The following is a 62,693-nucleotide window of genomic DNA, read 5'->3' as shown; positions in this document are numbered from 1 at the left end:
AGTGTCGGTGGTTAATGGTTTTGGGTTCCATCCCAAAGGGAACTTCATTATTTGGAGGCGCACCTACTCAAGGACTTACAATTGGAGGATGGTGCAGACTATAAGAATTTTCGTAGGATGTCAGTCGACAGCTTTGAAGCTCTTCTGTGCGTAGTAAAGATAATTTTGAGTTAATGAATTTAGGCACTCGACGACAACTCAAACGAAATGAAATTTTAATTTTAAAAAGACTGTGGAAAATGGAAGGTCACCACTAAATACAACACAAACGTCAAATTTGATGACAGGATATTGATCCGCCCGAAAGATCCAAACTGCCATGACCGGATCATGGACTGGATGTTGGATTCTTGGTCTCTATTGGATTATATAATGACAGGCCGATAGTCTTGTCATCAGAAATGTTCAATGGAGACCCCAAGTTAAAAGAAGGTCTACAAATAACTATTTTTGTAGTCTGAAGCTCACTAAAGCAAATTTTCAATCCAACTCTTCAAATTGTCAAGCAACAAGTCAATCAAATTTTAATTTTTAAATGTAATAAGTCATTTATAAAATTTATTTTAAACTGTCAAAACGGAAAATTTTCTGACAAAAAATGTCATGACGTTATTTTATAACTTTTAAATAATTTTTAAACTTTTTGCAACTATTTAAAATAGTTCGTATTTATATAAGTCGCCTATAAATAAATATTCAAACAATCAATTGGTATATGTTAATTTATAAGCAAATAAATAAAAACTATTAAAAAACAATATATTAATTGGGCCATCAAACAAAAAAAAACTGAATATTGAAATAGATATGTAGCTTCTTAAATCTTTTACTTATCTTTATTTACAAAGCAATTAGCATTGTTATAGTTTTCCTGCAGAGACCAAGAATATTCTTCCTCCAATCCCAACATCTCAAATGGATGGCTTACTCATTGCACCGTTAACTTGAGATTATTTTTTGAAAAATTAAAATTTACTATTAAAAAGTAAAACCTGCAAAACCATCACGCAAATAAAACAAAAAAACTAAGGTACTAATTAGCAATATGTTAAAAGAGCTCATCCATTCCCTTTTTTAATTTAATTTTTGAGCTACGTTAAAAAAAAAAAACAAAACCTGTTAATTAATCAATTATTCAATATTTAAACTTTGAATTGAGGTGACAGTTCGTGGGACATTGACTTATTAGCACTTAGTCGGTGGCGCGGCTCCGCGGTCAACTCTCATAACTCAAACACAAAATCAAATAAACAAAACACTTTCGAGACGTTTTTTGGATCGAAGCAAATGAATGGAATTCTTGTGTTGTTGGGGTCGTTCATGGTGCGATGAAATGATAATTCTCAAGAACTTTAAATTGTTTCGAGTCAAAATTAATTAAATTAGTCAGGTAGTTCTAATGGAAACAATCCCAGAAAAACTTCACTTTTTGGTAGGAAGAACGAATGGATATAGTGTGGGCGATTTTGTTTAGGAGTCACTTAATTACTGAAGAATCTTGATTCCGATATTTATTTAATTTTGACACTTCCAATAAGTTCCTTAATGGTTCAAAAGTTTTGTTTTTTTTTTCAGAGCTTATTTTTTTAAATAAACATTTTTGTAGGTCATTTATTTATACTATGGCTGTTATCAAGAGTCAAGGACATAATAAAACTTCATATAAAAATTGTGTGCTGAATTCCTGAAATACAGAAAAATAACACGAGCCTTCATATTCTATTTTTATAATTCATGGGATAAGTATATTTTTAATATCAACTTATATAAAAAGAAATCTAATCACCAATCAATTTTTCCTATACTCCACAACAAAGAAAGAGAAATAAACGTTAACCTATTGTAGATATTTTTCACCAAATTCATACTACGTATAGGTATTTGTTGTTTAATAAATGTTTAATCTTTAAATGCAATGAGTACTTAATCAATATAATTGATATGAATAAAATAGCAATAATTTATATTGGCCCAATAAATAAACACAATAAAAAATGAAGGTTTAGTTTGCTTAAGTTAAAGGTAGATAGTGTAATATAATTATTGTATTTTTTTCTTAACATTAGCTTAGCGCCTTCATATCTGTTTCTTCGAATTTGTGAATATAATATTTAATTATTGTTTATGAGTAATGTGAATGAGCTTAACAGAAATCTTCTGCTTTGCACTCACTACAGGTATAAGAATGGCTGCAACAAACGAACTCGTTCCGTGTAAAATTTAAATTTAGAGAGTTATGAAAGCAAGTTAGGATTATCAGGGAATTTTGTTTCTAAAGGATTGTTATCTTGTACTATAGCCAAAGCGGAACATGTACACAACTATACAACTATCTATACTGATGCAAGTTCGGCCGGCCCGATCTTTATAAAATCATCATCATCGGTTCCGGGGGTTCCATATTTTTTTTTCCCTGCCCATAATGGCTGAATTACAAACACGCTTCAGTTTCGGCTTCATCTGCGTTACGGTGGGCCTGCTTTGAATGACATTTCTATAGTTTCATCCCTCCGAAGAGCAAATATTTTGTTTGTTGACATTTCTTTACAGCCGTTGAGCTGTCAGACAAAGCAAATGTTCAGATTCGATAATTGAAAGATAATTGAACTAGAGCTCCTTTTAAAATCACATTACGTTACATTACTTTCTTTCCTTACGATTGTCAAACGAAACGTGAGGTCGAAGCTCCATTGTGATAGCGTGCATTGAATTCCTATGGCTGAACTCGTAAACGTCAGGTGAAGCCGAAGCTGAAGCGTGTTTGTGTTTCAGCCATAAACGAACCCTATCCCGATGACATTGGGCGTCCTGATTAAATACATTTTCTCACTAGTTCTACCGAGCTTAACTTTTGTTTACTGTATTTTTCATTTTGAAAAGCCGTTTATTTTGACAGCTGTCATCTTCTGACATTTAACACTACGCTAAACAATGTATTGGGGGCATTCACTAAGTTAGTGATTTAGTTTAGTCAAGTCTTTCTGATTAGGTAAACGCAGCAAATTTCTGGGAAAAAGTTAGTGGACTGTGACTTTGACGTTCCACAATCAGCTGATTGCGGTAAAGATACAAACATTGGGCAGGTTGAGGCAACATAAGGGTTAATTTGCAGTCAACTTCGTTCTTTGAACGTACATTTTGACCAAGGCACCTAGTTAGTTTTCCCAGTATCATGAATTTCAAATTCAGAACTTTACTTCACAAAACCTCTACTTAAGTTCATAGTACAAGAACTACAAAACACATTATTGTATACAAAAAAACTCCTCGGACGAGCTATAAGTCCATTACGATTTGTTTTTGCATTGTAAAGAAATATTACTTATTTCTTTTTTAAATTGACAAGGAACCCTTTTACAGAAAACATTAAATCGAATTGCACAGAAAATAAATGAATTATAGAGTAGTAAAGTTCAGCTTTCACTTGAATAAAAAACATGAACAGTTGTCATTTTGACATAGTTGACTTGACTTGATAGTTGAGAGATTTTTCCTGACTAACTTTCCAGACAACTTTGCAATAAAGTTGCCTTAATTGGAAGACATTTTTTTGGCAGCTGGCCAATCAGATATTAGAAACTTGCCTTACTTTCAAGTCCCTTATGTCGCCTGAACCTGCCTATTCAAAATGAAATAAATCATTCAGTATTCAAATATATATCACTCACAATATATCTAATATTTTATTTTTTTGAATTTCAAAATAAAAAGTTTAAGGTTCTCAAAACACAAATCTTTCTCATTTTTACATTTGTCATGGCAGCTCCGTGTGGCCAAGCTTTGTATTAAAATTTTGATTTCACAGAGCTAATTCAATTTTGACTACGTTTATGAATATTGAAATTGTTAAAATTGGGCGCATTCATTAAATTAGTGATTTAGGGTTAGATTACTTGGAGATAAACAAATTTTGCAAAAATACATGTAAGGAAAAAAAAGAAGTATTAAGAAAATTTTGCGGTTTCCTTAAGTCGAAGTAAAGATTCAGCTGAGTTTCGGGCGATAACGAGGAAACTTAATGGAAATTCTAAAGTAAAAGTTTCAGCAGCAGTGTCATTGCAGGCGTTAAGTTATCATTTTACTTCACTTTTAAATTCTCCAACACAAATATCTTGGAGTTATGCACGACCATCAACTTGGATTGAGAAACTCGATAAGAATATAACTGAAAATGAAGTGAGTTGTGTTCTATGAAGTCTTAAAGAAGGCCACTGGATCAAATGGTATACCAGCTGAGTTCTTCAAAAATAGCACAATTTTGTTTATGGTTAAATTGACAGAAGCGCTAAACATTATGCTCAAATTTGGAACGTTCCCCGATCACTTCATTGAAGCCCTAAAAATGCCAATCTAGAAGAAGGGTGATGTAGAATATCCTACAAATTATAGAGGAATGTCATTTCTGAATACAGACTTAAAAATATTTACAATCGTTCTTTACGAAAGACTGAACAGTTGGGTGCGAGATGAAAACAAGCTTAGCGAATTTCAAAGTGGTTTTTGTTAAGGATATTCCACAGTGGATAATATTTTTGTGCTTCGTTCACTTGCGCAGTGGAAACTTGGCTAAAATAAAAAAAACTGTACAACATTTTTGGCGATTTTAAAAGAAGGGGTTGGTGGAGGTGTGTACTCTGAACGACTGAAATTAAGTCTCTCATTCCGCCTTCCCAATCATTGTAGCGTGTTCCAGGCGGAACTTTTGGCGATAAAAGAAGCCTTGTCTTGGCTCAAAGAAAACGTGATATCAGCATCTGTAATCCGTATTTTCTCTGATAGCCGCAGGCCGCTATCAAATCTCTGGACTCAGTCTCTACAAACTCTATAACAGTCCATAACTGTCGATCATCTCTAATGGAGATGGCGCCACAGTTTAATATTCACCTTTGCTGGGTGCCGGGCCATAGAGACATTCCAGGTAACTGTAAGGCAGATGAACTCGCTAGAAACGGTACAGTACAGGATTGAAGTGAACCAAGGACTGAGACAAGGCTGTAATCTAAGCCTCTTGTTATTTGCACTTTTTTTGATGATTTGGTTGAGTATCTCAATTGTGGACTGAAGTCTGTTAACAAACGGATCAAAGTGATCATGTATGTATTCCGATGACATTGTCATTCTTGCGGAGTCACCGACTGCTCTACAGTTGATGAGAAATAAACTGGAAGAATATTGCCAAGTGTGGAATCTAGAAGTTAATCCGGAAAAGTCAAAAGTCCTAGTTTTTAAGAGTGGATCTGGCCGAACGACGAGAGACGAGCAATGGAAATATGGGGAAAAAACTCTAGACGAAGTTAAGTCTTATATTTATTTAGGAACAGAGTTCACTTTTAATTTAAAATTAGAAAAACATCTCAAAAGCAAACAAAATTTAGCTAAATCGCCAATATGTGTTAATTGGAAAAGAATTTATAATAACAAGCTAATAGCGAGTGTTTAAAGCTACTGCACAAGCTATCTTGTTTTATGGTGCGCAGGTATAGTGATTAAAGAAGTAGGAGCTAGTTAAAAGTCTATTACGTTTTTTCTTAAGGAAAATATTCTTTCTGCCGATAAATGCCCCAAAAAGGATCCATATCAAAGATAAGTGGAGAACTGATCAGACTAAACTTTTGGCCCATCGTAACGAGGTTATCGATCTTTGCACCCTCTGTAATCAGCATGAGAGAGAGGATGTATTTCACTTCTTAGACGCTTGTCAATGCTGACGGAGATAAGGCGTGTTCACTTTGACAAAAGCTTATGAACTATCTGAATGGTGCGAACTGAATGCGCCTTTACGAATTCCACAAAGAAGCGATAAAATACAGAGCCCCCCGAATCATCGATGAACATTTTTGATTGAAATCAATAACAGTCATAAGAATCCGTTTACCGAATAAATTTTTGTTTTGATTTGAGTAATCTAAAAGCACTTTGACAAGAATTACTTTTGGAGAATTTGACAATTCCTCGCAAGAGGAGGTACCCATGGAAAATACTTTAGAGGGCATAGGCAGGGATTGAACGCAAGACCTCTTCCATGACAACACAAAGCACTAACCATTACGCCGAGGATATTACTAATTGTGTAATTCCTTTCTTAAAAATCGGGTATATTCGGAACGATATGGTCGAACGAAAACCGAATTTTTTATGGCCGATGACACGTGATTAATGATCATGACTTGGACCATATGAGCTGGCCACCACGATCATGCTTTGACCTTTGATTTTGTCCGTGCGACAAACGAACATGCTTTCTGTAGGGCAGAAGAACGTATTAATGCGCATTATAAACTCTTTGTGTGTTTTATTCAGCTTTACTTTCGAAACCTAAGAAATAATGAAGAATATTAAAGACTCTTTTTAGATAACGCTAACTCGTCGAAGCGTTTTTAAAAAAGGTAACGATTTTTATGGAATTAACATCGATTAATTTCTTCAAGTTGGTTAATTTAAAAAATCTTTGAAAGCATTGTTATTTACCGGCAAAGATTTCTTTTTGAAAAACCGAACTTGAGAGTTCTTAGAACCCACACAAAAATGCACCTTGCCCTCAATGAAATTAAGTTATCTTTTTGTTATCATTTTTGCTTTATATTCAAAAATAAAACACGTATGCGTTTTAACTCTTTATATGTACGTTTCTAAGGAGACTTTTATCAATAAAATTGCAAAGCCAAAGCCATCCAACCGAGCGAGCCGAATGCGAGGTCAAAACAAAAATACCGCATTTACTCCTTCATATTCACATAAATCCACATCGCATATCCAAAGATTTCCGCTTCCATACGACAAGAAGACAAAGAAGTCAAATTTTTCACATATAGGTGCGAAAAGATTTCTTGAAATAATCAAGAACCAAAACCAAACCGAACCAAAGGAAGAATTAAAACAAGATACGTCAGCATTTTACAAAAGATACAAAAATTCCCAAACCGATAAATGAATTGAATCATCGCATTAACCTTAAAGTGCATTTGCCTCATTGCACGTTCATAGCCGCGGCGCGCCGCTTCCAAATTTTGACCTTACTCTGTTTTCATGCAAACCATCAAAACATTTTCGTATCCTTTTCAATGATCTCGGCAGGAGTAGCGCGTTTCTAAAGACAGGCTTGCAAAAGGATGCGTATTATTCCTTTGTAAAAGTGAGTAATTGAAAATAACAATCATGGTCACGGTTATTTTTCCATTCCCAGAATCGAGTCTTCATTTTCACGAAGAGCTCATGTTCTGCGCGTCAAAGAGCAATATCGGCAAAGTTCAAAGAGGTCCTTGTTTTGCGTATCGAAATCGATACAGTGGCTGCGAAAGTTAGGTAATGAGAAAACAATTAACACAAGACAATGACCTTGTATCCTTAGCGCTGTCAGGATGTTGACGTCATATAATCGTTCATGGATGCGCGTTGGAAGATCGGATTAGGCGTGGCGTTGAGTCCTTTTCGAAACAGTTTTGCAATATTTTTCCTACCTATAACTAACCACTTACACTTTTTAAATTCCTGGAATATACTTAGGCAGGTAATTAGTTTGTTTTCAAAAACAAATATAACCAAACAGATTTTTTTATTTGCAAGTTTTAAAGGATTTTCTAAGGAATTTCCGGTAAGTGTAACGCAAAAACATAGATTACATTTTTTGATCTCGCGTGAATTGTTATACTTTTGTATAATCTTTTCGGTGAAGGTTTTAGGGGAATTTCAAAATGAAAATAAAAAAGAAACCCATCATCCAGGATGACTTTGTACAAAGGAATTTCCTGCTCGAGAAAAGTATTTCTGGGTCAATTTTTATAACACCTCATAAATGCAAAATAATAAAAAAAGAAACCAAAATAGGATTTGCAAAAAATATGTAACCGTTGGAAAATGTTTTTATTAATTTAAGGGACACACTCAGGCAAAATAAATTCGCACCTAAAACACTTTAAAAGTGTTAACAGGCAATAAAAGATAAAATAACCTTTACCTAAAACTGCGATGAGAGGTCATTTGCATTTGTCACGATTACCTTTGCCATTTCTTAAAGAATGGTCAGTTTATTTATAAGCACTAACTCTCATCTTTTTGACAGATGTCACTTGATATATGCTCAATTTGATTTGACGTTTATGAGTTGAGTTTAACCATAGGAATTCAATTCATGCTATCACAATGAAGCTTCGACCTCACGTTTCATTTGACAATCGTAAGGAAATAACGTCATGTTACGTAATGTGACTCAAAACTAGTTCAAATTTGCTGAACATTTGCATTGTCTGACAGCTCAACTGGTGTAAAAAAATGTTTGCTCTTTGGAGGGATTAAATTATAGAAATCTCATTCAAAGCAACCTTGAAACAGGCCCACCGTAACGCAGCTGAAGCATCTTTGTGATGCAGCCATTAATGTCTTTGGAAAGAATATTCGCCGCGATATTGCTGATACATATATATACGGACCCAATTGCTTTAAAAAGAGATTGAAAAATCGGCTTCTCGGCTGGAATCTAAGCCGGGCGGCTACTTGATGCCCGAAATCATTTTTGAAACAAAATGGCAAACCATCATGGTGGTGTCGTAGGGCTCATGATTTAAAAATATGTGATTTTTTTTAAAACTTTCTCTAATTTTTGTATTCTTAATTTGGCTTCTTCCTACAACAAAAAACATATTTTGGTATTGCTCCAGAAGGTTACTCTTCAAAAAACCAAAAAACTTTTTGGAAGACATTAGCAAGTTGTAGCATGCAGTTTATTCTTTCAAAATTGGTTTTCTGTTAAATACAAAAGATCTTAAAATATCTTAAAAATTAAACAAATCCACTTTTGAAGGAAGTATACAAAAATAATAAATATATAGGTACAAGAATAAAATAAAACTAATTACGATTGGTTGTTATGACAACTTCAAATTAATCTCCTTTTCTTTGGTGGAAACACCCCATGGTTTATTTTCAATCATTTGCCTTAAATCTCGGATTATTTTTTGGTGGAAACGTTCTATAAGCGGTGAGTAAAACACAACTCGATTTCGAAAACTTCGAAATTACTTCGAACTGTCAGAACTGAATGATGATCCATTTTTATTTTGTTTCTGAAGTAAATTTTTTTTTTTTGAAGATGGATGCAATATTATTGGCAATTTTAAGTGAAAGGAAGCAGAATTTAAGAGAAACAATAAGAGGACGAATTTCGGGAGACAAAACAAATATATTATTCGATTTAACTGACACAATGTAAGTGTGTGAAAATTATGAAGAATTGTTCTGATGAATAAAGTAAATTCTTGATTTCCTCTTTTAAGCGTTCATTGCAATTTAAAATTATATGTTCTAAGGGAAATAGAACCTTTTATCATACCTTCATCGATTCCTTCAATTCAAAAACTTGCTGCAACCCTCGATTCCTAGCAGAAGGAAGCAACCAAAGATCAATTCACAGAAATAAAAAATGTGATTTTAATGCGTTCCAAAAATGGAACAAACTGAAATACAGAACACCCAAATTCACTTTCGTAAAGTGTATTCACAAGAAGTGAAATGCAGAACATGGACATCAATATCTCTTTTTTTTAATTTTACTTAAATACTACTTAAAATTAGGTCCTTAAGATAAAACTTAAACCAACTTAAACTACCTATTCTACCTAAAAACTATAATTAAAACTACAACAACCACAGAGGCAATTTAGGTTTATTGTTTCGTTTTGTTTTTGTTTTTCTAATTTTGTTTGTAATTCTGTTTTTTTTATTAATTTTTAATTTGTTTTAATAAATTTTTTTTGTGCCACCATTCCTACTCTACTTTAAACTAAACCCTTAAACTATAGAACAAGTACGTAAGGCGGCCAAGGCTTAAAGCAGTCCAACGCACTAACCATCATGCCACGGGTATGCTTGTGTTACTTATGTCTCCTGTAGGAAAATTGGCTTACTATTAATACCATTTAATGCAGATCCAGCTTTCTAGAGAAAAGTGTTACGGAGAATTGTTGTAGTTATTACCTCTTCGAGAAATAATCAAGAATATTTTCTTTCAAAACTGTGAAATATGACTTCAAAATTTGTGTAGTAAATAAGAACATTCAATAAGCTAGCGACTACGTAGTCAAGTCTTTCTGATTTACTTAACAATTGTATAAGTATTGGTGCAAAGAGTGGAAATCTGCCGAAAAATCCAGATTAATTTAATTTAATCTTAATAGGCTTTTCACACTAAGCCCAAAACCCGGTTATCCCGATATTATCGGTTTTCGCCGAAAACCTACATCGAAAACTCAAGTTTTGCCATACATTTTTGGTAAGCCACAAGTTTTCGTAAATCACAAGTTTTATATAAAACCTCTCGAAAACTAGTAGCAATTCAAAATTGAACTAAACAAACAAACCTTTCCAAACATCTAAACAAAACAGCTGATGGCTGCTGTCAAAACAAATATTTCATTTAAAAATAAATTTGGTCGTAATATTGTTTATATAATTTCCTAACAAAATAAGAATTATTGCTTATGTTTTTTAGAGATAATCGTGGAAAAATTGCAGCTCATCATAACAGCTTCCGTGATCGCTTTCGATGAGTGTGATTTTGGTACGAATCTGGAACTAGGAATTGTTCTTTTTCCCCCAGAACTTCAGTTGAAACTCTTTTTCTAGACGAGCTAGTGTTACGTTAAAATCAATTTGAATTGGTTAAAATTCGTTTTATTTTCACAAATAATTTGAGAAGAAACTTATTACTCACAAATTTGTTCATCAATACAAAATTTGACAGCCGGTGTTAAACAAATTAAAATGTCAAATGAAAACGTGTAAATGTTCGGTGTGAACGATTTTTGTGTTTTCAAAAACATTTTGCCGAAAACCCGGTTTTGGGTTTGGTGTGAAAAGGTTAATTTCTTTATAAACTTGAATCGAGTTGAAATGAGCTTGATTCGACTCAATTCCGGTCGGGGATCGCAGTCGATTCAAAATTTATGAAGAAAAAACTGTGGAGGAGTGGGTTTTACAGAAAATCCATTATGGTCTGTTTATTTGCATGTTTGTGTAAAAAAAATAGAGGCTGGGATGCGACACACACTGATAACTTCCCATCCCTTCAGTCTATTTGTCTTGCTTAAAAGTTTGTAGGTTTTCGTGTTGGGTTAAAAAAGTTGTCAATTGAGTAATTATTCTTACAAACTTTAAAATTACCAACAATATTTTTCATATAAAGAAATAGTTAAGTTTGAAAATCTTGTTTAGTTAAATGGATTATTAGTCGAAAACAAATTTTTACCAATTTTAGTAGCATTTCTCAAATTTTTACAACTTTGATGAATGAAATTAATTTGCGAGACATCAAGAACCGAGCATCAATTTTTTGAACATCCAACGGACTGTTGGATTTTTATACAAAAAATACTAAATATCGAAAACAATATTTTCTGTGAAATAAAAAAAAATGTCAAGACAATATTTTTAATTTTTAAAAAGAGTCGAAAGTATATTTTTACTAAGTTTTGGTATTGTTTCTTTTATTAGGTTTTTATTTTTTGGAAAAAAAAACTGTCAATTAGATTTTCCCCAAAATTTAACTGGGTGTTGACAACAATATTTTTTTAAAGATAAAAGTAGTTTAATGGCATTATCTCAAAGTTTTGAAAAGATATTTGAGTCGAAAATCAATTTTTATCAACTTTGAGCAATGTTTTTTTTAGGTTTTTATTTTTTATAAAACAAACTGTCAACACAATTTTTCTCAAAATTTTATCAGATGTAAAAAAACTTTATTATTCGTTGCACAAAATTGGTTTTGGAGATGAAGTCGATATCTCTTCTGGTTCTTGAGCTATGGACAACGAAAAAAACGTCGCGAACGCACAGACATCTTTCTAAAAATCTTTTATTTCCATTCTAGGGACCTTGAATCGTCGAGAACTGTCAAAATTTTCAATTTGACAAATCGGACCCATTACAATAACTTCCTATGGGAAGTTAAAAAATTGCACATGTAGTAGGTAGCGTACTGAATTATTCAGTTCTTCATTGCTTAACAAGAATCAAACTATCTCACTTCCACTTCATAAGAAACATCGAAACTCCATTTGCATTTTTGAAAGTGCTGTCAAACTTCATCATTCTTAAATCTTCTTATGGAAACACCAAACAGATTTGTTTAATCTAAGCTGAGATAAGCCTTTGGTGGAAACATAAGCAAAGCTTAATTATCTTTTCTATTGTTTTCTCTTGCAGCCCAGTTAGTTTTTTTCATTAACAAAACTAAATAATATCAACAATAACAGATTGATTTTTTTCCCCAACGGAAAACACATGATTTCAAATGCACAACTAATTCATGACAAGAATTACTCTTGGAGAATTTGTCAATTCCTCGCAAGAGTCAGTATTAGTGAAAAAAAATTTTAGGTGGCGTAGGCAGTGATCGAACCCATGACCTGACATGATATGTTTGAAATAAGAGGTTTTATTTTTAACATCCAGATATTTAAGGAGTTGTCACTTTTGAAGCTGTCATATTTTGACATTTGACGTAAGATAAAAACGCCATTACTTAAAATGAAATGATACATGCTTTAAAAATTGTTAGAAATCCACACGTGAAATCGGTTTAAGACCTTAAAGATTTAGTTCGTTGAATTATCGATTACATTTTTTGTATAAAATACAGTTTTTTTAGTATAAAAAAAAAAACTATTATGGGAAAGCTCTGTCTCTATCCGGTTGAATTTTGTGTGAACATTTGTAGACATTATGGTTGAAACACAAACACGCTTCAGCTTCGGCTTCGTCTGCGTTACGATGGGACTGCTTCGAGGTTACTTTGATTGACATTTCTAATATAAATTTCTAAAATGACACTTCTGTCATTAGCAGCTGTTATTTTTTATCGAGGTTCGTTTTGATTTTTCGTGCAGTAAAAGGTATACATTTTGAAATCGAAAAAATTGAATTTATCGCAAAAGTACCTTACACGGCCTACCGTGGGTGCGATCAGCTCATGAAGCAAGAAGAAGCGCAGACTGAGAGACGTTGGTGCGTCCGGGAGCTCAAACTACGAAGTTCTTCAATATAATGAGTTCCTCGAAACTTATTTTCTGTTCTATAAAAATAAAACGTTTTCAAGAAATATTATTCTATAGTTATTCCCTGTATATTTCAATAACTTACCTTTTAACTTTTTCTAATAACTTGTTGACTTTTTTACAGCAGTTGAGCTGTCAGACAAAGCAAATGTTAAGCAAATTTGAACTATAGAGCTTCCGTTTGGAGTCACATTACGTAACATTACGTTCTTTTTCTTAAATTGTCAAATGAAACGTGAAGTCCAAGCTTTATTGTGATAGCATGCATGGAATTCCTATGGCTGAACTCGTAAACGTCAGGGGAAGTCAAAGCTGAAGCGAGTTTGAGTTTCAGCCATTACTTTCTGTAATATCCTTGCCATTGTTAAAGTCAAATGAATTGTTAGAAAATTAATGTATTTTTTTTAAAAAGACTGTCATTTTGGTGACTACTTTCACTTTTTCAAAACTTTGTTTGCCATTTTGACAATGTTATCAAATATTTCTTTTATCTATACCCAAACTGCACCCTCTACTTAAACGAAACACCCATTTTTCATTTCCTAATTAAATTATGGTTGTATACTTACCCTTTTTATCCCCTTTTCTTCAGGGTTTTGAATTTATATGAGTTGGAAAAATACATTTCCTTAAACATTCTATTCCCTTTTGTCCAGTTCTCAAATCTAAATTCTATATGTATATGAATTTTCGTGCGGCAGCCAGTTTTTCTATACTTAAATACAAATGGGTGACTTTCGTAAAGCCATATATCTTTCTTACAGATGGCCTGGCCTGCATAAGCTAACACGCACTTTTGGAATTTTTGTTTTATGGGCTATGCCATAGAATAAAGGATGACCAGCAGGCTATAGAATCAACTGAACAAAAAGCAACGGCCAATTAAAGAATTTTTTCTTTTTGTTAATCCATGTATAGGCTTCTACCTTTGCCATTGGTTGAATTTTCAAAAGACCGATCGGAGTCCGGACCGAGCCGGACGTGCATTCAATCATCTATAGAACGAAAATATAGTATCTTGCAGCTGAAGATGGAAAGATGAAAAATGAAGAAGAGGCGAAAACAAAAATGGTCGAATGGCTTCCAATAATTGGTTCTTTCGAGCGGCATCTCTCAGCGAGTCGATCAGCCATGTTATCGTTGGTATTGTCGGTCATCTTGCTATGTGCTGGCTGCTTTTGAAAAAAAGATACAATATTCTTAATTTTATTTTTATTTTTTTGGCTGGAAGGGGCCGATACGACCATGCGATACAACTCCATAAAAACTGAGGTAATAAAACAAGAATTAACGAAGGTGGTTTGAGTGAGGAGAGTATAGACCGACGAGCAAACGTTCATGACGACTGTTTTTTTCGGAGATCAGAGAGGACAGTCATTTATGATGGTATCATAAAAAAAATTGCCCCTGAGGTGAGGCTCCATTGAGGCAAGGAGTGCGCGGGAGCAGCCAATGCATTATACACACACAAAAAATGAAGAAGAATTGATTCAACCTCAGAGCTCAGATGCTGTTCCCAGTTGCCTTTCTTGATAGTAGGTTGCGATCATGCACTTTAGGTCTTCACAGAATTGATGCTTCTTTCTTTAATTCTTTATTTTTTGTTTTTTTTTTTGTTTTGTGTATGGCTTTGCTTGGGGCAATAAATGAATAAAATTATTTTTAAACATTTTTTTCTCGCATTCTTATTTGGTCAAAAAGGAATATATTCCTACTTAAACTGGACACTAATAGAGATATAGGATTTTTCAAATGGACGATGTAGGGGATAATGGGATTCTTTTGGATGAAGGTCCTTAAAGCGGTTTTTTTTTGTTCAGAGGTAAGAACTTGAAGTTGGCAGCACTATTTAATTTTATGTCATTTTGACAGCCATCAATAATGGGGCCTGATTATGAGGTTCGCGGCGGATCGTTTTCAATTCGACCCTTTAAATTCGACTAGCGTCGTATTTCCTTATTGACGAACTCGCTGCGAAGCGAAAATAGTTCTTCCTATATTTTGACTTTTTCTTCCTATATTCCAGTGATTTGACAGCTTTCCTAACAAAATTTGTTTTGTTTTGATTGAATTTGTGAAATTTTGTGTATTGTGGATAAATTATAAGAAAATTAAAATAAAGCTAACACACATTTTTAAATAATTACAATCAAGAAAGAATCCACGAAATCGAACTGTGAACACTCTTTCGCCTGTGAATCCACCAAAAAAAGCTATCGAATTTCAACGGGCCAACAAACATTATGACATTTTAATTTCGCCTTCGAATTCGTTAATTGGCCGAATTCAACACGAAGAAGGCGAAAGCGAAAGAAATAATTAAAAAATGGCAAACTCGCTAGCAAAACGATTCGCAGCGAACCTCATAATCAGGCCCCTGAAAAATGACCACCAATAATTTTAAGGTCTTTTACTACTTGTTTTTTTTTGGCATTCTATAAATAGTATAGTAGAAAATTCTCAAGAAAACGAACCGGCAGTAGGCAGATTTTTGTATGAAAGAAGATCTGTCAGAATAATAATAAAAAACACAAATAGAAGAAACTCTTTTGAAAATAAAAAGTTAAAATTAGCTTCAGCAAAAAAAAACTAACTAAAACTAATAAAATGGACAATTTTCAAGAAGAAATTTTGAGAAAACATTGGAAATTGGGTTCCATAAAAAAGTTCATTTAACAATTGTAGCTTTGACATAAAATATAAACTTCAAGCAGGGGGTTAGTTCGTAGGCTACTAAATTCACATGTGGTGTTGAAGCGAGCTTGTAGCTCGTCTTAATTCTTTATATACTTGAATCGAGTTGAAAAGAGCTTGATTCCCCGAATCGAGTCAAAATTTGTGAAGAAAAACTTGTGTGGAGGAGTTGGTTTTACAGATAATGCATTATGGTCTGTTTATTTGTATGCTTGTGTACAAAAATATAGTTTTGTTTCAATCAAATAAAAAATAAATGCATTCTAAGTTGGTAGCATATTCAGTTCTTCATTGTTTAACAAGAATCAAACTATCCTACTACTTCATAAAAAAAACATCGAAACACCATTTGCATTTTAGAAAGTGTTGTCAAACTTAATCATTTTTAAATCTTCTTGTGCGGTGGAAACACCAAAAAGATTTATTCAATCTAAACTGAAATAAACCTTTGGTGGAAACATAGCAAAACTTAATTATCTTTTCTTTTGTTCTCTCTTTTAATACGCCCAGTTAGTCCATTTTCATTAACAAAACTAAATAATATCAACACTAACAGATTGAATTTTTTCCCCAATGGAAACACATACAGAATTCCAAATGCACAACTACTCAACGAACAAAGCCATCGAGATACAAATGCAATATCAATCGTACCAACATTTGAGAACGAAATCACATAAGATCCATTCGAGACTCGCATAAATGTCAAAAACCCATCCGTAGTGTGATTCTACTTTAACTTTTATATTAGGTATATTGTTTTTGTTTTACGTGTAAAATCAATCCTACAATACTGTTGATAGATTTTCCAACAAAACACTGGTACTTTAACCTGTTATTAGGCCATTGAGAAATCTAAAAACATTGCAAAAACTATCAATCATCTGGAATAAGTTTAAATTTTCTAAAATTGGTACACGCAGTGATAAGATAGTTTAGGAAAAGCTCTGAGTGACTGAACAAGCTATACTTCGCTTCTCTTTTATTTCAGTGGAAAACACATTATTTGTAGAGTTCATGTTTATAAAAATAAATAGGTTTTTCAACAAGCGATTTCATTTATGAGCTGTCATAATTTGACATTTGACACAAGAAAAAGAAACGTCATAACTTAAAATGATTTTGTCAGCTGTCAAGTGATTTATTTTTATAGTTTGTTTTGGCAATTCAAGAATTCAAGCCACAGGATAACCTTGCAAGGCTTGCGAGATTCTTGGAATCGACCCAAAATAAGTATACTACCCGTGGTGTAATGGTTGATGCGTGAGACTGTCATGTTAGAGGTCTTAGGTGCAATCCCTGCCTTTGCCATTTAAAGTTTTTTTCTCCACAGGCACTGCCTCTTGTGAGGAAGTGGCAAATCATTCAATGGTAATTGTGGTCATGAAAATTGCTTTATCAAATTAGCCGTTCGGAATCTACATAAAACTTTTGGTCCCCTCCATTGCTGGCCTCATCAAGACCTAAACAAAATTAGATCTTTCTGTGCCAACGATGACAATCCTGCCTTCTTATCCCCTATTCACAAACCTTATATCTAAATGCATTATAATCACTTTGAATTGTAGAAATACATTCATATAAGATAACATCTAACGAAAAAGACGATTTCTTATTAGGGGCTTCAGTTAAAGAAAAGAATAAAGTCATAAAGGTGGCAAAGATGATGGATTTCTTAACTCTCCATGAATCGATAGATCCAAAAAAATAAAACAAGATTCAATTATAAGTCAATTTTGTATCATAAAAGTCAACGTTAGCGCAGATGTAAATTAAGACAAGTCAAGCCAATGCCAAAGCCAAGACGAATGATTTTGTCTGGTCTCTGATGTTAGATATGTTTCTAACATACATTTTTATTAGATTGGGCTTCGTTAAACAAAAAAATTAAGGTATCATTTAGATAAAAATTCACGTTATCTCTTTTTTCTTTGTTTTAAATTATTTCTTGTTTAGTTTTAAGTAACTTGTTATATTTAGTAGACCCTGCACCGGAAATTGAAATTGGAAACTCACTTTGATCAAAGGCGTACGTATTTATGATCGAAAAGTTTGAAATCAATAACTTTAGTAATAATATAAATTAGATATCCTATTTCAGTCACATTTTCTACAATACGATAATTTAAATTTTTTATTCTAACTTTTAATTTCCAAAAATGTATTCATCGTCAACTTGGTCAAAACGTAACAATTGACAGCTAAACGAATTTGTGTATCTGGGCACTGCTGTTAATTTTGTTTGTTCTGCAAATGACATCAGTACCCAGATAAACAAATTCGTTTACCACCACGAAGTTATACCTGTCAATTGTTACGTTTTGACCAAGTCTACGATGTGAATCGACTCTATTTGACGACAGTAAATACTTCGTTTTGTCTACGTTAATGTCAAGATTTTCTTCGCCTCAGACTCGATATTAGAGAACCCGTCACTACTCGTTTGGTTCTTCCCATAATCTCGATGTCATTTGCATATCCAAGATATTGTGGATTTTTGAAAGATGGTGACACTTGTATTAACGTTAGTGTTGCGCACTATTCTTTCAAGAACAATATTAAAGCAGCTTCATGACAGCGCATCGCCTTGTCGAAGTCCTCTGGTGGTTTTTTAAGTCACTAGGAAATTTATTTTTGTATCTGTCATTTATTTATATTTAGTTTAATTTGTGTTTTTCCAAATTAAAATGAAGCAATTAACGAATGCAAATGGTATACATATGTATACTCAAAAAAAAGGGGTTTACTAATCCATAAATAACTAATCACTAAACATTTTAGAACGATTATGAGGCATCAATGACATAACAGTTGCTGTGGGTACCTAGTTTTTTTTATACATTTATGAATTTGTGGCCATTTTCCATTTTTTTTTTAATTTTAGGGGTGGAGCCCTAAACCTTAATATTACTTTCCTTGTAGTCTGATAAATTGCTGTTTTGTAAGTCAGATTAAAAAGGTATGTTATGTAGTCTGTTAAAAATTAAAAAAAAAATCAGTTATCCATTGTACTTTTTTAATAGCCACTTGACAACTTTGTGAACGCACCCTTTCACTAACCATATGTCATACTGTCATTTTCAATTTATTTAGTAAACTAAAAATTTTCAACGCGAACAAGAAAAGTCTGAAAAAATGTTTAAACCAAATTGGGAGTCGGTTACCACAACTTTAAGAGCGTTGACTCCAATTTAATTAGACAGGCAGTAAAAAGTTTAGTCTTAAAATTTGAGTCTACTTATACGCTTTGTGATTAGCCGTGTCAGTGACACAACGGGTTGGTCGAAATGTCAAAAATATAGTTGCCGTTCTGTCGTCCACGTCCGTACTCCGTAGCATATGATCCCAATCTGTCGATTTCATGGCGGTGTTTTAAAGAATTACTGACTGTAACACGCTTCAGTTTCGGCTTCGCCTAACGTTTACGAGTGCAGCCATAGAAATTGAATGCGTGCTATCACAATGGAGCTTCGACCTCACGTTTCAAATGAAAATCGTAAGGAAATAACGTAATGTTAAGTAATGTGACTCCAAACGAAAGCTCTAGTTCAAATTTGCTGAACATTTGTTTTGTCTGACAGCTCAACAGCTGTAAAAAAGTCAACAAACAAATCACATTTACTTTTGGAGGGATACCCATTGGTTATTAGAAAAAGGTAAGTTATTGAAGTATGCGAGAGAATAATATTATACAATAATTATTTCTTGAAAACGTTTTATTTGTATAGAAAAGAAAATGAGTTTCGAAGATTGATGAACTTCGTAGTTTGAGCTCGCGGACGCACCAACGTCTCTCAGTCTGCGCTTCTTCTTGCTCCATGAGTTCAACGTACCCACGATAGGCTGTGTAAGCTACTTTCACGATAAATTAAATTTTTTCGATTTTAATATTAATATCTTTTATTGCACGAAAAATCAAAATAAACTTTTGTGAAAAAATAACAGCTGCTAATGACAGAAGTGCCATTTTAGAAATGTCATATTGGAAGTGTTATTCAAAGCAACCTCGAAGCAGGCCTGACGTAACGCAGACGAAGCGGAAGCGTGTTTGTGTTTCAGATATAAGGATCGATGAGACCCATCAATCTTGATTCCCATCAATTCAACATCAAGTTGACTCAACAACTGAAAACTTTGAAACATTTTAAGCTACGAAGCGTCGTCATCAGTTTATTTTTGTCGGCCCATTATGTTCCAATATGTTAAAGAGACTAGTGACATCATAAATACCGCAGTCAATTATATTAAAAGTCAAATAGCAGAAACTCAACCAACAATATATAAACTTAACGAAGAAACAACTATAACTGTGAATCACGAGTTCTTTTAACTATGATAGACGGAAGAGTATTAAAAGAATTAACGGAAATAGAGTCTACGCGGTTATGTCCGATATGCAAAAGGACACAAAAGAACTTCAATAAAGATGAATCAATTGAGTACGAACATAATTTCGAATATGGAATCGCTCCACTGCACGCTAGAATCAGATGCATGAAATTTATTTTGAAGCTTGCGTATACTCTTTGACAAGAAGGAGAAGGTACTGATGAATCGATTGGGACCAAGGAGGAGGAAAAAAGAAGAAAACGTCGATGAGCTTGACCTTGATGTGGATGAACCAAAGCAAGGGTTTGGAAACACTATTTACGGAAACACTGCAAGAAGAATTTTTGAACAGTCAAATGCAACCGCTCGAATAACTGGAGTCAATGGAGAAGTTATAATGAGGCTTAAAGTAATATTGAATGTTTTGAATTGCAGAAAAGTAGTGAATGCAATTAAATTTGGGAAGTATACTAAGAAAACGCCAGAGCTTTTAAAACAAAAGTATCTTGAAAAAATACTCACACCTACTCTACACAAAATATTGGTTCATAGTCAAAATATCATTGAATATCAAACACTACCACATGGAGAACTGTCAGAAGAAGCCCAGAGATGCAAAAATAAAGACTACAAGAAATATCTATATGAGAATACGTATAAAGTTTCAATGATTCGGCAGAATGAGGAACATGCTTGCAACCTCTTCTGATTCACTCATTTATTCCTTAAGACATGTGGGAAGCCAAACAGATCTGAAAGAACGATACTCTCCAGAAATGATGAGTTTATTACACATTTCTCGGACTTAGATGATAGTTTTCAAGACATTTTTTCCCACATTTTCATTCGAATTGGTCCTTTTTCTTTTTGCTCTACTGTTTCAATTCACTTAGATTACTTAAAAAATTAATTTTGACGATTGCATATTAAAATACCGCTATGTTTATCACCTTTGTTAAAACTTCTTATTTTAACACAAATTTCTGAAACACCCGGTAAACATTTTTTTTTGAAAGTCACAATTTTTATAGCCTTGGAAATTTCCTTCAAGATAAAAAAAATTAAAGTAATATCTTTATTCGTTTAGGAGATTTGCAACCATAAAGTCAAAACGGGCCACTGTGCTACGTATCAACCCTCTATGATTGGGCAAGTTGTCAAGTCCTTATTTTACACTGAACGAACCCAATTTTTGATACTTATGTAAGTAATTTGATTAAATTTTGAATTATAGTATTTGTTTTTTTTTTTTAATTCGAAAACTATCAAAAGTTAAACAGAAATAGGTCCACCTTCTCAAATGGTAGACATGTGCATTCAAGAGGACACAAGCGTCCACAGGTTTTTCTTAAAACCAACCTCTGTCTATCAACTCCTACTCTCACCTCCACGTGGTGAACATCGGGTGCCTAGTACCTCAACTGGAGATTGGGTTCCAACCCCAGTGGAAAGTTGTTGGGGGCAGAAAACGAGAGAGGTGGGGAGAGGTGTTTCCACTAAGGCACCTCTAATTATCCATACGGCAGCGGAGGAATTCCCGAGATGGAATCAACGGTGGCGTCTACAGTTCCAGTAAGGTTGAACTACTTAGTGAACACCTTATAGGGCTTCTTCGACTTATTCGGGGCCCAGGCCTGTAAGGAGCGGTTTTATCCGGCTCCCCATCCTTGGAGTTATACTTAGGATCTGGCCCTCCAGGTTGGGGGTTGTGCGTCGGGGTGACTTCCTGACCACGTAAAAGCTTTCAAAGTTGCGAAACACCAACAAGCCTCGGATACGGACGGATTTACTGTTGACAACCAACGCAAACGAATAAAGGACAACGAACTTCGGATATGCACGTGGAATGTTAGGTCCCTTAACAGACCACGTGCGGCCGAAGAATTAGCGGAGGCCCTAGAACGATATAAAGCAGATATCACCGCCATCCAGGAAATACGATGGGATGGGCCGGGCAAAAAGAGGATGAAAAACTGCGATATTTACTATGGTGACTGCTACCACGAAAACCAACAGCGCTTATTTGGATGCGGATTCGTCATTGGAGCCAGACTTGGGCAAGAAGTCTTGAGCTATAGGTGCATTAATGAGCGTCTCATGACCATACGCATCAAGGCTAAATTCAGCAACATTAGCCTGATATGCGCGCACGCCCTTACAGAAGAAAAAGATGACAACACCAAAGATATGTTCTTCGAGCTCTTAGACAAAACATATGAGCAGTGTCCTAGCTACGATATTAAAACTGTCGTGGGAGATTTTAATGCTAAGCTATAGGAAGGGAAGACATCTTTAGTGGAATAATCGGGAAAAAGAACCTGCACGACAACACTTGCGACAACGGATTTAGGTTCATAGATTTTGCTGCGAGGATAAACGTCATGGTAGCCAGTAATCGTTTCCACACCTCAACATCAACAAATAAACTTGGAGTTCTCCAGATCAATCTACCGTCAACCAGATTGACCATATTGCGATCGACGATGTCATATTGCATCATGGATGTCCGAACTTTCCAAAGAGCTAACATCGACTCGGACCACTACCTCGTTTTAGCCAAGGTAGCGCTTCGGGTTTAAAGACCCAAGGCAAAACAGGGAGGTGCTGGGAGAAGGTACAACGTCGAACGGCTACAATCGCCAGAGATCGCCAAATCCTTTTCCGACCGAGTTAAAAGTAACCTCTCTCAAAGTTCTCTGCCGCCAACACAATGTATAGAAAACCAGTGGCAACATTGCCAAGATGCAATCAGAGAAGCCGCCTCTGATGTGCTGGGTTTCAAACAGCCACCAACAAGGAACCCCTGGTTTGATGAGGAATGTGGACAAGCAAATGCAGCCAAACAACAGGCACGCAAAGAGGTGCTGCATAAAGGACGAGAGCTGCTTATGAGATCTATGAGCAGAAAAGGCGAGAGGAACACCGACTTCTCAGAAGGCAAAAGAGAGAGCATGAGAAGCGTGCGGTCGAAGATGTTGAGGGGTTTAAAAGCAGGAATGAAGTTCGAAAGTTTTATGAACAGGTGAAACGAAATGCACAGGGTACATAAATCTAGAACCGAATGCTGCAAAGACGAAAGTGGAAACATCATAGTGGAACCGCAGTCAATGCAGAGGATATGAAAGGACCACACTGTCAGGCAGGATGATCCATTCAACAAAGACGACGAAAGCCAACAATCCCGTCCTCCCGACTTAGACGAAGTAAAGATTGCCATATATAAGCTGAAGTGTAATAAAGCCGCTGGAGCGGATGGCTTGAATGCCGAGCTCTTTAAAGTAGCTGGAGATAAGTTGGTTAGGAGCATGCACCAACTTATCTGTAAGATATGGTTGGAGGAAAGCATGCCCGATGAATGGAATCTCAGTATTGTTTGCCCGATCCTAAAAAAAGTAGACCTTCTAAGCTGCACCAACTATAGAGGTACTTAACATCTCTCAGCGTGATGTCAATGGGGTTTTGTGAGTATTGAGGCAGAGGTGGCAAAAATGGGTTTAACGGTTAATGAGGGCAAAACAAAGTACATGCTGTCGTCAAGAAAGGACCTACAACACTGACGTCTTGGTCAAAACCTCACCATCGACAGGCGTTACTTTGAGGTATTCAAGGACTTCGTCTACCTAGGCTCCGCTGTAAACGCAGAAAACAACACCTGCGCTGAGATCAAACGCAGAATAACTCTTGCTAACCGCTGTTTCTTTGGACTAAGAAGCAATTGAGTGGTAAAGTCCTCTCTCGAGGGTCCAAAGTGTTGCTATATAAGACCCTTATCATCCCCGTCCTGCTATACGGTGCAGAAGCATGGACCATGACAAAAGCGGATGAAAGCACCTTGGGTCGCTTCGAGAGAAAAGTTCTTCGTGTGATCTACGGTCCCGTATGCATCGAAGGGGAGTGGAGGAGAAGATGGAACGACGAACTGTACGGGCTATACAGCGACGTAGACTTAGCAAGAAGAGTAAAAGTCCAACGACTAAGATGGCTGGGTCACGTAAAGCGCATGGAAACCAATGCTCCGGCCTGGAAAGTCTTCGAATCCGCACCCACAGGACAGCGCAGTAGAGGAAGACCGCGGATCAGGTGGCGCGCACAAGTGGAAGGTGACCTCACCCAACTTGGAGCGCGAAACTGGAGACATCTAGCTAGGGACCGAGCTAGATGGAGAAGTTTGTAAGTAAGGTCCACCTTCTCTATAATAATTTTATTTTAAAGATTGTGAAACCATATCAATTCAGTTGCATATCGATGCATGATGAAGTGTAACGTCAACAATGCTTAAAAAGAATCTACAAACTTAAACCATTTGCTAATATGATAGCTATCTACGGAATAAGAAATCTAATTAAACCTGTAATGTTTGTCAAAAAACCTCAATTATCTATGATTGAATCACAAAAGACAGAATGCTTAAGAAAAACGTATAATTTGAAGCTTGAATAAGATGGATAGATATTTTAAAAGTATAATTTTTTAAAGGTGTTTCGAATAAGAAAGTTTCTTTTAAACCTTTGTTTACTTACCCATAAGAATACATAATTCCACGCTTAAATATGTTTTTTTATCACGTAGTCAAATTGAAGAAAAAAATTGAAATAACCCCTTTCCTACATCCAGCAATATGACGCGTCAAGAGGTCTGTTATGAGCAATAATATTTTTTCTATGATAAAAAGCTAATATACCGTCATAATCTATCTACAAAAATAGGGGTGAATAGATATGATAACTCAATCGTGATGGCGTCGTAGTGTCTATCTATTTCTGACATATTGGAAAATTTTGGAAGCGAGGAATTACAACAAAACTTTCTTAACTTAGAATGCTCAAAAACCAAATGTCTTTTAACTTGATCAGGCTTAAACTAAATTTTATCTTTAATTTCACTTTCAGTCGAATTAGATAATAATAAAAGTGTTAAAAACGGTTTCGTAACTTTAAAATTTTTATTTAAAAATAACTTTTTTAATTAATCAATAATAGTTAAATCACGAAAATAATACAATTTAATAACTAATTGTTGATAAATAAAAATGCTAACTGAAAATGCAATCGAAAATAATATATCAATCAAATCAAGATCAACAACAAAAATGATTAGCTAATATCTATACTTTCCTAATTAAATTATATTTTTATTTAGTTTGAAAATAAATTAACATATATTTTATTTACTAAATTATCAATTAGACGGATACGTTGATTTGTATAGTTAGAACTACGGAATAATGTTGTATTGCTTTTATGTATTTTATATTGTTTAGGCTGACTTAGAAGAAGTAGGTTTTTCGTTATTATTATAATATGCATCTTATCATAGTTAGTTTCTTTTTTCATTTGGATTTGGATTTATGATTGATCTCAAGCTCTCAAAGAGTTCAAACGTTAGTCAGTACTAAATGTTCAGTTTTTTCTGAGCAATGAACGGTTGTCAAATACAAGAAAACTGTCATTCAATGCGTTCAACACATATGTATAAACTATGGCTGCGTTCAATCTCGTGTTGGATAGGGGTTTTTTTAGATACCTTGTTGAACGAGTTGGATAACTATATTAAGATAGCTGTCAAAAAATAAAAACAACTTTCAGCTGTTCACAAAAAGCAGAGAAACATTTAAGCTTTGAAGAAATTGTTGCAAGATAAAACATTTAATAGATAACATTTAATAAATAATAATTCGTCAGACGATGATGAATTAATAGGTGCGTAACAGTTTACCTTTAGTCCCTTAGTCTGTAATCTATGTTAAATAAAGCGACCTTATTTGCTTGTAGCTCCACAAGCTGTCCGCCTCTGTCTGCTTTTATACATAAAAACAAAAAAGTTAGATTTATTTACTTATATCCCCAAGATTTATATTTCTTTAACGGCTATTATGTACACAACATCCTTAAATACAACTTCAACTAACATTTTGTAGCTTTTTGCTTACCAACAAATACAAAAGCTGAGATCAATTTTCAAGTTTCTTGAAATTCAACTATATTTTGAATCAGCTATTCAGTCAGATACCTGCATCCCTCAGAAATTTTTGGATGTCTTTGGATTCCTTTTTTGACATCTCAGCTGTTATCTTACACGTAAAACACTAACAAAAAGGTATCTATATACCCTATCTGTCTGAGATTAAACGAAGACTATGTGTTTGTGTTATGACATTTAAAGTTGTAGAGATTTTTATTGGCTAGCTGTCAAACAAAATTAAGAAGATTTTTAGAGTGGCATTTAAACTGTGGTTGAAAATAATTATTTCGCCCATCATATCATTTTCAACTCAAAATTAAAAAAAGGTAGTCTGGGATGCGACCCAAACTGATAACTTCCCATCCTGTCTGTTGATTTGTCTTGCTTAAAAGGCTTGTAGATTTTCGTGTTTTGTGAAAAAAGTTGTCAGTTGAATTATTTTAAAAGATTTAAAAATTATAAAGCATATTTTGCATTTGAAATAGTTTGATTTCAAAATCTATTTTCGTAAGCGAGATTTTTAGTCGAAACCCAATTTAAGTATAGCATTTCTTAAAAGTTTTTATTTCTTGTATAAGCAAATACAAATTGGATGAATGAAATTAATTTGGAGTCAATACCTTCTATATTTTTTGTAGATTTTAATTCTTCAACAAACACTGTTGGATTATTATAAAAAAAAATCACCGAGTGTCGAAAACAATATTTTCTGTGAGATAAAATTAGTTTGAAGCCAATTTTTTTCATTTTTGAAAAGTTATCTTAGTGGGAAATCAATTTTACCAAGTTTTAGTATTGTTTTTATCAGGTTTTTACTTTTTGCAAAAAAAGCTACCAATTTTTTAAAGTAATCCATTCTTAAAAAAGCAAAACATTTTGTCAACAGAAAATCATTTTGGACCATTAGGAAACAAAGAATGAAAACTGTCACTTTTGGCATTTAAGTATATGTATGTAGGTGGTTTTCATTTCGACTCTGATTTCAAATGCAGAACCAAAATTAACATACATATTTACAAAAACTCGGTAATTCACAAAATGTTTAAAATCATAAGTTTACTGAGAACTTTGGGTGAACGCCCTTTTAATTCATTTGGTTAAATGCTGTGTTACGTCAAATAATAAACGTCAAAAATTGTGTAGGTACTGCGCTTATAAAAATAATTTCGTTTTTTATAAATTCGAAAAATTTTAAAAAGCTAATATTCAAAGCCACCAAAAATTAGCAACAAAAAGAAAAATATTCAATTCTATGAACACAAACCTCTTTTACTGATTTGCTTATTTTTTAACTATTCGAAAAAAAATTAAAGTTTAGAATGGTCGGAAAAAATATTTTGACAATACTATTTATAATGCCAGACCACTTGATATGGTAAACTCAGAAATGTAACGGGAATTCTTTGCATCTCAGAACCAAAAACAAAGCACCTAGGCAACGGTAACCCAAAAATATTTTATTTTTCTCATGCATTCTTTTTGGGACCCTTTTAATGAATAGACTGAGCCATAACTAACTGGATGACATAGTAATCTTTGCAGTTTCTTTCGTGCCGCGTGCTATGAATGTTGAGATTTCCTATATACAAATATATTGTCTCTTTTTAATAAACTTTATTAACTTCGAAGACATTTACAAACAATTTGTTGATAATAATGGGTAAAACGTCGGAAGTTAGCCAAGATTTAAGAATTGAGATAGTGACCAAGTATTATGCGGGTATTTCGGTGGAAAAGTTAAGCAAACTATATAAAGTTCCTCGTCAAACCGTCTATTACCAAATAAATAAGCAGAAAAAAACAAATCCACACGAAATGTTCCACGTTCAGGACTTCGACGCAAAACTTCTAAGAAAGAGGATCGTTGAATTCAGAAAGTTTAAAGAAAATGTGATGAAAACCCCAAAATCTGCAACAATTGAAACAAAAAAGGAGTATGAAATTGAAATTTCAGAAAAAAAACTGTCAGAAATCGTTTAGCAATACCTCAAATGTGCCAACAAAATAAACTTAAACGGCCTGTAGTTTGCCAAAGAATTTTTACACAAGCCTTTAGCATTTTAAGTAAAAGTGTTGTGGACTGATGAAAGCTGTTTTGAGTAGCACGTATCAAAAAAAAAACGTTTTGCAGAATCTCTAGGAAAATGCGAGGCAAAGTATCACCTGTGTGTAAACGAGTTATTCATGGTGTTGGAACCGTCAAGTTTTGGAGATATGTTTGCTTTAATAGCACCGGAGACTTAGTAGCAATCGATGGAATAATGAACAAAGAACGATATGTGGATATTTTAAATAACCATGCTTTTATTTCTGGTGATAAATTGATTGGACAGTCATTTATTGTGCAGCAAGACAACGCACATTGTCACAAAGCCAAGACGATAACTAATTTTCTAAAAGAAGTGGGTAGAAATACACTAGATTTGCCATCTCAAAGCCCCGACTTAAAAATAATAGAAATTGTGTGAGCCTATATAAAGCGAAAAAATAGTCCATGCTTGACAAGAACGCGCGAAGAGAACTTCGCTGAGGTCGAATGCCTTTGGAAGGAAATTTCTCCGCAAACTCTTCAAAATTTGGTAAAATCTATACCAATCCGATTGCAGAAAGTCATTAATATCAACGGAAATTTCATTTTCTATTAAATTTTCCTTAAATGTTTGATTTTTCATTTTGTCAAAATACTTTTTATACCACATATTTCTGAAAAAAAAAAACAATTTTCAGTTGCAGAACCATAACAATGAATTTAGTTAAATAAAGTTATTTTGAAAGCTCTTGGCCTTAACATTATTATGCATTTTTATTTATATTTTATCAACTGATCAAATCAAATACAAAATTTAAATAAAATTGTAGGATTATTTGTTTGCGGAATTACTTTTTCCGACAATTGTATGTCTTTTCCTTAGAAAAAAAGTAAAATTCTTAAAATTAAAAGTCACAATGACGGTTGGATAGTTTTATCCAAATTGTGTAAATCTTTTCTCATATGACAGTTCATTAACCAAATGGTAAACTTACTAACCATCACAACTACGTGCTATGACATCTAAAATGTCAAAATGCAAAACAAAACGTGTGGTTTTTTAATGTGACATTTAGTTACCTTAATTTGAAATTTAGATCTGAAATGTACTAATGTACATATATCACTTTAGTTCACTTCAATATTAAAATGTTTTTGAATAAAATTTTCAACTCGAAAATTCAGGAAAACGTAACTATAATGTCATTTTTATTTGAATATCTGGAGTCTGTTGCTGTCTTCTATCAGGAATCTCTACTAAATAGTTTTATTGTTTCTGACGATTCAAAAGTTTGGCGTGATTGCATATGTAAAACTCATTTGTATGTTGCAATGTAATCCATTTTAAGATTAATAACAGTTTTAGTTGACAGAAAATCACTTCTCACCATAAGTATAAAAATAATATAAGCTGTCAACTTTGACGTTAGAGATAGAGTATATGTAAACGAATGAGTGAGTGGTGTTGATTTTGATTCTGATTTCATATCCAGAAGGAAATTTAGTTTTTTGCTCTAACGGGACTGGTATTTTTTCTAAGTAAACACTTTTATGATAGTTAAGATTTCCAGGATGTTTGTCAAATAAAAAATGACACAAATGTCACTAAATGTAACTAAAATTAAGATTTCTAAAACAGCTGTTTTTAGCTTATTTACAAGATACACCGAACTTCTTTTTTGCAGTTGACTAAAGACATGTCAGTTACAAATGTCATTGTTTTTAATGCAAATGGCTGCGTTCAATTTCAGACAGATAGGGTATCCGGATACCTTTTTGTTAGTATTCTACGTGTAAAATAACAGCTGATCAAAAACAGCTGAGATGTCAAAAAAGGAATCCAAAGGTATCCAAGAATTTCTGGGGTTTGTAGGAATCTGACAGAACAGCTGATTCAAAACATGATTGAATTTCAAGAAACTTGAAAATTGAGTTCAGGTTTTTGTATTTGTTGGTAAACAAAAAGATACAAAATATTAGTTGAAGTTGTATTTGAGGATGTTCTGTACATAATAGATGATGAAGAAGCTATTTGCCTCCAAATTTCAGAAGGTAATTATGAACTATTAAACTTCAAAATTGACTTATTTTGTTCTCGTCTTGTAGATGACCAATTTGAATTTTGACTTCGAAGCTTAAATCTTTCTCTGCTTTTTGTGAACAGTTGAAAGTTGTTCTTATTTTTTGACAGCTATCTCAATGTAGCTATCCAACTCGTTTAGCAGGGTATCTAAAAATCCACCTTTCCACACGAGATTGAACGCAGCCAATGTCAATACAAAAACTGCATTTAATAACTTTTGACGTGCAAAACGTCAAAATGTTCCGAATCACACTTTTTGTTTACCGCATGAAACAAACAAAAAAAACCTTTGAGTGAAAGTATAAACAAATTAAAATCGTATTAAACTCCAATCATAGTAAAGTTATTAATTTTTTATTGATTTTTGACAACAATCAATAATAAAATTTGAAAAGGAAAAAACAAACATAATTGTATGAAGATAAACGCAAACTTATTATTGACAAACTGGTCATATTGTTTTATTTGTTTCAAATATTTTCTTTGTTTCAATCAAATGCACCTAATAAAATTAATAATAAAAAAAAAAACAAACAATCAATAAATAAATTTGTTGTTTCTCTTTTTTTTCTATATTATTGACGAATAAAAATAAACTTAAAAATATAATAATAATTAAGCTTTAAAATTTACATCATTTAGCCATAATTTTTAACTATGTATGTTTTTTTTTCTTTTGTTTAAGTAGGTAAATATTTTATTACAAGGTAATAATCGTTAAAACTAACCGATTTACACAGGAGCAAGGCGAATTTATTGGGAATAAAATAAATCATAAAATACTTTAATCTATTTACATATTTTTTGCAGTTTGTTATTTTTCTTTTGTTTTTAATTTGTTTTGCATATATTTAAACTTAAAGTTAAATAATGCATTAAGTTACAAAAAAAAACATAAATTTACACTAATAATAACATATTAATTTTTTTTGTTTTGTCTAAGGTCTTTTGATTTTTTTAAAATAAATTTTTACGTTTGAAAAACGTTATACATTTAAAAGATTTACATTTTTTCTTGTTAATTTTCACATTTTTCTTAGAATAAGAGAAAACGCTTCAGAATTGCACATTACGTTACATTTATAATTTACATTTTACATTTTTTTAAATTTACTTTTAAGTGTTTTACTTGGGACGGCTGTTTTGAATGACAACAGTTGTTGTTGTTGTTTTTAGTTGTTAAAATATACACTTTCGTTAAAATTTGACGAAATATACAAACGTTATACTTTTTATAGTTAACGAAATGCTGCGCAAAATCACGTTTATATTTTGTTTTTTTTTTTATGTTTTAATGAAAATAATAAAATAATTTAAAATCTACATTTATTTATATTATATTATATTACATGCTATGTACCATAAAATTATAACAAAATACTTGCTATAAACTTTCATCTTATATCCTCTTAAAGTGATGACAAAACTAACAACAAAAAAGAAAACAAAAACTTAATCCTGTGCAAACACCACACACACAGGAATCTCTTCGTGAAGTTTGACATTTGTGTGACAGACAGTAACAAAGTTATATTGTGATGTTAACGATGATAAATGAGTGAGTGCAAGAGCTAATTTTTGTCCTAATCAGGGGTTTTTTAAAATCACATTGAGAGTGCTCCTACAGAGGCCGCCACTGCAGTTGACATTTGTGAATGTGTCTGGTGAAGGTGTTGCGGTGCTGGTGGAACTGCCAACGGATGGTGGCCATGATGGAGCACTGAATGATGGTGGTGTAAACTCATCGGCATATTCATTGCCATTGAACTCATCGGATGCAGCGAATGTTGAAGATGATGTAGGCCTGGTTCGATTTTGGGCTTAGTATCCATGTAGCTGGCAAGGTCGGAATGTTGGACGACCGCAGACATTGGATCGTCTCGTTTTTTGTTCTGCTTACGTTCTTTGGCCCGACGGTTTTGGAACCAGATTTTAACTTGCCGTTCGGATAACTGAAGCGATTGTGCTAATTCTGTCTTGCGTCGAATGGTAATGTAGCGGGACGTGCAGTATTCCTTTTCAAGTTCAAGGCGCTGGAAGTCGGTGTAGACTACACGGTATTTATCTTTTGTGCGGGTCTTACCTGAAAATAGAAATAAGAAAAACGTTCAAGGTGAGTATGTTTCTTTGTTTTGTTTTTTTTTATTTGAAAATCAAATCATATCAAAATATTTGAGGACAAAATAATTAAAATCTTATTGGATTTGTCATATGCATAGCGGTAGATAAATCTTCAGTAAATATTTTGCAATTTTAACTGCGCAATTCGTCAATCATTCCAGCTGTCACCCTATAATGTCAGTGAAATGTCATTCCAGACAGTAGGTATACCATGTCAATCTAAATGTCAGATTTCTGTTACAAGATTAAATAATAAGTGACATAATGTGATGTAAAATACACAGATTCAATTTTGTGCAATTAACTTTCTAAAATTCACTTCATTGCAAATTCAAATAAGTTAAACAACTTTTTTTTTTAAATGTCTGATGCATAATATATTTTATCTGAATGATCATGCAAATTGTTAGCGGGATTTTAATGGCATGTGCGCGAGTTTTATATATGTTCTTATATGAAATCTTATCATTTTTCAAAGATGGATTTCGGGGAGTAAATAAAAACGTCAAATCATGATAAAAATTATATATACAACTTCTCACCCTCAGGTTAAACGAAATAGGTTTTGTTTGTATTTTATTTTCCAAAGCCGCTTTATAGGATATGTATACATATCTCTATGACTTTGCATCTAAGTTTCTTATGGTATAAAATCTCATCTTGTTTTGTATGTAGGAACCTTTATTGTGTTGTGGTTGGAAATCAAATATGATTAGTGTTTTACAACGTTTTTAACACTAAATAAATAATTTACAATGTACACATTACGAATGGAGAGCAATCAAGACTCTTTCAACAATAACAACAACAACATCGGCCACGACAAACGTCGACGTCGACAACTTTTGATAAGAATTCGTATAAGTCTCAAACAAATTTAAAAAAAGAACGTGCTGGATTGAAATTGGGTGTTCTATTCTGATACTTAATATACGTACTCTTGAGTCTTGTGGCAAAAAATTATAAAAGTATCCATATACGATATACGGAACGTCTATAGGCAACCTCCTTAGAAGGTTTTATCTGGGTACATAAATTTCGTATGTCATTTAGCAAATAATAGTGTTAAACAATTAAAATGTGCTTATCGTATAGTAAAGGTATCTAAATGGTTTGAGAGTTTATTACTACATTATATTCCGTAAATGGGTAAAACTGGAGCAAGTTGAGGGTGTGAAATAGTTTTTTTTGTTTGGTTTTTTGAATTTATTATGTCAGTCAGCCAGTCAGTTAGAAATTTGAAAATTGTGTCATTTAATTTTACAGTTTTTAATTTGAAACAAAACAAAATATTTATGACACAATGTTAACATTCTAAAAATTGATACCCTTGACAGATTTAGATAAAATGTTTTTTTTTTCTGTTTTGGTTTTTTTTTTTGGAAGACATTTTATATAATTGTGCAACTGTCAGATCATCTACATATTTATGGTTTGTAATCGTTATTAATTCCTATTTGACGTTTACAAACATATATACAAAGCAACATTGATCGATGGGCTGTGGCATGCAACTTAAATTTCCTGTGGATGAATTGCCGGCAACTTAGTTGCTTGTGTGAACAACTTTAATTGTTTAGTAGACGGTAGGCCTTAAAGTATAATGGATGTGTTCACATGTAAATGATTTCTTTCAGTTGAATATTTTCACCATTGACATACAGTTGTGTTCATAAAAATAGCAGTGTTGGTCACATTTTATTAGATTGTCAATTATTTAAATAACGCAAAATCTTACAACAAAATTATCATGTTACTTGTCTTTCGTTTTCATACCAGAGACTTTAAGCTTGAAGTTATACTCTACTTTTCCCGGTGAACACACATATTATTTTAAACACTCTGGATATGGAGTGTTCATAAAAATAGCAGTGCTTTTGATTTTATAATTACAAATTTAATTAATTATTCGGTAAATAAACATTTTACTATTTAAAGTTTTAAGTATTTGTAATATACTAGCAAACAAATAATTAATAAATGTTAGCTACAAAATAAACAATGGGACAGTCAAGACACTGCACCGAAGAAATTTGAAAACTTATTGGAAAACTGCGTTTGGAGGGCAAAATCTACAAAAATATTCAAGACATCCTAAGCTGTTCAGCAAAAATGGTCAGTAACGCCTTAAAATGGCAAAATAAACCGAAAACGCTAGGCCCAAAAAGGATGAATACTGAAAGAACTGACAGAAAAATTGTTCAGTTAGCAAAACAGAACCGTTCCATAGACTTTGGGAAAAATAAGAAATATAGGGCGAGATCATTAATGTAAAAATGCGGAAGTAATGCAAGATTTGCGTTCATAAATCTAAATACACTGCATAACTGCAGTCGGTAACTCTGTTCAAAAAAACAGTCTGACAGCTGAAATGCGATCAAACCTGCAGTCATTTTATTTTTGTTGCCACTCTGCAGGAAAATGTCTGAACAAGATGCGTAGGTAAAATAATTAAATATTAATTTAATTTTTGGCAAAAAATAAAATAATTTGATATTAAAAAGTTTAAATATAATATTTTCACTTCATAGAAATTCATGAATTTGTTCCATGCAAACCATTAAAAAAAAGTCCTAATAAAACATTTATATTGGATATTTTGAAGGAAATTTGTTAAGAGACTAAAAGACCAAAACCCTCGTAACTCAAAGAAAAAAACTTAATCTGTCATACTTTTTTTATAGTCGCCTACTTTGATGACATTTAGGAACGGGTTTTTGATATCGTATATCTGCCGCATTCTTGCAGAAGTTTTTTTGTTCATAAATGCATTGCATAAATATTGTCGGCATGGCTTGTGCAACTAGTTGCATTTTTGAACTCAACCATACTTTAACTGTCTGTTGACCCTGTCACAATACGAAGACGTCTTTTTTAAGCTAAGTTACCAGCCAAAGCCCACGCAAGGTACCATTCTTGACGAAAAGACATGAGGCAAGGAGAATGGAGTTTGTTAAAGCGCATAGAGATTAGGAAAAAGTAAAATGGAGGAATGTTCTGTGGAGCGATGAAAGCAAAGTCCTCTTTTTTGGGTCCAATGGTCGTCGGGAATATGTGACAGGACTTTAAAATGCAGCAATCTATCCACGATACACTATAAAAACAGAGAAGCATGGTGAAGGAAAAATTATGATATGGGCTTGCTTTTCACAAGCAACTGTACCATAAATCGACTGCTAGTAGCCAACTTCACGATGGTTCCACTTTTAACAGACAAAACACTAGCGCATAGAAGGCTATGCGGAAAAATTGTGTAACAATTACATTTAATACTAACAGCACAGCGCACAGCCTGCTTCTGCTTCATTTTGTACAAACTGTCAAAATGTTTCAATAACATACAAAAAAACATGGCATCGTTTGTCTTCAACAAATTATACTAGATGCCAATACTTTCTATGTCAAAGCTTATCCCAACTAAATACAAACAGATGTCGCTAAATATTTCATAACTTCTTTTACCACTGTGCCTGGGAGGGCTGGTGTAGCTTATTTGAAGTTTAATGATTTTCATTCTCCATTATTAAGTCGCGCTTTCACTTGAAGGTTAAAAAGATAGAGGGAAGAGAGACATCCGATTTTTTTTTAATGAGTGGGAGTAACTTAAAAAAAATGTCAAATTCTGCAAAGTGAGTACGAGATGCATCAGAGTTTATTCAATTTAAGAAAAATAAAGCAAAAGACAAATACGAGCCTATTCTGCTATTCATCGTGGGGAATTTTACTTGAATTTTCACTAATCAATATTCTGCTATTCATTCGAAGTGAATCTGTGTATGTCGGTAACGTCGGTAATAAAGCATTCATTCTATACAATTCAGATCCGCATATAAAATTCAGCGGATTTTTCATTTGATGTCTGGTTTGTTAATTTTTGTAAGGAAAATGTAAGTAAAAACTAATTTTTTGCTTAATTTAGAATATTTGTTTTATAAATAAAAGAATATTAACATTTTTCGGGGAGGGAAGACACTTTTTTACATTTCTACGAAGCTCTCTGTTTGAGGTTTCTCTTATTCCTCTGCTTACAATTGGAATAAAAAGGCCAATACTGCCCATTTCCAAAAATTACACAAATCATTCTGTTTAGGTGGATTGATTAAGCTTAATTTTTGTATGAACCAAAACAACTTATCCCCATTCCCAAGATTTTAACATGAACAGCTGTTTATTTGAATGTCAAATTGATTTGGGATAATGTAGTTCGATCACCCGATGGATAGCAGAATGCAAAGGCAGTGTGAAAGGGAATTGAATGGGTGAATCTAATATACGATCCACGTGAATAGCAGAATGGAGCTGATAAGTTCCGAGACAATACCAAGTTTCTTTGCTGGATTTTTGAGCCCATCAAATTAACAAAAACAAACATTTTTTAACGAAAGCAAAAAGTTTTGTCAAAAGCGGCGAAGAATGAACATCAAAAGCTATTCTTTTCTGATTAAATAAAAATGGCTTCCAATATCTATCAACAGATAGTCACATTTTCATCAAAAAAAAAAAACAATCCATCCATCAAAACCGTCCCGTGTAAACATGAACTATTTTATTTGAATAGTTAGCTTTGTCAGACGGTACGACGCTATTCGAAAAAAAAACTTAAATTGACAATCTTTGACAGAAATGCACTCTATAACGATGATGGATTTCTCTATTTATGCCCCTTTTCTATACGATACTGACTGACAACACTTAGAAACGTTATATCGAATCAAAATGAAACACATCAAAGTACCGCCTTATAAACTAAACTCTAATCCCACTTGATATAAAAATCAACAAATGTGCAGCTCACGTTAATACACAATGACACAAAAAAAAACAACAGAGTGCATCGAAAAAGATAACACATTTTCCGATGTGTCGGTAAAAAACCGCATAAGAGCAACTAAAAAAATTAAGTTCTTGTCAATAATAAAATATCGACGAAGGTGCATTGAAAATGGGATCAACAGTGTTTAGAGGGATAATACTATATAAGTTTTTTTTACGGAAATAACTTCAATCCAAAAAAAAATGGAGTATCTCGTTCCATTTTTGCTCTATAAGATCTTTCAGGAGTTTTACTTTTTACTATAAATACAAGTATCAGTAAATATATCGTATCATATCGTATATTTTTTTTATAGAGTGCACCGACAAAGAAACAGGGGGCTTATGCTTGCATTTATTGAGGATTTTACTCTTTTTTTTTGCAAGCTGGAGCAATAAAAATGTTAACTTTAGCGATAATCATTGAAATGGCAATAAATTCAAAGAGATTACACATTACACTGTATTGCTGTCATATTTTGAAGTGTTTTCCTTTGAAATTTAGACTTTACTCTCTGATGCCGTCTCGTCGTGTAACTATTACTAGGTAGTTATATTTCCTTTTTTTGGCATTAACTGTCACGTGCTATAGTGTATCTGAATTTTAGTTGAAGATAAGGTATAAAAGGGAGAATATAGCTAACAAAATAAAGCTCATTTATAGTCATTGACAATCAAATGACATTTACAACTTTTGTTAACAATAAAATACTTACTTAAAAAGAAAAGAAGAAATTTGTTCATTTCTAGAAAACTTGTAGAATGTGCTTAAAGTTCCGTCGGCAGATATGTTTTTGTTCATAAGTTATGAATTTGATGACAGAATGAAAAATTCTAAATGTCATTCATAATTGCAAACAACTAAACTAAGATTGAAAAATTACAAAATACCGACGGTGGTTTATTTTATAATCAAACATTTTAAAATTAAGAGCTCAAAAGTAAAAGCTTTTGCAAATGATGTAAGCAGCACCTTATTTGTTTTGTTTAGTTTTGCTAGCGAAAACAAGATCGTTTAAGCCTTCATTTTGTTACTAAATGTTTGATTTTATCATTTTATGTATAACTTATTTTAATTTATCGTGAATTTTTAAAAGAGAGAACTGTCAAAATATGATGAAGCATGTAAATATGTATGTTTCGGTAAATGTATGCATATTTGTCTAATTGTCAAAAACAACACTTTGTAGAAGTGACAGAAAACGCATTTGGATTTAGTTTTTATCGAAATGATTCCTTTTCACATACGTATGTCAAAAAATACCAATCAAACATCAACACACCAATTTTATTGTTTTTATATCAAAACAAGAATACCATTTGTGCAGCTAGAAAATTACTTTTGTCAAACGATTCAAGGAAAAACAATTTTCGGCATTTTTTCTAAAATATATTTTTGAAACTTCTTTCATTAATATTCCCGTTCAAATCATTCTTTTCCATTAAAAGTTTAAGTTTGTGTCAAAAATAAAGTTTAGTAAAAATAAGAAATGCCGGCGGCGGTGGCGACGGAAAAAAACGAACAAAATGTCTTTCAAAAACCAAACGAAAAATTCCATTAAATGTTATACGCTATAAATCACCAAAACGAACCCAATTAAATCTATAACGCCAGATGTAATAACAATAAAGACAAAATTACACATCTTCATTTCCTGAAACAAAGCAATGTCAAGTCAAACAAAAGTTTGAATATATAGGAACAACAGAAAAACATAAACGAGGTACACTTTAAAAGAAATCATAACCGTTCAACACCATAATTCTCTAGGGACTTCCAAAATGGCAATGATGGCTGGGGTATGGCGAGCTGTCACTTATTTATTATAATTTCATTCACAATGGGGGATGACAATTTTGTTGACATAATGTTACAATCGGTTTGTCACTTTCTCAAAGACACAAACTAAGTGGTTTTCTCTTCAGGTAGATGTAAAAGGTACCAAATGATTATTTCATGAAAAAAGAAATAATTTGTCAGTAAACGCTTTAAACCGTCATGACAGTACCGCACGTTCTGTTTTCTATGTGTACAAACGTCAAACGGAGAAAAACAATAGAATTATTTCCTCACCTTTAAGAAATGTACCACAATTTTTTTTATTGTGGCTTTCTCTTAAACCAAAAGATGTGGTGGCATGGCAACTTAAGTGTCCTGGGAAACATTTTTCACCATACAAATCGTCCTGATGCTTTCTATTCAAAACACGATACAGTTGTATAATTGAGACTTCATGGTTATGCTGATTTAAAGACCGTATAGGTATATACCAGTGTCAGACTGCTTTAAGTGTCAGAAGCCAAAACAGTACAAGACAGTATGTACATACCATTGAATGGTGTGGAGGAGTGATGATCCCTTGAGAATGCGGACTGACAAAAACCAATGCCCTCTCTCATCTTCACGCAGCAGTTCAAAAGAATGGGCATACGGCATAAGCATCATGCTACAGCTTCAGCAGATAAACATGACGTGTATATCTCTAGCTCTAGTGCTCTACCCCTAAATCAGAAGTCTTAATTTTGAAAATTGCACTCCGGGGATGTTTTTGTTTGTTGTTTTTTTTCGCACTCAACAATTTGTTTCTTGTTGTGGTTGATGCTAAGTGTGAATGTTATTTTTCTTTCCGAAGCACCATGCATCTTCTCATAGCTGGCTTTCTGTCTTCGAGTTCGAGGAGACTATACACAAACTTCGAAAGGCATAAGAAAACTTCAAGAATATGTGTGGCTGGTGGTTCCTATTATTATAGGACACTATACCTAAGCTTCTTTATACTTGACTTTTGTGGTTGTGGTGGTTATATCATGAATTTTTACAGATCTGTACATATGTACCTTTGTGGTGTTGTTATATCGTAAATATTAGGGACAAATGACGTCATAAATGTGATTTTTATTTGCGATTTACCGTTTATTTCTTTATTTTGCAGTAAATAGTTAATGTTATTGTTGTATTGTTTTATAGAAGCTCTCCCAATGGAAAAGAGAAGTAGGTAACAATATCTTTCATAGATGTCATATGATATCTTTGGTACAAGATTTTATCAAATGACATCTGTCAAATTGATAAGTCATCTTTGAATGAAAATCTTTGTTTCATGTACAGTATCCATACACACATAATGAATATATGAACAGAATATGTACATATGTGAAGAATTATAATAAATGTTTATGCGCATAATTTTCTACCAATTAGTCATAAAGTTCATACAAATATAGATATGTATTAATGTGTATACAAAAAAGCAAGCCATAAAAAACACTATACACTAAAACCATAAAACGAACGAAACAAAATGGCCACTTCGCGTTCGCATGTCAGTTTTTATAGCGATACAAATCTGGATCGCGTGTTTAGCTCGCTGTCAGAGGAAAATCAGTCTTAAATTAAAAAAAAGGAAAGAAAAATGAAACTCCAACCATCATTGGTCGTGTTTTTTGTTTCTTGATTAATGAGTAAAAGAGGGCAGAACGAAAAAAATAACAGAACAAAATAATTTCAAGCTACAAAACATGGAATTTCTTTCAAAAAAACATTCAGACATGCAATGTCAGTAGACTATGAAGGAAAAAAAGTGCTGCCTTAATAATTATATTTTTCCAAACGAATAGAGAAAACTAAGGCAAAATAAAATCAAATCATAAATAACCAAACGAACACGCAAGGTTTTTCTCTTTTTTCAGAATAAGCTAAAAGTTAATTTCATGCAAAAGCCAGTTAAAAGCAATAAAACATAGGAAATAAAATTAAAAAAGAAACACCATCCAATAAAACGATGTTTTTTTTTTCTTAATTATGTTTTCCTATTTTTCATGCAAAAATGAAAAAAAAGGAAGTTTTTTGTTAAATATTTAACTAAATTTTGCTTAAAAAAAAGCTTAAATAATCTTTACATTGTGCCTACCGCTTGCCTCCAAAATGGTGGTGAAATCTTGTAAGCATGGTGCTGAAGTGCATATATCATCATCAATCGATCCTAAATTGTTAGCAAAAATATATAAAATATCAAATATATTATAATATAATACAAATAATTATTTGTTTATTTTTATTTTATGTACATGTCTATAAACATAAACAAAATGTAAGGAATCAAATCATAGTAGAAAACTCATGAAAGAAAAATATTTGTTTCCAAAAAACATAACCTACAAAGTTTTGACAAACCACTGATCTTTTGAGGTTTTAAAAATATAGGAGGATAAGTTTACGAACGAGAATCTAGTGACTTCGAAAAAACTCTATTTTTCGTGAGTTCTGTTTTTCTGTCAAACTTGTACATTTCTTCATGCAATCAAACAGACCTATTCGGCAGATTAATTTCTTCAAAAATTGACAGAACCAAGAACGAATCCATATTACAAAATTTAAGATAACACCTCAGTTACACCACAAGTGTAACAGAATCATAATGAAATTTCTAAACAAACAATTACAGTCCATTCGATTGGTTGATTTCATCATGATTATATCGATGTTATCAAAAACTTTTTGGTGTTTATCCAATAGTTTGGTATTTTTTCTCATTCACCTGTTTACCATTCCTATCCATAAATAGATTCTTATCAAGTGTTCTTTGTAGGTAGATTTACCTATTTAAAAAAAAAGTACCGATTAAAGTTGGTATTTCCCATAGGTTTTATTATACCTTTCACGATATCAAAATATTTTCACAAATTTATCTTATGTCAAAATCAAACAAAACACTTTCCTATTATTTGATTAAAATAACAAACAAAAAAAATTAATGCCATTTTGGTAAACGCCTTAATCTATACAAAACCCTTCTATAAAAGAGCCAATAATCATTTTTAAAGATATATCAAATTTTAGAAACAATTCTGTTTGTTTCTATCGTTCAAAAAAAAGAAAAAAATAGAAATATTTTTCATTCTCACAAACTTTTTTGGTTATCTAGGCGACATTTTGGATTTCAATTCTGTGTATTTGACATTTCGTATTCACATATCTAAAAAGCTAAATATTATAAAGGTGTGGCAATAAGAATTGATTTAGATTAGATTAGCTGATTTAATCAGGAGAGGAAATAAACAAAATGATATAAATATGTGTACCTATATGTACATACATTGTGTGTGTTCCATTAATTACAATGATATCAATAAAAATTCATATTATATTACTGCAATAAAAATAAAGAAATAAAAGAAAAAATGGGCATCTAATAAAACAATCTCTAGCGACAATGACGCACATAAAATATAACAATAATTGATTCTTCAAGGTACTCGTATTTATACATAGGTTAAGCAAATATTTTACTTTCTTTCTTAATATTTGACTTTCAAATGATTTTAAAATTTTATCACTTGTCCTTGTGAAGAAAGAGAAGTACAAATTTTATTAAAAATAATTTAGAACAAAAAAAATTGACAGTTTAAATCAACTTAAAACTCCATCGAGACCTGTCAATCTTTATTTGACATTTAAGAGTTAATAACCATAATCATCAATTATTGAAATGTACAGATTTATTATTGTAAATAAACCTACAAACCAATAATGTGCAATAAAAAATCATAAATTATATTTGCTTTAAATCAACTTCTATATATAAAAAGTCATATCTGAATAGTGATACATTTATAAAATTATATTGACATTATAGGGACAATGTGAAGGGAGCATTATGAATATTGCACTCATATCTCATAGTTTTTTATTTAGACAAAGACGCCATTTTTGATAGGCTCCATTTTGTTTTAAAAATGGATGATAAACGGAAATAGTTTATCAACAATTTTTCCACTCTGAACGTGGGTGGGTGCGTTCTGTTATCAAAGTTTTTTTTCTTAGAATAAAATGAATCATATACACTGTCAATGCAAATCACAATCGATGCACATAATATTTATGTGTATTGATTTTGACAGGTCTCATCATTTATGATTCTTCAAAATGATTTAACTAAAATAAATATTTATGTTTAATCGGTATTTTTGAATTATATTGGTCTCGTGCAATCACTATAGGTATATATGTACACCCCATACACACTTCTTCCTTTGACAGTTATGGTTATGATAATTTATGAAATTATGACAGATAATGCTTGAATATAAAAAAATAAAGAAGCTTGTCATATAAAACAAAGTAGGCAGTAATAATAATTAATTAGGTACCTATATATATTGTTAAATTATTATATTGTTCAATTGTAAAAAAGAATACGGTAGCAGTGATTTGTTTCTATATTATATTATATTATTGCTATTTATCATAAATATAATTATGTCCACATATAAACCAAATTGGCTTGTTTTAAATAAATTATTATTATTGTATACGCACCCTCTATATACCCCCTGCGTTGATTTCGCTGTCATAAATTTAAACCACAAAATTAATGTCAAAATTATTATGGCGTACTACTTTAATCTTATTTATAATTTTCAAATTTATGTATTTATTGATAAATTACTACTATACTATAATTAAATAATAATAACAACTAATAGTTTATATTTTTATGTGGCCTATATACCAATTTAAAATTTTTATAAGGTGAGGTTTACACTTTGTTAGATTTAAAATAAGTTATCTCATAAGAGACAATTGAAATTGCTTTCTTATTTTTTTAGATTTTGGGTAAATTTTGAGAATTTGTGTGTTGTTTCGGATAAATATGTAGAACGATAAGAAAAACACATTTTAAAAATGCTACACGTTTTTTTAAATGGTGTTTACTGAACAAATAAGTGCCTTATATAAATCTTTTTTTTTCTTTTTATAGGAACTTTTATAAATATATATGGCGTCCACGTTTGTAGTGCAATCGTTGGTTAAATATCATGACAAAAGATAACAAACTCTGATCTTTTAGGTTATGAATTGTTTATTTTAGAATTAGATACCTAAGGTTATTCGATTTGGGGTTGTTTTTTTTGTTGTGTGGATGGTAATAAATATAATGTTGTTTTTTTTGCATATATTTTGAGTATGGTGAATATAAATTAAAAGGGATTTGGTAAACCATAATTTGGAAAAACTTGTATTTGTTGTTGTTGTATAGGTGCAAAGTAAATATTTAACAGATTTAACACATAGTATAAAAAAGTACACAACAAATTTTGTGATTTAACATTAACATAAGCACGATCATATTTTTATAGGAATGTAATTATTTAGGATTAAATTATATTGTGACATATTTGCACTGTTTTTATTTTTTTGTGTTTTGGATACGTTGTCGAAAAGTTTGGAACTTGAATAATAATTCTATTTTTTGTTTATCAAGATCCAAACAGATCATTGCACAGTCAAGGTAAAATATCTAACTTGCTTTTAAAGATGAGGTTTGTTCGATTTTAACACTTCGAGTAAATAACACTTTTGAGATCTGAACTGTTAAATTCGTTTACATGCAAAATTGAAAGTTCGAGTTTAAAAAGAGTCGTATTTTCGACAAAAATGTTTAAGTTTAGTTGAAATGGCTCTGAGATTACATGTTTTAACATCAAACAAATTGTTAAACAGAGCAAACATTATTAAATGTTCTTTTGACAGCTAATCAATAGAACTAGAAATGACAATTGGATAAACTATTTAACTACTTTTTTATTTAATTGAAGAATTAATGTTTTCAAACTTTTTGGCTTTTAAATTTGGTTCTAACCCGGTCTTGATTGCACTTAAAAACATAATTTGTAGATGTTTGATGTTTGTTTTTTTTTTCAACTACCTCATCATCAATATAGTGTCAAATAAGGATCAAACTGTTTTTGAGGCCATGATTTATGGTTAAAAAGTATTAAAATTCTTAAGAACCTTTTACCTAAATGCATTCTTTATGTTGTCATACTTAATATGGCTTTAAAGCTTTTATTTCGTATCAAGACACGCTTGGTGCTGAATATAAAAATACACAAAAAGAACCTTAACTGGTTTTAAAAATCCCGCATTAAACTTTGTTTTTTTTTTTTTATTTTTATTGCAATGCCAAATCTTTTTGACAGCCAAAAATCTTTCCAATGGAATTAAATTTTGTTCATTCGAATTTAAACGAGACAGCAACAACAACAAAAAAAATTATATGGTGTTCGTCAAACAGAGTATCCCAATTAAAGGTGTCAAATTTTTTGGATGGTCGTTATTTTTTCCTTTGACTCAAATTCCGATTAAACCTACCTACAGTCAGATATAGCATCATGAAAAAAAGAAATAAAATAGCCATCTTTATGTCGATGTGTCATGTAGAGATCCCGTATCCCGATTTAAAGAAAAAAAAAGTGTAAGAATCAAGTTATAATAAATCAAACTGAAGTCAAAACATATAAAACTGCATTCATTTTTATACCTGATGTGACTAGAGACAAATTAAAGAAAAAATCAAAACTTGTCAATGTTGGACTCTTTTTGATTCATAAATCAATCAATCAGTAGATGTATTTGGATATACATAAGTTTAAGGAATGCATACAGATTAGGAATGTTACTATTTTAAGAACAGAAATATTTAAGGAATTTTATGTCTTCATACACACATCGAAGAATATTGAACCAATACCGTGATTTGCCGTAGTCAAAAATTGTAGAATCAAAAAGATCGATCTCACATCAATTAGCATGTTTCTTTGGTAAGGATTATATCATCAGAAAAGAAGTATGGCTACGTTAACTTGAGGGTATGTTTACATTCAATTTAATTTATTAATAAAACAAAATTAATGCACCACAAGTAAACATCAACATTTTTAGAATTTTTCTTGGCTATAACGCTTTATATATGTACATAAATATGGTCTTATTGAAAATTCTTGGCGATAGCTAGCTCATCAGCTTTATCAGGGAAGAATTTCAAAGTACACCTTTTAAAATTAACTTTGTTTAGATTTTAATGCAGATGTCAATTTGACATGGACAATTTTTCAAATAAAATTAATAGAATAGAAAAAATGTAATTTAAAAACAAAACTTGATTCAGACTAGATTTTGACATTACAAACAAATTATAAAGTTTAGACCTTTGATTTTATTGTTTTAGTTCAATTTTTAACAGTTGTTGTTTTATGTTTTATGTCATTAAATTATATTTTTTTTAATGAAATCACTTATGAAAATGTGGTTTTAGCAATAAAATGTCAACCCACCATTATTTTTAAAAAACTTTGGACACAGCCTTAGAGGAGCTTTACTTCAGTTACTTGGTCTATTTTTTACAAGTGCACTATTGTTCTTTTTTTACGATCTCCCCGGGATAGCTGTTATTGAAAAATATGTGAGTTCTCCGACAAAGTCTTGTTTGGGCAAACGTTACACCAACAATATTTACTATAGCTGTCATACATGATATAAGTTGTGATGGCGCTGTTATAAACGTCATTTTTGGTTTTTTCGACAAAGCCTTTTTTTTGGGTAAACGTTACACCAACAATATTTACTATAGCTGTCATACATGACATAAGTTGTGGTGGCGCTGCTGTTATAAACGACATTTTTCGTATACTAGAAATACGAGTGAATATAAGTTGAGTGACACATTATAAAATAGTCCTATTTTTGCCGTCGCTTTTTCGAGATTTGTATAGAAACGAAATTTTCTTCGATAAAAGCTAAAATAAACATTTTCGTAGATGTTATACACAGAAATAGAATATCATAATATTGTAAACGGAGTTGACGATCTTATAAAATGTCAGTTTCAAAAAAAATATAGATTTATTTGGACTGTTTCCTTATGCCATTATATGACACTATTGTCTGTTCAGGGCTAGAAACTCGACAAGAATTTATTTCAGGCTTTAGGAAATGCATGAATGCATAGCAGTAGTTAAGACGTTAAGCATCTTGCACATGAGCTACGAACTCTATTCGCAGACAGCAACGAATTGTCAGTTTATAATTACCCTTTTCTCTATACTTTCCTCAGAAATGATCTTTCACACAAAAACAAAATAAGAGTGGTATAAATGTGAGGTTAAGTTGTACGCTAACAATTTATCCATTGCAGTGTGGATAATATGTGGAACGCGAATAGAGTTTGACAGTTTGTATGTTTTCACAAAATTGTCTTGTTTTGGAGAACAAAATGCAAATTTTATTATCCTAACATAAGTGTCAATTGGTTTCTTATAATTCAAATGTGTTCTTGTTTGAAATTGACTTTTTGAAATGTGTAAAATCACGTTTGTTCGCCCATTCCTTAATTCGTTGTTCGCTCTCATGTGTAAGGACCTTTAAAGGTTTAAAGAAAGTCGGCGTCAAACCTCTTGTTTGTCGACCTTGAATCAAAAGCTTTTTAAATGAATAATATTTTATAATTTAAAGAACGAATATGCTTCGGAACATGATTAAATCTTAAGTGGGTGACTTTTTCTAATCGTATGAGCAGAGTTGTAAAGACTTAAATCTTCTACTGACGCATTTCGTAAAGTCACTTCGATTAGCAATTGACTGAAAATGATTACTCTTCATTTGGCATTGACTTTTTACATTAAAGTTAAACGTCATTTGTATAAGTTGGACTTAAAATCAGTTTGACATCAGTCTCTTTTGACTCTACATAAAGTCTTTAAAGTCAATTTTGAATGCGAATCGGTTTTGAAAGTTAGTTATCCAATTTAAATTTTTAAAATCTCAGGATTGTCTGTATTCTCTAAAATATAAACAAAATTTCTCATACATATTCATTACTGACAGCAAACGTCAGAAATCTGAGAGCAGAATTTTTAGATTTGATTTCTCAAGAATTCCCTATCACACAATTTATAAAGAATGAAAAGAAATGAAAAAAAAATGAATTAAGTTTATTTTTTCAATCCGTCTGAGAAAGTTCTCAGAAATCATAGAAATATAAACTTGACAAGTATGTAAGTCATTTCAATGTAGACTTTTGACTTAAATCAATTGCTTTGACGTAAGGAAATTGATGTTAGTGAACATTATACATATCTAAATACATACATATGTATGTATGTAAGTGTATTTTGTAGACATATTTTTTAAAAAGCTCAATTCAAATACAAATGTCAATATAAAATTATGAAGAAATTTGACAAACAAAAATCGGATTCATCACTGCATTCAAATGACTTAAGCTGTATTCACATGAGAGCGACCAACGAACGACGAATGAATTACAAAATGTGAACACAAATTTATTCGTCGCAAAAAAATTGTAGATGATACGAACTGTCAAACTTTCTTCGCGTTCCACATTATCCACACTCGCAACGAATAAAATAATCGCGCTTACTTAACCTAAAAATATCATTCTTGTTTTGGTTTCGGTTGTCAAAGTCAAACTTCATTCGCGACGAATTAAAAACTCTCATGTGAAAATCGACGAATATTCGTTCATTCGTCGTTCGTTGGTCGCGCTCATGTCAATAATACTGAGTTCAAAAATTGACTTCCATTTAAAATTAAGTCAAAAAGACTGAAGTCTAATTTAAGTCGATTGACTTAGTAAATTGACTTCAAGTTATGACTTTTAAAGATTACTTAAATTTTGTGTTAAAAGTCAAAGTTATTTTTTGAAGTCAAAAGACTTAAAAAAAAGCTAAAATCACTGCATTCAAAGAATGACTTTATTTTTTAAAACTCTGTTAATTATTTTTTAAATTTAAGGGACAAAAGTTACATGACAAACAATAACTTGCTTATAATTTGAAGCTTCTTATTCACTGAATCCTAATTTATTAAATTTAGTGGGAAATGCATATAGTTTACTGCCAAAATGGAGAAATTATTGCACGAAGAAACACAATTCAAGTCGGGGGATAATTTGTACAGATCTTGAAATGATAAACCTGGCAATGTTCTTGATCCGTTAAACCTTGGTTTAAGTCTTTCTCACCATAAATATTTTATATTACTTGTAAAGGGTATTAAAATAAAGGTTAAATAAAAAAATATAAAATCAAGCTTTAAGAAAAAACAAAAGCTTTTAATAATTTGAAAAGGAATTAAAGAAAACGGTTACTAACCTGGTGTTGGTTGCGCCGTGTAAGACTGCTTCTTCATCCAATCATAGTAGGGACTCTTGACAGGTGACGATCGGATTGTGTTGTTGTTTATTGTGGTGTTGCTACTGGTGTTGTTGTTATTTGTTGTGCTGTTGTTGTTATTATTGTTGCTATTTGTACTCATATTAGCGTGTGGCGAAGACGATGATGCTGGTGCTCCAGGACTTGAGATCTCACTTCCCGAAACCGTAATTGGCGGTGAAGGTAGTCCATCGGCGATTTGGGGCTCCCCCACACTACTTGCCGAATCATTTAGTTGCGTCGCACCAGATTGATGTTGGTGATGCTGGTGGTGGTCGTGTTGTTGTTGTTGGTGCTGCTGATGTTGATGCTGATGCTGCAACAAGTGCGATTGGGCGGTGGCATTTTGAAAGTTCTCCGTTGCATGCCAGTCCGCCGTCGATGGATGATTACCGAACATGTGATTGTAATATTGGATGGGATGATGTCCGACTCCGTGTGGTGAATCAACGTCGCCCAGAAATTGATGATTCGGGGGCGGATGGTAGTTCGATTGCCATGCCCATGGTTGACCGGCGGGATATGGCAGATTAGCGGCACTGTGCTTTTGTGAGTATGACAGTGAGTTATAGTAGGAAACCATGCTGGATTTAAGATCAATCTTGGACTTTAAATACGATTTTAGAAGAATTATTGTTTTGATGGAGCGAAATTATTGAGGCACGGTTTTGTGTGGTATGGGAATTCGCACTTAAACAATATTTTCACTTTAAAGCGCACTATAATCCAAAATGTGACTTAACTTAACTGGACGATGCTTACACTTTATTATTGATTTACCACGTTTAATTGCGGGTAAACAAATTTTTGATTTAAATTGTTTATTGATTGACACCTGTCAACACATTCTTTTTTTTCCAAAGTACACCGTATCTATACAGGATGACTCGTAAATGTTTATAAATAAATTAAGTGTTTTTTTTTTTGTTAATCCGTTAAAGCACCAATAAACATGATTTATTAATAAATTTGTATTGTATTGTAAATTTTACAGTTATATTGTTTCTTTTTTTATAGATGGAAAACTTATAAAATTAATAAGCCCGCGTAAAAAAATGAATGCACTTATAAAAATTTCAACTTTTTTCCGTGGCGTGAATTTTCTGCTGAAAACCGATAACCGCGTCCACCGAACTTCTTTGCCGCTAGCTAACTGATTAATGACAAACTCTCAACAGCCGCTCTTCCACTTTGCAGTTCGTTTCGTTCGTCGTTGCGTTGTTTTTAATTATTATTTTTTTGTTTTTATATTTTATCAACAAACATCGAATGCGCAGATTGAGAATGAAGTTGAAATAAAATATCCGCTAACGTCTATTCGAGTCACTAGAATGACGGAGACAAACCACCAAAAGTTGAGTTGAGAGTGATGGTGAAAACCAAAATGGCATTTTTCTTTCTTTTCTTTATGGCTTTAGTTGTCGGTTGTTAGAGAGGGAAAGCATGCATACAATTTAGGGTTCGTAAGCACCGCCTTCATTTAAGGGTTGGATAAGTTTTTATTCATTCCGCGTGACTATACAGTTAGAGTGAGAGGTAATAGAGTCCATAACAGGTAGAATTATGGTGTAAAGGTGTTTTAGGGGGATTATTACCTGGGCTACGACGTGTATCTTTAAGATGGATGGAGGTTTTAATATATAGTATGGGTGGGTTTCGTTTTGGAATATACTTCGGTAGGTACTTGTTTCGCCTTCTCATTCATTTGTGTTTTTTTATAGTACGTTGGGGTAATAATTTAGACATCTCACTCATACGATTTCAAGTATAATGGCTTCTAGCTTGGTCTTTTTTCCTGCATGCAACTTCTTTATTTTTTTTTAATTCATGATTAGCTTAAGTTATTATTGATCGAATGACGTCTACCATTTTTTATTCTACTTGAATTCACCTGCATTTTGTGTAGAAAAGTATGGAATTTTTAAATTACTTTTCGAGATACATTATCAACTTCAATTTGGTATATGTATTTTGGTTGGTATTGCAGGTATAGATATCTGTTGCATGCACATGATAAAGGCTGATAAAAATATGCAGGACTATAAAATTTATATAAATGCGATGAATTCAATAAGCGGCGACACAAATTTCTCAATTTATAGAAGGAAAATTAGAAATTAAACAAAGTATTATAGGAATTTTTTGTACCTACCTATAATTTTGTTATAATTATTTTTTTTAGAAACTGCTATGCGTATTTTATTAGATTGCTGCTAACCGAATTTTTATGTTTTTTATTGTCCTAACTTCATTAAAAATCGATCGCAAAATTAAAAAAAAAACGATATAAAGTGTTGCATTCGTTTCAAAAATGAAAACAAAATACTTGGATTATTTTAATTCCACTAATATAAAGACATTATACTAAAAACGACAGCTACCCAATCAGAGGATTTCTGAATATTCACTACTAAATGTCATTTTATTGAGTGGATATTGTTTATAGGTATTTATTTTATTATTATGATCGAACCTTGCACACGTTTAGATCTGTATGAATTTTTGTTGATAGATTTTTGCATATGGATGGACCTTAATTGACATTTTGGAAAAAATATGGTTGACGTGAAATTGTTAAAATTAAAGCAAAGAGAAGCAGATTTGAAAGCGATATTACTTTAGGTTCTAATTAATATTTTTGTCCACAAGAACAAAAGATTAATTCATACTAAATCAATAAAAGGTTGCCTGTGAAAGTGACTTAAATACATTGTAGCTAAACCATAATTACGCGTACGGTCGTGACCGACTTTGACATATTGAATAGAAATAATGGAGTCTAATGAGGCCATCTGAAATGTTTCCCTGAGCCTTGTACTCGCTTTAGATAGTAATTATCGTAAGCTCGATAAAAGATATTTTTATTTTCAATTTTGTTGCGCTTTGACAGCTGACAGCTACTGTCATTATATATTTATAATTTGTTGAAGAATTGAGGCAAGAACATAACTCCATCAATAATTTTTTGGAAAAAAGTAATAGAAATAAATTTGAAAAAAAATGTAATAAACAGAAAAATGTAAGTGCCTTTTGTGTATGCATTCCATTGTCTAAACACACGAATTTCAACTTTGAAATATAGGTTTTGTCAGTGGGTCTTCAATGAAGTGTCTTGCCTTGCGGTGTCACGTAAGGTTTTCTTAAATTCACAAAAACCAAATCTCTAACAAAATAAAAATTGTCTTCTCGTCACGTTTTTTTATTCTTCAAATTTGCAAGTTCTCAACGTCCAAAGTTTAAATGTCACTTTTTGTCTTTTAATTTGTATGGTTGCGCTTTATGACAGAAGAAATCGACTATACGTGTGATTGTGATTAGGCCATTACATTTATTTAGTGTATTTGAGCGTAAACGCAATATTTAGTTCTTAATAAGCTCATTCCCATATTGTAAATGTTAATGGAAAAAATAACATTCGGTTAAGAAACAAATAGCTTTTGAAAGGTTTTTATATAAATAAGATTCGATTCATATTTTCTTACAAAAAAGGGTAGAAAAACGTGTATTTAAGAAACGACAATACCAGTGCTTGTACTTTTCTTAACTCTTCGAACTTTTCTTTGGCTTAGAGACAGTTGCACTTTAACATATTGTATGTATGTATAGAGTTATTGTTTGGCCCGTTTATATTTCTGATTACTTCGAAATCATCATTTTTGCTGTCAAAACTCTAAGGTGCTGATTATTACATTATATGACATTATAATCTTCTAAAGTGAATTACATACTTTGAAGTGCCTCATAAATGTATTTGTATTTTTGAATAATTTTTTTAAAGAGCAAGGTAAAAATATTTATCCTTATAGAAGAGACTGATGTTGACACCTTCTACTTGAATCAATTTCTTAAATTTTCTAAACGTCAGATTTGACTTTTTTTATTTAAACAATTGGTCGGTTTTTCAATAAATGGCTCCACTGATTAATGCATAGAAGTTTATATAATAAGACAGTGAATTAAACGTTATACTACTTTATGCATTATCTTAAGTCATGCACATACAAAAAAGCCATTTAATCCCAAGCCATTTCAGCCCAATGTATTCCTAATTTTTTTTTAGACATTTGAGTTTTGTGTAGTCATTTTAATTTTGAAGAATTTAGAAGTCAAAATAGGCAAAAATTACTTGACAGAGTCTAATCACACCTTTTAAATTGCTTCTGCAGTGTAGATCTCTATTTTCTTAAAAACATGTATGTATATCTTTCAAAACCCTGAGAAGAGAAGTTTTGAATTATTGTTCGTATCAAATAATTCAATTAAGTTCCCCTGATCTTTTGCTGCCAATTTGAGTGACAGATTCACCAGAAATTAGTCATAAGCTGACAAATTAATGTTAAATCGTTCTAAAACTTAGTATTTGAAGAAACCTTCTGTTCAATTTTGATAGTTCCACAATTTTATTTTTAGGTACGCTTGTTTTTTTTACAAAGAGTTAACATTTCTTTGTGTATATGCGAATTCTTTTCCATATTTTTTCTGCATCTTCTTATAATATGAGATCAAACAGATAAACTTCTCGCAGATCTTATAAAGGGTGATTTTTAAAAAGCTATAGGAAAGTTTTTTGTCAAAAAAAAACATACAATTCAGAAAAATGTATGAAATCTTTATTTGAATCGATAGTACGGTCCATATAATTTAATGTTTGAAGATTATTTCATGCAAATGTTGACCTTGACTGCGCCGCAAATGGTCCACCCGCTCAGTCCGATTTTTGCATACACTCTTTCCAACATTTCGGGTGGTAGCTCACGAATAAATTTTTCCATGTTGTCTTCCAATGCGTCAATTTAAGCGTCTGTATAGACATGATCTTTAACATAGCCCCACAAAAAATAGTCTGAAGGATTTAAATCGCACGATCTATAGGCTGCCAACTGACCGGTCCATTGTTGCGCATGCTGTGTGGCATTTGGCACAGTCTCTCTTGCTCTTGCATTTTTGGCAAAACAAAGTTGGATGTCATCTCACGGTAGCGCTCACCATTCACAGTTACGTTACAATTCGCATCATCTTTAAAGAAATACGGTCCAATGATGCCACCAGCCCATAAACCGCACCAAACTGTGACTTTTTCTGGATGCATTTGTAGTTCTTGCAATGTTTCTGGCTGATATTCACTCCAAAATCTACAATTCTGATTATTTACGTACCTATTGAACCAAAAATGAGCTTAGTCGCTGAACACAATTTTTCGGTAAAAAAGTGGAACTTCGGCAAGCTTCCCAAGAGCCCTTTCACCAAAAATTGTATGTTGCAGTAGGTCGTTCAGCTTCAATTCTTGCACCAGCTGTATTTTAAAAATCATCACACTTAAATCCTTGCGCAAAATTTTCCACGTTGTTGAGTAACAGAGGCCCAATTGGTTCAAATGACGACGAATCGATATTTGATGGTAATCATTAACACTGGCCGATACAGCTGCGATATTTTCTTCAGTTTGCACTCAACGTAAGCGTGCTGGTGGTTTAATGACCAACAATGTAAATTTGGTGCGAAATATAGTCAAGCATTTCAACTCGCATTTTAAAGATTAGACTTATCTCATTGGCAGTAAACTCGTTTCAAAAATAGTTGTCACATTCGAGACATAGGTTGAGTTTAGAGTAAGCTGTTCTTGTAGCAGACTCCCTTGCCCGGGTTATTGATTTTAGATACATTGTTTCATCTATAATAGAAATAAGGTCATACAGTTCATTTCTAAATGCTCCTAAATTATCAATACTTAGTGACAACGGATTGTTATATTCTGATGCCAAATCAAACCAGCCTTTAAAAGGAGAGGACATACCCCGTAGGGCTATCAAAATAATCTTTTGCTCAATATTATTATAAGGTCTACTCATTAATTTAACAAAATAGTCTGCGTTAGCTTTGAGGTTTTGTAAGTAAATTGGAGGCAGGCCAGATTCAATGTAAATAGCGAAGTTTGGTGTACCTACACGTTTGAAAAAGTACCGTTGGACTAATTTGATTACTTCTAATTACTTGGATCCATAATGGCTGAATCACAAACACACTTCGGCTTCGTCTGCGTTACGGTGGGCCTGCTTCGAGGTTGCTTTGAATGACACTTCTATTATTTCATCCCTCCAAGGAGCAAATATTTTGTTTGTTGACATCTTTTTACAGCAGTTGAGCTGTCAGACAAAGCAAATGTTCAGATAATTGAACTAGAGCTTTTGTATAGAGTCACATTACGTTCTTTTTCTTACGATTGTCGAACAAAACGTGAGGTCAAAGCTACATTGTGATAGCATGCATTGAATTCCTATGGCTAAACTCGTTAACTTCAGGTGAAGCCGAAGCTGAATTGTGTTTATGATTCAGCCATAAACTTTTTTAGCGTAAAAAATAGAACTTTTAATAGTTGTCTCAAATATTTTAAATTTAGTCGACGCTTTTGCTACCTTTACTTTGTCATTAAAATTAGCTCCAAAATTTAGGTATTTGTTATCAATCACTTCTTCTTTGTTTCAGCCGTTAAGCTGCCAGTTGCGATTAGTCCTATTACTTGGGTTTTGAGATCTAAAAACTATTATCTTTGGCTTTGAAGTATTTATTTTAAAGTCCCAAGTTTTGCAATATTGTTTTAATTTGTTAATCTGAAACTGTAAAGTCTCTGGGTTATCGGTTAGAAATGATCTGCATTTAAAGCACCTTGATAAGTACATCTCCAAAAATAACACTACCTGGAATTTGATCTTCAATGTCATTAATAAAGAGGGAAAAATCAAGGGACTCAAAATGCAACCCTGTGGTACTCCAGTTTCAGATTTAAATTGATTTGACAATCTCATACCAATTTTTACTACTGAGCTTGTATTTGATATTAGTTGTTCATATATTCTTATGAACTTTGTAAACAAGCCTATACCTGTAAATTTGAAAAGTAGTAACCTTCTGCTTATAGTGTCAAAGTCGGCTTTGAAATTTACAAAAAATGGATAGAGGTTCTTTTTTTTATCAATAAAACTTTTAGCAACACTCGTTAGAGTAAAAATTTAGTCTATTGTAGAGAGATTTGCTCTGAACCCAGCTTGAAAACAACTTATTTTATTATTCCTTTCAACGCAGGAAAGAAGCCTTACGTTCAGTAATTGTGTGAAAATTTTCCGCAGAGAGCTGAGAACTGAGATTCCCCTATAGTTTTCCGGTAGGTTAGGAACTCCATTTTTAAAGATTACAGAAATGTATGAAGATCGGAAGCTATTTGAAATTGTTTCATCTATAAACATCTTGTTTACTAAAAGTAAAATTTGTTCATTTTGGCATTTTTGTAAAACTCGGCCGGTATTCCATCTATAAGCCCGGAGCCTTATTATCCTCTAATCCGGGAATCTAACTCATCAATATAAGTGAATGGTAGTGCAAAACTTATGTTCATTTGACCAGGGTCTGCTATGAAAAGTGTTTTGAAGTATGTGGCCATTATATCCACATCAATAGGAGCGACCGCTGACTTATTGCTTCGGCCAGCTAGAATGCGTATGATGCACATGACATGATGACACTGTATGGGATTCAACGGCAGTTTTTTTAGTTATTGTTGTTTTTTAAGGCCTCACAATCTTCTGTACATTCTGCCTGAAGATAAAGGGACTTAGAGGCCAAATTATTGTTTTTTCTAAAGATTTTAAGAAGCGCGAAAGATTTTTTTTCTACTTCTCCTACATTCTTTGTCATACCAACAAGATTTATAGTTATTTGCTCTGATAGTGTCAAAAATTAAATCCGTTGAGACATCAACTGCATTTGAAACCAGACTTGAAGGATTGATTGGGTGTTGAAGTAGATTTCTTCTATAGATATCGGATTTTGAATTAATCCAGCGAAGCTTTTTGCTTCCGTTTTCAATTTGCTGTCGTAAATCGCATTCTAAGAACTTATTGAACTCTACCGATTTTAATCTTAATACGACTTCTGTCTTCGTCTCAACATGCCTACTGTAAGGGTAAATCGGTGGAAACAGCGTTACACACTTTAGTACGCACCATCGAATATTCCCTCCATCATAAAGAGTTCACTATGGTTGCTTTCCTTGACATCGAAGGTGCCTTTAACAACGTGGACACATCTGCAATCACTTCTGCACTGACATCTCTAAATGTAGAGAGTTCGCTTCGGGAGTTAATTCATTTAATGCTTACTAGCAGAATAATTAATTCAAAACTGGGCAACTCTTCTAGCAGACGATTCGTTAGTAGAGGGACACCGCAAGGTGGTGTTCTATCCCCTCTCCTCTGGAACCTAGTGGTGAATGAAATCCTAACTAGTCTGGATGTGGAGGGTTTCAGAGTGATAGCCTATGCGGACGACGTTGCTATAGCAGTTTCAGGAAAGCATCTTAATATCCTAAAAGAACTCTTACAAAATGCCTTGGACAGACTAATACTCTGGGCTGATCGGTGTGGACTGGGTGTTAACCCACACAAAACCGATCTGGTCTTATTTTCGAGGAGATACAAAATTCCATTTGTCAACCCTCCTTACATTAAAGGAATCCAATTAAAATTCTCAGACGAGGCCAAATACCTAGGTCTTGTCTTAGACAAAAAACTAAATTGGAAACGCAACGTACAGGAAAGAGTCAAAAAAGCTACTGTAGCTCTCTTTTCTTGCAAAAAAGCTATTGGTAATAAATGGGGTTTAAAACCCAGAATCACGCATTGGCTATACACATCGGTAATCAGACCGATTTTAACGTACGGTGTAGCAGTATGGTGGACTGCTTTAGAGAAAGGTATAAACAGGGATAAGTTAAATAAAGTTCAACGTTCAGCCTGCCTATATATAAGCGGATCGCTTCGCACGACCCCGTCTGCGGCACTGGACACCTTGCTCTACCTTACACCTCTTGACATATTTAGTAAACAAATAGCTGCAAGCTCTGCTATCCGCCTCAATGCTTCGTCGCAGTGGACTAACAGCAACATTGGCCACTCCGTAATTCTAAGGTACTTAGAATCAATTCCAAAGCACACAGACTACACCATCCCCCAACTACAATTCGATAGGAATTTCCAGATTTCTATACCTACCAGATCTTTTTGGGAGGATAGGACATTCTTAGAGGATGAGTCAATCCACTTTTACACAGATGGCTCAAAGACCAAAGAAGGGGTTGGTGGTGGTGTGTACTCTGAACGACTGAAATTAAGTCTCTCATTCCGCCTTCCCAATCATTGTAGCGTGTTCCAGGCGGAACTTTTGGCGATTAAGGAAGTCTTGTCTTGGCTCAAAGAAAACGTGATATCAACATCTGATATCCGTATTTTCTCCGACAGCCAAGCCGCTATCAAATCTCTGGACTCAGTCTCTACAAACTCTATAACAGTCCATAACTGTCGATCATCTCTAACGAAGATGGTGCAACAGTTTAATATTCACCTTTGCTGGGTGCCGGGCCATAGAGACATTCCAGGTAACTGTAAGGCAGATGAACTCGCCAGGAACGGTACAGTACAACCCATCCTACCACGTTTGGCAAGTACTGGCATACCAATCGCTACTTGTAAACTGCTACTAATGCAAGACGCTGTGAGGAGGGCAGGCACCAGGTGGACCAACATCACCACGTGTCAAGCCACAAAAAACATCTGGCCAACACTGGATTTAAAACGTTCAAGGTGCTTGCTCTCTCTAAGCAGATCGCATATAAGCTCGATAATAGGTGTCATAACCGGACACTGTCTAATGGGAAAGCACGCCATGAAACTAGGCGTATTCTCAAATGACTTTTGCAGAAGCTGTATGGACGAGGAAGAGGAAGAAACGGCTCTTCATCTTCTCTGCACATGCCCTGCTCTAGCTCGAAAACGCAAGAATTACCTAGGAGAATTTTTCTTTAACGATCTAAACGATCTAAATCATATCGGGATAATCAGCCTCTCACGTTTCGTAAGAGACTCTAACTGGTTCCATTGAGCTTAGGAGGAAGCCTCAAGATTCATGTGGTATCACAATGGGCCATTAAACTGGCCTAAGTGTGTTCGCATTTCAGCTGTCAGACTGTTTTTTTGAACAGCGTTACCGACTGCAGTAACGCAGTCTATTTACATTTATGAACGCAGATCTTGCATTACTGCTGCATTTTTACATTAATGAACTTACCCTAAGTTTTCTTTTCTCCAAACTCAAAGTTTAAGCCCCGCTTTCGATTTCGAAAGTGATCGAAATGTATTTGTGAAAATTTAACTATAGTTCTGCATGAGGAATCTCAAAATATTGTTTTGTCATTAATCCCACTATTTAGTTTTTAAAATCATCAATAATTTTTTCCTTGTTATAGATAAAAAGTCTCCAACGATAGAAGACTTTAAACAAAAACTAATTACTGTACCCTAGAAAATATCGGCATTTTGCTTTGAACATATAGTTAAGTCTTGAAAAATATATTCCATAAGCCGCCATAATATAATGCAATTTTTCAAAACATATCCATAAAACCTATGCGCCTCTTATAAAAAAATACTGGTACATACTTTGTCTTTATCTTTAGAAACATTTGTCAACAGATACCTTAAACTTTATTACAGTAATTTTTTCCTAGAATTTTGCAAAACTAAATCGAACGTTTTTGTGTTTGGTTCCCACCTCCATCACATCACCAGAGACCTTTGATGATTAACCCGATTTATTTATTTTTGCAAACTCCGAAAAGATATTTCCATATTTTATGACTGCGAAATATTCAGCGTTGCAGTTTTCTAAAATTGGGTTGCACTTTTTAGAAAATATGAAAAAGTTGGACTTTTGGCGCGATGACGCAGAATGTAATTAGTGCGACGGCTTCTTTTGATCTCTCTTTCTGTTCTTTATTCCCGGACATATTTTTTTACCTGAACTTCAAAAATTACCATCTTAGGTATTCCACTCGCCTCGTTAACTGTCTTCGGGAACTGTGTTCTTGCAAGGTTGAAGGTAAGTAGACAATATCATAGGATAATTATTTCCGCGAAAACGGGTTCTGCAGGTTACTTGAACTTATTTACACGATGCGATTGACGCTGGACAGGACAGCAGCGTGTTTGAAAAGAGCAAACCGGGCAATCCTTAAAATAAGTTGAGTTTTATTTTGAGAAATAAAAATTCCAAACTCATCAATATGGGTGTTTGTGTTTATTATTTTGTTTCTGTTTTTTTTTTATTTTTATGACATTCATCCTAATGCCTTCGACTTGTCTAATCCTCTCTAATTTTTGACAGGTAGGTTTTCAAGATGCCTTTACTTTTCTCGCCTTTTTTGATGACCTTCAAAATTATGGAAGGGTCTGATTTTGTTGGTAAACAAATTATATTGTGTCCTTTTGTTTAAAGGGCTTCTTGACGTCTCATGTTGATGAATTAAATTATTTTAAAATAATAAACTTTTGAATGGCGGTGGTGGTAGCAGTTTAGTGTTGGAGTTTTGTTCCTTTTGTTGTGATTTGAAACACAAACCGCCACTGTGTGTTGTTTGTGTTGCCAAAAAGATCGTCTATATCATAATTATTGTCCTTTTTGTTTAGACATACATCGAGATATATGACATATTCTATGGTGGTTTTACACTGGTAATTTTTATCTTTGTTATATGAAGGGTACTCAATGAATTCCGAAGAGATTTCTGAATGAATTTGAATTTTGTTTATGAATGCTGTTTTCGAAATATACACATTTGGGACTACATGCATGAAGAAGTGCTTTACCTGAATGTAAGATGTATGTTTATTATATACATTCATAAAAATGAAAAGAGTTAACTTATAATGGAAACCATTTTAAAAAAGTCTGCCATCCGTCATGACGCATGATGAGAAGACAAATGTATAGCAAAACGATCCTTTATTTTAAAAACTTGTATGCAACTTTAATGCGTTTTAAAAAATAAGCTAATCGAACGAAATAAAAATTGTGTTTCTTACCTTTTCAAGATCGGGGCATTTTTAAGTATGCCGCTTTATCAATACAAAAAATATAGGATATTTTAAGATAGATAGATAGTACCCGTGGCTTGATGGTTAGTGGGTTGCACTGTCAGAAACCTGAGAAATACAGAAATTGACCAATATTTACAACAGATGGACGAAACAATAAAACGAACGATGGAGCGGATAATTCCAAAGTACAAGGAACGGGACCAAATGAACGCTTACAGAAACGCGACTATTGACGCACTACGTAGGCACAAGAGTGGCTTACTGACAAGACTCAACAACTTGTACAGACGACTTACAGACCCACACGACTTGGAGGTTAGGACACTGAAGTCGTCAATAAGAAATGTCAATCTGTTGATTAAGGAGAACTACAGGTTATCAATTAACAAGTACTGGGACCGCAAGATCCGGTCAGTTAATTCGAGTGACCCTGGTATGTTCCCCAAAATCAATAAGATATTCAGGAAAAAAAACGATAATGACCTTCCGTGTCTTAAAATCCAAAGAACCGAAGAGAACAGAGACGTACTCAGGACAGCGCAAATAGATCCAGAGGAAGCCATCTTTGACGATGACTTTTACATAATTGAAGATCCGAAGGAAAAAGTGGAGGCGGTGGGAGCTGCTTTCCAACAAGTGTACAAGGTGAATGTTAGCATTCACCCCAACCACGACCTGGAAAACAGAGCCCTACTTAATCACTTTTACCTCCGTAATGATATCACACATTGGCGATCTGAGAACCGCGGTTTCATGCGGTTCAATGACGATTCTTTGGCAAATGCCATAATCGCCGAGCAAACGGGACCAAGTCCCTTGTTAGTGACGAAGGTTGAGCTTTAGCTCATCTTCAACTCAATAAAAAACAAAAAGTCAGCAGGTGTCGATGGTATATCGAACGTTGTACTAAGACATTTACCGACGGAAGCAATTGACATTTACACCACACTCTTCAATAATGCACTGAATAATGCATATTATCCAGTGCATTGGAAGACCGCTGTGGTTCATCCTCTCCGGAAAAAGGGAAAGGACAACTCCAACCCGTCAAATCTTCGGTCGATAAGTCTTCTTCCGAGCATCAGCAAAGTTTTCGAAAAGATCATAGATAGGGCTCAGACTAAGTGGGCTACGGACAACAAAATAATTCTGGATAAACAGTTCGGGTTCAAGGCGGGTATTGACACAATTCATGCTGCGTCTAAACTCGTTTCTGATATCCAATGGAATAAATCAAAACAACAATGCACAGGTGCTGTTCTGGTTGATTTGGAAAAGGCTTTTGACACCGTATGGTTAAAGGGTCTTTACCTAAAACTGAGCAGGCTTGGCATAAGCAAGCCATTGTTGTATATACTTTATGATATGCTTAACGGTAGAAAGTTTTTTTGTCAAAAGTGGCAATGTAACTTCTACCACAACATTCTCAATTAAAAATGGTCTTCAACAGGGAGCGGTGAATTCGCCGATTCTCTTCAGCATTTACACCAGCGATCTGAAAGGTAGTCTTACAAAGGCAATTGCGTACGCCGACGATATAATTGCGTACAGAACGGCCCGAAAGGTTGAGGTTATTAGAATTCTCTTGAAGCGTGATTTCGACAAGATTCAGCGATATTGCGACGACTGGAAACTGAAAATAAATGTCCAGAAGTCGGAGACAATTCTGTTCCGGACTC

At 33.1% G+C, this 62,693-nt stretch overlaps 1 protein-coding gene across 1 annotated transcript; it reads right to left on the bottom strand.

Annotated features, from left to right (window-relative positions):
• Positions 1-30,798: 30,798 nt before the first annotated feature.
• LOC129952704 (homeotic protein caudal) lies at positions 30,799-50,418 on the bottom strand. The gene is made up of 2 exons (XM_056065482.1): positions 49,031-50,418; positions 30,799-32,225 (listed from the first exon to the last, which is right to left on the bottom strand). Exons 1-2 carry the CDS (start codon positions 49,671-49,673, stop codon positions 31,747-31,749), a joined length of 1,122 nt encoding a protein of 373 aa, XP_055921457.1. The 5' UTR covers positions 49,674-50,418; the 3' UTR covers positions 30,799-31,746.
• Between the last annotated feature and the right edge of the window lie 12,275 nt (positions 50,419-62,693).

Source organism: Eupeodes corollae, chromosome 3 (assembly GCF_945859685.1).
Source record: "Eupeodes corollae chromosome 3, idEupCoro1.1, whole genome shotgun sequence".
In the NCBI taxonomy this organism is placed as follows: Eukaryota; Metazoa; Arthropoda; class Insecta; order Diptera; family Syrphidae; genus Eupeodes; species Eupeodes corollae.
This window is presented reverse-complemented; position numbering and strand designations above follow the sequence as displayed.

Excerpts from the sequence above, each read along its gene's own strand:
- LOC129952704 (XM_056065482.1), bottom strand. The coding sequence starts at position 49,673 with ATGGTTTCCTACTATAACTCACTGTCATACTCACAAAAGCACAGTGCC. Across the intron at positions 32,226-49,030 it reads CACGGCGCAACCAACACCAG|GTAAGACCCGCACAAAAGAT; the intron begins GTTAGTAACCGT and ends TTCTATTTTCAG.